The sequence below is a fragment of the Hypanus sabinus genome, chromosome 18 (genome assembly GCF_030144855.1).
Source record: "Hypanus sabinus isolate sHypSab1 chromosome 18, sHypSab1.hap1, whole genome shotgun sequence".
Classification (NCBI taxonomy): domain Eukaryota; kingdom Metazoa; phylum Chordata; class Chondrichthyes; order Myliobatiformes; family Dasyatidae; genus Hypanus; species Hypanus sabinus.
This window is the reverse complement of record NC_082723.1, coordinates 63,026,417-63,098,505: the sequence shown is the minus strand read 5'-3', so window position 1 is coordinate 63,098,505 and position 72,089 is coordinate 63,026,417. Positions and strand designations below refer to the sequence as shown.

General features: G+C 42.3%; 1 protein-coding gene across 1 annotated transcript; it reads left to right on the top strand.

The window, feature by feature from the left end:
* The first annotated feature begins 22,629 nt into the window (after positions 1-22,629).
* Positions 22,630-58,858, top strand: agpat2 (1-acylglycerol-3-phosphate O-acyltransferase 2 (lysophosphatidic acid acyltransferase, beta)). Its single transcript, XM_059994501.1, has 6 exons — positions 22,630-23,011; positions 32,567-32,700; positions 37,087-37,262; positions 53,779-53,874; positions 56,461-56,533; positions 57,295-58,858. Exons 1-6 carry the CDS (start codon positions 22,833-22,835, stop codon positions 57,444-57,446), a joined length of 810 nt encoding a protein of 269 aa, XP_059850484.1. The 5' UTR covers positions 22,630-22,832; the 3' UTR covers positions 57,447-58,858.
* Positions 58,859-72,089: the final 13,231 nt, after the last annotated feature.

Below are 72,089 nucleotides of genomic sequence, written 5' to 3'. Positions count from 1 at the left end.
TTGCATAGTAATCAGCACCAAAGGATACTGTCCTCTGGGGAGCGGGGGGGTTCTTTCATTCTGTTCAAAAGCTGTTTTGCAGTGTCCTTTTCCCATTGGTTGGCTTAAGGGCGCAATGAAGCCCATCTCCAGTTCTGGGCACTCTGGGGGTATAAAAATTACACATGCAGAGTGTTCACCCTCTGGCACCCATGGGGCCTGACTTCAGGCTGAATTGGTGACCTGTCCTGAAGGGCCACAGAGAAAGAGCATTACAGACACAGACAAACCCCTCCCCTGTGGTTTCTTTTGTTAACTATCTGTTTGTAGCATGATTACTTTTTTGGTTTTATAAATCGGGGATGTTCACTCTGTGTCAAATAAACATCTCACACACCCATTTTTAAACCTGTCTCTCTTGTTTCACTCATTGGATCTTTGAACTTGCTCTCCCACATTATAGATATATAAAATAAAGTTGCTTACAAGAATTTATCATATAGTATTTTTAAGAAAGTGGCAATGTATGCCTTTTGCTCTGAAAATTGGTTGCATAGCTTATGTGCAATTTGTTGCACAGTTGTATGTAATTTTTATGCCTCAGTCAGCACATTCAAATAACTCATTTGAAAATACCTGACAGCATGAGACACTAAAAAATAAAAACGTTTAAAACCAATCACTACTCAGCATCTTTGAGCAAAGTAAAAATGTATGTTTTTTGCTCTGGTAATGCTAAAATTCTGCGCAATTTCTGTTATACGTCTAACTTTTATAACATCTAACTGCATCAAACTTTTCAGCTTTAAGTACCAATGCCGTATAGAAATCAGGACGATAGAATGCATAAAATAAATTTGTTTACAATAACTTAACTGCATAAAATTGTTTAGGAAAGTGGCAAAGTATGCCTTCGCTCTGGTAATGCTAGAACAGGTTTTATGCAATTTTATAAACAACTTAATGTGACTTCTATAGATTAGGCTGCACATTCAAATAACTTATTCCAAAACACGTAAGACACTGCAGCACTACAGCATAAGACACTGAGAACAAAAATGTTTAAAATAAGTTACTATTTAGTATTTTGAGCAAAGTGAAAATGTGATCTTTTTGCTCTGGATCCATTACTTTACATTCTGTGCAATTTCTCTTATATGAGTGCATGTGACTTTTCAGCTTTAAATGCCACTGTCATATAAATGCTTGTATGGCAACTAGAACCATAGAATACATAAAATAAAGTTGTTTACAACAAGTTATTTACAACAACAAGTTGTTTACAACAAGTGGTAAAGGCAGGTTCGGTATTGTCATTTAAAGTAAAATTGGACAGGTATATGGACAGGAAAGGAATGGAGGGTTATGGGCTGAGTGCGGGTCAGTGGGATTAGGTGAGAGTAACGTTCAGCACGGATTAGAAGGGCCGAGATGGCCTGTTTCCATGCTGTAATTGTTATATGGTTATATGGCTACAATATAACATTTTAAAGAAAAGTGGCAAAGTATGCCTTTTGCTCTGGTGACACCCATGTAGCTTATCTGCAATTTGTTACAGAAATCAAAGTAATTTAAATGGATTAGACTTCACATTCTCATGACTGATTCCAAAATGCTGTATAGCATATCATATTGAAAATTTTAAAAATGTATAAAACTAGTTGCCACTAAGTATTATTGAGGAAATGAGAAACGTGCATTTTTGCGCCCTGCAGCTAATACTGACAGACAGTATAATTGCTACGACACCAGTGTTACAGAGGGATTGCAGGATGATGCATGACCACAGCAATACAAGTGGATAGGGTGGCAATGAAATGGCGAGTTGTGTGCCTGCCTTCATCTCTTGGAGCACTGAGTACAGAAGTTGGAAAGTCATGTTGCAGATATATAAAACCTTAGATCAACAGCATTTGGAGAATCGTGTAAAGATTTGTGGAGGCTTTGGAGTGGGTGCAGAAAAGATTAACCAGAATCTTGCTTGTATTTGAGAGTGTTAGCTATGAGATATTTGGCAAACTTGGATTGTTTTTCCAGGAGCGTCAAGGCTGAGGTGTGACCCCCATCGGGTGCCATTAATTACTTACCAATGCCCCCTTTCAGCACACTGATTTACTGGCCACCTTTCATTCTCACCGTGAGTTATGATGCAGGATCCTCACTTGAAACATAGACATGGCTATTTAAGCTACTTAATTTTGGTGGCAGGATGGAGATAGATCTCTATCAATAGGATTGTACTGACGAAGGGTCTCGGCCCGAAACATCGACAGTGCTTCTCCCTATAGATGCTGCCTGGCCACCAGGCAGTTCCACCAGCATTTTGTGTGTGTTGTTGTTTGAATTTCCAGCATCTGTAGATTTCCTCGTGTTTGCTCTATCAATAGGACACTCCTTCCCTTCGCTAGCCTACAGGTCACCCTGGGGCAAGGTGTAGCACCTGTTTAGCATCCTCGCCCCCACCAAGTCATGAGAGCAGGTGGTGAATGGTTGATTCAGCAGCTGGTGCTTATCACAAGTCCTGGTTATACAATCACTAACGCCAGGCAGACAATTTCTAAAGAGTATTGATAATGGCTGGGGACACCCATCTTGTAAAGACACTGCCCAGGAGAAGGCAATGGCAAATCACTTCTGTGAAAATTTGCGAGCAACAGTCATAGTCAAAGACCATGATTTCTTACGTTATATGACGTGGCACGTAATGATGATGACTGTCATTATTAATGGCATGGATCATAACTGTGGTAAACTGGAGCATCAGTTTTGTGGATAACAAGATTGGGGGCATAGTGTACAGTGAGGAATGCTATCAAAGCTCAGAGTGGGATCTGAATGAGCTGGAAAAATCGGCTGAAAAATGGCCATTGAGTGCTGCCATCAGCAAACAACAGCCTATCCCGACACATTTCAGACCATAGTCAGGGGCTTCATTCACGCTTGTTTGAATAAATCTTTGCCCAGTTATCATCAGCATATACTATGCAGCATCGGGGATCCCAACACAGTCGGCCCCTGCGATACTAGGATTAGGAATGCCTACCATTCCATGCCTGGACCATATTTCAGGAAGTCTGATCACTTTACTGTCCTCCTCCTACCTGTATGCAGGCAAGGGCTCAAGAGCAAGGCTCCAGAGACAAGGACAACAAAGAGGTGGTCGTGGGAGACCAATGAGTGACTATGGGGTGCTTCGAGTTGGTGGGCTGGGCCATGTTCAAGGACTCAGAGGATCTGAATGAATACACCACGGTTGTCATGATCGTATAAAAACAGTCATAGAAGAATGTGTCCCCACAAAATCATTCAGTCTTCCCCAACCAGAAGCTCTGAATTAACTATGAGATCCAAAATATGTGAGGCCCTCAGTTATGGCAAACAAGTGAGGCAGAAGGGCTCCAGCCACAATCTCCAGGTCGCCATCTCACATGTGATGTGGCAATTTTGGACCAAACTTGTATCACTGAAGGATGCTGGACAGCTGTGGCAGGGCTTGAAGGCCATCACCTCTTAAAACGTGAAACCAAGCAACCTACATTACAACAAGACTTCATTCCCAGATGAGCTCAATGACTTCTATGTTTTCTTTGACTGCCAAAACATGGTGTAAACCTTCATGTGCCCTCACAACCCCTGATGACTCTGTTATTTCACTCTCTGAGGTCGATGGGACAGCATTCTTCAGGATATTGAGCCCATGGAAATCATCTGGCCCAGACAGGGTACCTGGCCAAGTACTAAAGGCCTGTGCTAATCAACAGGGTTGAGCGTTCACTGAGATCTTTAACCTCTTACTTTGGCTGTCTGAGTTAAAAGCAGACTATAATTATACCACTGCCTAAGAAGAATGTGGTAAACCTGCCTCAATACTATCATCCAGTAGCACTTACATCTACTGTGATGAAGTGCTTTGAGAGGTTGGTGATAAAACATATCAACTCCGGCTTGAGAAACAACTTGGATCGTTCTACTTTGCCTACTGGAGCAATAGGTCCATAGCAAATGTCATTTCACTAGCTCTTCAATCAGTCTTACATTAATTCATCTAAAATCTTATAAAAAGTATTAAAAAACAGTGAAATCCATCAGTTCCTTCACCCCCCAGTTTTGATTCTGTAAGGGATCATGGCAGAATCACCTCTGAAAATTCAGAGGCAGGAAAACTTAAAGTATCTACATTACGGAGTAATTAAAAACTACTTCAATTGTATAATATTGAAGTGTATACATGTTCTTAAAAGCATTTATAGTATTACATCATGACTGGATACATTAGGAATACTTATGTGTCTACATCTTCATATAAGAAAAAAGAATAAAATGTTAGAGGAATTACAAAATAAGCTGAAGGAACAAAGTTTGTAAAAAAAACACAAATTGAATTTGGCACAGGATACGTTAGAGGAAATTTTAAAAATTAGGAATGAAATTAATAGTTTGGCTATGCAAGAAATCAGGAAAGATTTGATGTTTCTGAAACAGAGACATTATGAAAGTGGATCGAAATCTATGAAAATACTGGCGTGGAAACTGAAAAAAAAGATAGCAGAAAATGCAATTCATAGAATTAGGGATCCAAGAACAAAAATGATAAAAAATAAGCTAAGTGAAATTCAAGAAGCTTTTGAAGTGCTTTACAAAACTCAATATTCCAAAGTTCAAGGGGGAAGCATAACCCAATTTGACGCCTTCCTGAATTCTCTAGAGTTACCCACTTTAAGCGAAGAACAAAATAGAACTGCTAACATAACTGAAGTTGAATTAAAAGCTGCAATTAGTAGGCTTAAATGAAGCAAGTCACCAGGATCAGATGGGTATACAGCAGAGTGGTATAAAGAATTTAAAAATGAGTTAATTCCTGTTTTACATCCTACACTGAACTGGGCTCTAAAAAAAGCACAAATGCCACCCAGTTGGAAGGAAGCGATAATCTCAGCTGTACCGAAAGAAGGCAAGGATAAAATGGAATGCGGGTCATTTAGACCAATATCCGTTCTTAACGTAGATTATAGATTATTTACCTCCATCATGGCCAAACAATTAGAAGAGTTTCTGCCCACACTGATACATAACGATCAGACAGGTTTTATACAACAATGCCAGACACAAGACAATATATGAAGGACACTTCACATTACAGATCATATACAAAAAAATAAAATCGAAGCAATAGTGATAAGTGTGGAGACTGAAAAGGCATTTGATTCAGTTAATTGGAATTTTCTTTATAGAGTTTTACATAGATTTGTTTTCCATGACACAATTATTAAAACTGTACAGGCACTACATGACAACCCTACTGCCAGGATTAAAATCAATGGATATTTATCAAATAATCTTACCCTAGAAAGGGGCATGAGATAGGGTTGTGCATGGTCACCACTACTCTTCGCGCTATATCTGGAACCATTAGCTCAATACATCAGACAAAATGAAGATATCGGGGGAATTACTATTAAAGGGACAGAGTGTAAATTGGCTTGTTATGCGGATGACATTTTGATCTGTCTAGGGGCATACTCTTTACCTAAATTGATGCAATCCTTTGAATAATATGGTCAATTATCAGGATACAAGATCAACATAGATAAAACCCAATTACTTTCATAAAACTATAGCCCACCAAGAGAAATTGAAAGTAGATACCCCTGGGCATGGCAAACAGAGTCTTTCAAATCAACACGTACAAACATGCTGGAGGAACTCAGAAGGTCGGGCAGCATCCGTTGAAATGAGCAGTCAACTTTTCGGGCTGAGACCCTTCGTCAGGACTGAAGAAGGAAGGGGAGGGGCCCTATAAAGAAGTGGGGGGAGGGTGGAAGGTGCCAGATGAAAAACCAATCAGAGGAAAGATCAAGGGGTGGGGGAGGGGAAGCAGGGAGGGGATAGGCAGGAGAGATAAAGAAGGAATGTAAGAGGAAAGCACTATAGGTAGTAGAAGGCAGAACCATGAAAGAGGTGATAGGCAGCTGGAAGAGGAGGCAGAGTGAAAGTGGGATGGGGGAAGGGAGAGGGAGAGGGAGGGAACTACCAGAAGTTGGAGAATTCGATGTTCATACCAAGGGGCTGGAGATTACCCAGATGGTATATGAAGTGTCTTTCCTCTGATTGGCTTTTCACCTGGCACCTTCTTTATAGGACCCCTGCCCCTTCCTTCTTCAGTCCTGACGAAGGGTTTCGGCCCGAAACGTTGACTGCTCGTTTCAACGGATGCTGCCCGACCTGCTGAGTTCATCTAGCGTGTTTGTACGTGTTGATTTGACCACAGCATCTGGAGTGTACTTTGTGTTTACAGAGTCTTTCAAATATTTGGGCATCATTATGCCAAAAGATTTGGCAAATTTATCAGAATGCAATTATCAGCCTATATGTAAAAAAATTAAGGAAGATATAACAAAATGGAACCTAATTCCTTTTTTTAGTCTCAGTTCAAGGATTGAATCTATTAAAATGAATATACTGCCCAGACTCTTTCAGACCCCACCAATAGAGATTAATTAAAATCAATTCAATGAATGGAACAAAATGTTATCAAGATATATTTGGCAGGGTAAAAGGCCTAGAGTTTGTCTCAAAACTTTGCAATTAGCCAAGGAAAAGGGGGGATGGGGCCTCCCTTCTCTTAGAGATTATTATTTTGCAGCACAGTTGAGAGTTGTGACGTGTTGGTGCAACCCATCATATGACGCTCAATGGAAAAACATTGAGGAGGGGATACTTCCCATCCCCATACAAGCAATTTTGGCTGATAACAACCTGCAAAGGTACGTAAATACTATTGATAACCCATGGGTGAAATGGACTCTTAAAATATGGAAGACTATTATAAAAGAATATAAACTAGAGAGAGACATTGCAATTCTTAAATGATGTGCATGACTCGAATTTTACGCCAAATAAACTGGATGCGAGATTTAAGGATTGGACAGCTCAAGGAATAACAGTTCTTTGCAATATAATGAAAGAAGAAACACTTCAGTTTTGAAATGCTTAAAGAGAAACTCTTATTAGAAAAACAAGACTTTTATTAGTATTTACAGACGTGAGAATATGTTAATAGGCAGGTTAAAAATGTAACCAAAGTAAGAACATGTTTGATAGAGCTATTTAGAAAAGCATATAATTCAGATAATGGTAGTAGAATCATTTCAAGCATGTATAAGGGTTTGTCAAATCTTAAAACACATTTGACATCATACATTAAAACAAAATGGGAGAAGGAAGGTGGGATAGTTATATCTGAGGAAGAATGGACAACAATATGGAGGTATCAATGGAAGTGTACCAGTTCACAGAAATGGAGGGAGTTCGGATGGAAAAACTTGGTAAGATATTTTATTACACCCTCTCAGAAATCCCATTATGATAGTAACATCCCTCTTTGCTGGAGAAATTGTGGAAATCAAAATGCAAACCATTATCATATTTTCTGGGAATGCCCGGTTACCAAAGACTATTGGAGGGGGATACACAATGCTCTACAATACATCTTTAAATGTGAAATACCCTTAGAGAGTAAGACCATATATTTTGGGTATTTACCTGAAGAATGGTTGAAAAGAGATAAATATTTAATGAATATACTGCTGGTGGCTGGTAAAAAGACTCTTACTCAGAAATGGTTATCACAGGAGAGCCCAACTTTAAATACATGGATGGAAATTACAATAGACATTTACAAAATGGAGAAGATAACAGCATCTGTTAATCGTAAGTTGGAACAATTTGATTCATACTGGGAAAAAACATAACACCTCACAGGCCCGATCTTATCCAAACAAATCAATGAATATATTGTAAAAAAAAAGATCGCTCCCTACTTGTACATAGTTTTCTTTCACTTGTTCTTTCTTTCCTCTCTTTTCTATGTGTATACCTCAGATAAATATTATGTGGAGATTTGTGGCATATATGACTATGATATATATGTACAATGTCTGAAATACATCCTATGGAAATGTTTGTTTGATGGTGAATTTCGATAAAAACTAAATTACAAAAAAAGGAATACTTATATGTGTTTGAACTATTTTAGTAATAGTTACCTTTAAGCAAACAAAACATGCGGTTTATGATCATGTATATGAATATGACTACTTTTAATACAGTATAATCATGTCTTGGGAGTTGTCAAGCATGTAGATGCAACATTCCTTACCTATAACTGTACATGTTCCCCCCTTAACTAAGAGAAGATCTAATGGTAAATACATGATAAACATATAAAAACATCACAATAGTCCATAATGTCCAATAATTATTTTTGTGTATAAAGTCTTCCCACAGCACTTTCTTAATCTGAAGTCACTTTAGCTCACTTGCAGTTGCTGGCATGTATCCAGTTACCTTCCACCTTGACTACTGAGTTGGCCATTAACAGTACTTGGTCAGGACCTTCCTAGGGGTTCCTTATGCATTCTTGACCAGGGCCCACTTGCCCAGAATCAAAGTGTGTCCTCCTTTTGATGGAGCACTCCACTCAGCAGTAACCCATTGAAAACTGGACTAAACAACTGGGGTTAGTTTCACACAATAATCAATTAAACTGTCAGTCATAACATGTATATCTGCTTCTCTGAGATCGAGACCTCCTGGTAGTGACGTAAATCACCCTGTTACCACATCAAATGGACTCAGTCTTGTTTTCTTATTTGGGGTTGCTCTGATGCTACATAAAACCAAAGGATGATTCTTCACAAACATTTTCAGTGAAATGTGTTTCTTGGTTCAGGGTCAATATGTGTGGCAATCCCCATATAAGAATATAGTCCTTATCAGAGATTTGGCTGTGTGTATGTGTGGCAGTAGCCTTTCTTGTTGGAATGGCTTCCACTTATCTTGAAAATTTGTCCATTTGGTTAAGAATGTAACCAAGGCAAATACATGTCCGATAGAGTTATTTAGAAAAGCATATAATTCAGACAGTGGTAGTAGAATCATTTCAAGCGTGTATATGGGTTTGTTAAATCTTAAAACACATTCGACTTCATACATTAAAACAAAATGGGAGAAGGAAGGAGGGATAATTATATCTGAGAGAGAATGGACAACAATATGGAGGTATCAATGGAAGTGTACCAGTTCACAGAAATGGAGGGAGTTTGGATGGGAAAACTTGCTAAGATATTTTATTACACCCTCTCAGAATTCCCATTATGATAGTAACCTCCCTGTTTGCTGGAGAAGTTGTGGAAATCAAAATGCAAACCATTATCATATTTTCTGGGAATGCCCCGTTATCAAAGACTATTGGAGTGGGATACACAATGCCCTACCAGACATCTTTAAATGTGAAATACCCTTAGAGAGCAAGACCATATATAGTGGATATATACCTCAAGAATGGTTGAAAAGAGATTAATATTTAATGAACATACTGCTGGTGGCTGGTTAAAAAGGCCCTTACCAGGAAATGGTTATCACAGGAGAGCCCAACTTTAATCGTATGGATGAAAATTACAATGGACATTTACATAATGGAGAAGATAACAGCATCTGTTAACCATAAGTTAGAACAATTGAATTCATACTGGGAGAATGCTTTAACTACATAACACCTCATAGGCCTGATTTTATTCTCACAAGTCAATAAACATGTTGTAAAAACAATCACTCCCTACTTTGTACATAGTTTTCTTATTTTGATTGTTCTTTAACTCCTCTCCTTTCTATAAGTGTATACCTCAGATAATTATTATGTGGAGATTTGTGACAAATATGATTATATGATATATATATACAGTATCTGAAATACATCTTATGGAAGTGTTTGATGATGAACTTCAATAAAAAATAAATTACAAAAAAAAAGAAAATCATTCCATTATTCTGAAGATATCCGAGTATCCCTGGCACTTTGGTAAAATAATATAGTCCACTTGTAGGTGTAAAAATGTGGGGCACGAGAACTTAGTTGTGGCAGCTTTTTCATTGAAACAGTTTGTTTTCTGACATGTCATTAATTTTCCAAACGTAAGTTAAGCTTGCATTCTAAACTTTGGATTCCATCACAAAGTTGGAGAATCTGTCAACAACCTTCTGCACTCCAATGTGTCCTAAGGAGCGTATCTGCTCTGCCGGATAAGGAAGCAGCTCAGCTGTGGCTACTAGTCTATGACTAGTGACATACCTTCATAATCCATCATCGTTTAACAACCCACCATTTTCCATCCAGTACCGCTTCTCTTTACTTGAGCATTGATTTTGCATTTCTCGATTATCTTGTATGTTCGTTTGTGATACAGAGTTCGACATATCTTCCATTTCTTTGATTTTGCTTATTCCTTCTTTTACTGTCCTTTTTTGCAGTTTCATCTACAAATGAATTTCCATGCCTTTCCATTGTGATCATTTTAGTGTGACCTTTACATTTTAATACAACAATTTCTGATGGTAGTTGTCTGATTTCCTTATGTTCGCCATATGTTGGCCTTTCTTGATTGGAGTTCTCACAGCAGTAAGAAATCCCTTTGTCTCCATAAGTTTTCAAAGTCATGACCGACTCCAAAAGCATATTGAGAATCAGTGTACATCACCCTTGAAATAATTTTCCAGTCTTGGGGAACACCTGCATAAAAATGATTACATCTAGAGCTCATGGCACATTAGCGTGATCAGTAAGTTTAGATATAATGATCCAAAAATAATTGTCAATGCTCTTTTGAGTAGGGAATAAATGTTTAACCAACCTGTCTTGAAAAAAAAAACATAGTTAAGCTTCACTTACCTTTCTTTAAATTATTCTCTTCCTTTCTCTTTCATAAATTATAAAAAACTCATATGGCAAACATAATAAATTTCTCAATACTGGGTCGAACTTGAGAAAAGCACACATGGATTTCACTTTCAGCTGAAATGCGATGATTTCTATCCCTGCTCTTGATGCTTACTAAACAAGGAAAAGCTTGCTCACACACGTAAGAAGTAGAAAACTGCAAAAATGTCCTCATAATGTTTTCCTATGAATGGCAGGATACTCTTCTTTCACAGAAATCCAGAACTTGTCCAGGTGCAGGTCAGTAAATCTCATCTTGAGTGTATGATCACAGTGCAGCTCACCAAGTTTTCCTCTTCTCCCGAAGTCAAGTTCTCAGGCTGAGCAGAAGATTCAGAGAAAGGATCCCTCGCCTAATCATATATTTGTGTGTTGAAAGGGAAGAAAAATACTGTTCAATTTTGTTCTGTAGCTCTTCTGGATGGTTTCAATAATATTCCAGACTTCCTGATATTGTTCCTCACTCTCAAGCCCAAGCAGCAGTAGAAACATTTCAAGATTTCCTGTTGCAGCATGATCTTTCCAAAGTTTCCTTTTAAATCCAAGACTCTTGTCATTTGAAGTTAAAACATTTTCTCCAGGATGTTGCAGAGATTTGTTCAACTGGTTCATATGGTTAAAAAAAATGCCTGCTAAGTAGGCTAGTTTTTGCAGCCATTCTTCACCTTCACTTACAGCAAAATCTAGCCAACAATTTCCTTGAAAGTATTTCTGCAATTCACCTTCAGCTCAAACACCTTGCTGAGAATTCTTCCTCTGAGCCACTGGATTTTTGTATGTAGCAGGAGACTGGTGTGCTCTTTGTCCAGGTTTTCACACATTCATGTTTAAAAACATTCTCGAGTGAAATGGTCTTAAAGCTTCCTGGATCTCTTTACTGACACTGACTTTATTTTCAAAAGCTTTAATTTGTTTGTTTTGAGATTCCAATAATCATTTAAAATAATCAGCACTTTTAAGCGTTGTATGTGATTTGTAGTTCAGTGTCTTTTCAATTTTGCTGGAGCCATTGCTACATTTGTAAGTTGTTTGCCATAGACTAGGCTCAATGGAATAGGACAATTCGGATCACCATGGAAAATCCACTGGTAAGAGCTTTCATTGTAAAGATGGACTTGTTTGTGTCCGTTGTTGCAATAGTGCAGTGAAATGACTCAGAATATTGTAATTCTTCATCATTAACCTTATGAGAATTGTCTGTAGGCCTACGCCTAGAACCCTCCTCTTCAAAACTTGCCCACTGGACTGACTTTAGAATGAAAATTTCCCTCCAGTTTGTTACTACACTGCAAGCTTGTTTGTTCCCACAAGTCAATTGGTTGTGTCCAATGGGAAGTTTGGGGAGGCAATTCAGGAGGGAGAGGCTGAAGTCACAGCCCGAGTTGGGAGACTCCATTCAACATGTACTCAGAAAACACACTTCGTGCTCCTCAACAGTCTACTGCCCTCCCTCCATGCAATTTAGCGCTCACCAATTATCAACGTCCTCCCTTAACTTGCATCAAAAACTGAGAACGTACCTAACCAAATAAACGGTCTAACTGCACACTGCCATACTGGGCTGAGAATGCTACCGAGGCTACATGGTGACTGCCCACCGCTGCGAGTGCTGGCATCAGGCACTGTGTGAAATCAAGAAAACAATGTTATTTTTGAATCCTGATCTCTCATGGAACCCCCAGCGACCTCTCATGGAACACTAGGGTTCCGCGGAACCCTGGTTGAGAAACCCTGGTGTAGATATTAGCTGATCTTCCTTCTGTTAGCTTATGGACTTGAATCAATGCTTTTAGTTCTGCCTCTGTGGAGAGGGAACCAGGAGCCATGTTTCCTCAGACCATCACTTCATTTTCTGTGACCACAGCCCAACCAGCCATTCAAATTCCTCTCTCAATGGTTGAGGAGCCATCAGAGTACAGAATCAAATCTGGATAAAACAAATGGACTTCTTTATGGTAATTTGAATCTTCTTGGCAGGTTATTGTTCTTGCACAGTCCATGTCCATGTCTTCCATGTCCAGTGGCAACAGTGTAGCTCGATTCGCTGGACATGCTTGTTGGATGATGATATTGGGTGCCCCAAGAACAGTGGATCACCGAGCAGCTGTCATTTGAGAGGCCCTGTTCATAGTCAATGAAGTGTGCACTGAGCGTGGACGTTGAACACCTAGTTTGATCCAGCATGATGTCAGAAACAGTCACACCCGCTTGGTAAGTGGCTTGCAGCTTCTAAGGCTACATTGTCCAAATTGGCAGAGTAATAACCAACAATGTGCCGTTGGTCTCCCTGTTAAACTGCTGTCATATAGCCATGCTTCTTGTTGATGTACAGGGTAAGTGGTCTTTCCATATCAGGGATTCATAATACAGGTTCAGTACTTAATATTGCCTGTAAAGTTTGAAAGCTTCCATCTGGATATTCATTAAGAGGCACAGGGTCATTGGGGTTCTTACTGAGTTTCAACAGTCTAGCAAGGGGTTGAGCAATTTCAACATATGTACTGCCCCATGATCTGTTTTAATTACACACAGAAATGATTGAAGTTGCTGCATTGTTGTAGGTGGTTTTGCTGACTGAACAGCCCTTGCACAATCTTCAGTCATCTTCCAGTTGCCTTGGGAAATTTTCTGTCTCAAGTAAATCACTTCCTGTTACAATTCTGTTTTGTCCAAACTTGCTTTGTGTCCCTTGATGACTATATAATCGAGCAGATGGAGTTCATATTGATCTGCAGTCTCAGAGGCAATTCGGATGCCATCCACCTATTGTATGATAGTTGAGTCAGTGCTTGTAAAGTCCCTTAGCTGTTGCCATGAGATAGACAGTAGAACTATTGTGAAATTCCTGTGGTAACCTCGTCTGCTGATATTGTTGACCATCAACTGTAAAAGCCAACCATATTCGACATTCAGATATTAGTGGTACCTACCAGAAACCATTGGCCATATTGATAACTGTAAACCACTTATGTGATGGATTCAGGGCATTGAGGACAGTTGATGGATCTGCCACCAGAGGGGTTAACTTATCACTATATTGACTGGTGATCCTGTAAGCTGTCATTCAACTTCTGGACAGGCCAGATTGGATTGGCTGATGGACTATGTGTCTTGTCAAGAATTCCTCACTCCTCCGACAGTTTGAAGATAGGTATGATGACTTTTATAGATGTTCTTTTGAGAGGGTATTGCTTGGTACTAGGTGGCATCTTTCCAGTAAACTTAACAGGATCCATTTCTAGAAGGTCACAGCCACTTTGGTCTTGTAGCCATGCAGGATGATTTTTTAATGTAAATTTTTCCAACCGCACGAGATTCCAGATAATTTTACCCTCTATGAATTCAAGAGTGGAGTTTCAAGTCTCTAGGACATCCATTCAAAGGAGAGGTTGTGAGATATCTCCCACCCAGCAGTGCATTCCTTGTAGGTGAGCACCAAATTCTACTTCAACTGATCTGCTTTTGATTAGCACAATTCTCTGTCCTCTAGCACCATTTGAAAATCTTCAGATGCTAGTCGATGGCACATTGCACTTTTGGGCAATAGCTTCAGTTCTGCATGCTAGTTGAACTCCTGTATTCAATACTTCAACACGTTGAAGTTCAGTCCAAGTCTTCAAGCTTCCTTTTTTAGGATGTGGAACTTCCCTGGACCATTTTTCATTTTTTTCTGGATCTGGTGGTTGCTGATAAACTTCTTGTATCCTTTCATACCCTCCGTCTTCATTCCTGCCTGGTCTTCGCTTGGTTTTTACGGAAGCCTGGCCATGGCTGCAATTGCCTCATTACTGTCATCATCACTTGAACCACTAGGGGGGGGGGGGGGGTCGTTGTTTTTGAGAACGAGGCAGCGTTAGCTGCCCGTCACGATGATTGACATTGTACTTGACACCGCCCACTGAGTTCTCAGCACCGCCCAGCAAAATCTCATCGCAACTTTGGATAGAGCTCTCAACTCCGGTTCTGTTCGCCTGTTGCTCCCCTAACGCACAGATCTACTCTGCAGACTTTTTAATTGTCTTTTTCGTTTTCTCACAATTAATTAGTTAAATCGTACTGGCATAGTTCAGCATTTTGATTTTCTACATCAGCGCATTCGCATTTTAAAGCATTTATCTGGTCGTGTTTCCATAGCTCCGTTAAGGTCGCTAGTGTCCAAGCTGTCTTCTTAGTTCCCGACCACACCTTTCTGATCTTACTATACAGGTATATCATTTCAATCACTTATCAGCCAATCCTCACTAGACTTCTTCCGTATTGATTTCCCAACGATATCAGGTTTATATATGTCATCAACTGTTCCCTCCCAGCTGGGAATTCGAGAGAATCACCGGCTTGGCCATTGCATTAGATTCAATCCTAAAGAGTACTCCCAGTTATCAAAAATTTTACATTATAACCACGAAGCAAACTTATTTCTCCGTTAACTTAGAACTTATGACCGACAATTTATATCGGCCTCTGGATTCGTTCGATAACTTACATTGGCTCCTAGGTTGCACAATCACAAAAATTGTAATAGGCTCCGCCACATATAAAATAAAATACACCCTCCGCTCACTTTCAAGCTTGCTTTAAACGATGTACTTAGTTATGTATTCTGCGACAATTAAGGAACGGAGGAAGTTCTTTCTGTGTCCGTTTTTCTTCAAATAATTGTCCGAATTGTTGGATCTCTGTTGTTTTTCTGACCCTTAGTGTTCTTCCGGGGGTCAAGAATGGCGAGGACTTTTAATTCTCAACGATCATTTATTTTAAAGTTTAAACAAAAATACGGACATTTGAAGCTAAGTGAAGAGCTGAGAAGCAAAAGAGATTCAATGCTTTCAACGAAAATAAGGCGCCTTTGAAAAATCCATCACCTTTATAATCCAGGTAACAGAAATTCCTTAGATAAGAATAAATCATTCAACGGTTACACAATTATATTGCGAGGATAATGTGCTGATATTACCTAATGAAAAATGAGAAAGGCGATAACTGTTATGCAACTGCTATTCCACTTTCTGCCAGTAGGTGGGGATGAACCACCCCATACTGTAAAAAGTACATGATTTTGTTAAAAAAAGTATAAATTATGATTAAGCTATGACTTTAGTCTTAAATTAATTCATCTAATACCTTTTAAAAATTATTGTAAAAAGTGGATTCCTGACACGAAGTGTCAGAAATAAGGCGGATGAGCTTGAAGCCCAGGTGCGAATGGGTAACTATGATGTTGTTGGGATAACGGAGACATGGCTGCAGGGAGATCAGACCTGGGAAATTAATGTACAAGGGTATACGTGCTATCGCAGGGACAAAAATGTGGGCAGAGGGGGTGGGGTGGCCCTGTTGGTGAGGAATGAGATTCAGTCCTTTGCAAGGGGGGACATAGGGTCAGGAGAAGTAGAGTCTGTGTGGTTAGAACTGAGGAACAGTAAGGGCAAAAGGTCCCAAATGGGTGTTGTCTACAGGCCACCAAACAGTAGCATGGATATTGGGTGTAAGTTGAATAGGGAGTTAACATTGGCATGTGGCAAAGGTAATGTCGCAGTAGTTATGGGGGATTTCAACATGCAGGTGAACTGGGAGAATCAGGTTGGTGCTGGACCACAGGATAGGGAGCTTGTAGAGTGCATACCGTATGCATTCTTGGAACAGCTTGTACGAGAGCTGACCAGGGACAAGACTATTCTGGATTTAGTGTTATGTAATGAACAGGATTTGATAAGCAATCTTGCAGTAAAGGAGCCATTAGGAGGTAGTGATCATTATATGATAAGTTTTTATCTGCAATTTGAGAAGGGTAAGGGCAGCTCGGAGGTGTCAGTGTTGCAGTTGAACAGGGGAAACTATGGAGCCATGAGGGAGGAGCTGGCTAAAGTTGACTGGACGGATAGCCTAGCAGAAAAGACAGTGGAACAGCAATGGCAGGTATTCTTGGGAATAATGCACAAGGTGCAAAATCAGTTCATCCCCCAGAGAAGGAAGGATTCAAAGGGGGGAAAAGGGCCACAGTGGTTGACAAAGGAAGTCAGAGATTGCATAGCATTAAAAAAAAAAGTAAGTATGACAGAGCTAAGGTGAGTGGGAGGACGGATGATTGGGAAGTTTTTAAGGAACAACAGAACTTAACTAAAAAGACAATACGGGGAGAAAAAATGAGGTACAAACGCAAGCTAGCCAGGAATATAAAAGAAGATAGCAAAAGCTTTTTTAGGTATGTGAAGAGAAAGAAGATAGTTAAGAATAATGTTGGGCCCTTGAAGAATAAATTGGGTGAAATTGTTATGGGAAACAGAGAAATGGCAGAAGAATTTAATGAGTACTTTAGATCTGTTTTCACTAAGGAAGACACAAGCAATCTCCCAGATGTATGGATGGGCCAAGGACATAGGGTAACAGAGGAAATGAAACAGATTGACATTAGGAAGGAAACGGTGATGAGAAGACTGATGGGACTGAAGGCTGACAAATCCCCAGGTCCGGATGGTCTGCACCCTCGGGTACTAAAGGAGGTGGCCCTGGAAATTGCGGATGCATTGGTAATCATTTTCCAATATTCTTTAGATTCAGGATCAGTTCCTGAGGATTGGAGAATGGCTAATGCGATCCCACTTTTTAAGAAAGGAGGGAGGGAGAAAACCGAGAACTATCGACCTGTCAGCCTGACATCAGTGGTGGGAAAGATGCTAGAGTCCATTATTAAGGATGAAATAGTGGCATATCTAGATAGCAGTGATAGGATTGGGCCGAGCCAACATGGATTTACCAAGGGTAAATCATGCTTGACTAATCTGTTGGAATTTTTCGAGGGTGTAACCAGGAAGTTAGACGGGGAAGATTCAGTGGATGTAGTGTACCTCGATTTTCAGAAGACATTTGATAAGGTCCCACATAGGAGATTGGTGGGTAAAATCAAAGCTCAGGGCATCGGGGGGAAGACATTGACATGGATAGAAAACTGGTTGGCAGATAGAAAGCAAAGGGTAGCGGTGAATGGGTGTTTCTCGGAACGGCAGGTGGTGACTAGTGGGGTGCCACAGGGCTCGGTATTGGGACCACAGCTGTTTACAATTTACGTCAATGATTTGAATGAAGGCATTGAGAATAACATCAGCAAATTTGCTGATGATACTAAGCTGGGTGGCAATGTGACATGTGATGAGGATGTTAGGAGAATTCAGGGTGACTTGGATAGGCTGGGTGAGTGAGCAGATACTTGGCATATGACGTTTAATGTGAATAAGTGTGAGGTTATCCATTTTGGGAGTAAGAACAGGAAGGCAGATTATTATCTGAACAGTGTAGATTTAGGTAAGGGAGAAATACAAGGAGATCTAGGAGTCCTTGTTCATCAGTCACTGAAGGTGAATGAGCAAGTTCAGCAGGCAGTGAAGAAGGCTAATGGAATGTTGGCCTTTATTACAAAGGGAATTGAGTACAAAAGCAAGGAAATCCTCTTGCATTTGTACAGAGCCCTGGTGAGACCACACCTGGAGTATTGTGTACAGTTTTGGTCTTCAGGGTTAAGGAAGGACATCCTGGCTGTAGAGGAAGTGCAGCGTAGATTCACGAGGTTAATTCCTGGGATATCTGGACTGTCTTACGTGGAGAGGTTGGAGAGACTGGGCTTGTACACGCTGGAATTAAGGAGATTGAGAGGGGGTCTGATTGAAACATATAAGATTATTAAGAGATTGGACAAGATAGAGGCAGGAAATATGTTCCAGATGTTGGGAGAGTCCAGTACCAAAGGGCATGGTTTGAGAATAAGGGGTAGGTCATTTAGGACAGATTTAAGGAAAAACTTCTTTTCCCAGAGAGTTGTGGGGGTCTGGAACGCACTGCCTCGGAAGGTAGTGGAGGCCATTTCTCTGGATGCTTTCAAGAAGGAGCTAGATAGGTATCTTATGGATAGGGGAATCAAGGGATATGGGGACAAGGCAGGAACCGGGTATTGATTGTAGTTGATCAGCCATGATCTCAAAATGGCGGTGCAGGCTCAAAGGGCCGAATGGTCTACTTCTGCACCTATTGTCTATAAACCAAGCCACATTTTGCAAGTAACTGGCTGATTAGCATATCAGAAGCTTTTTTAGGTACCAAACAAGAGAAGATCTGCAGATGCTGGAAATCCAAGCAACACACACACACAAAATGCCTGAGGAACACTGCAGGCCAGGCAGCATCTACGGAAAAAAGTGCAGTTGATGTGTTGGGCCGGAGCAACTTCAGCAATTCCGCAGTCCGGCGTATGGGTCTCGGCACGAAACTTGGCCGTACTCTTTTCCATAACAGCTGCCTGGCCTGCTGAGCTCCTCCAGCATTTTGTGTGTGTTGCTTTCTCAGTTAAGTTGCCTACAAACCCTGTTGTAGTTGGACCACTGCATTCGCCACTTCCGTGATCCCTCCGTGTAGCATTATGCTTTCAATGGTTAATGGTGTTCAGCATAGATACAGTTGTGGCATTATCCAGTACTTTTCTTAGTTGGCTTTCATATGACTCAAATGCAGGGGATGTGGCATACAAGTTGTGTATGGATCTCCAGTCAAGTTGTAGTTGTCTCAGCCAATCATGTCCCCACAATGCTGGTCCTCCTGTTTTCACTACACACAAGCTGTGTCACTCACACAGGAGTTACCTTTTCTCCGGTATAAGTTCTTAGTTGGATATCTGCAGGCTTCAGTTTAGTATCTTTGAAATGCCATTCAAACTCATTTTGTGGAGCGAACTGGTGTCTAATTGCATTTAAATGAATTTTCTCTTCACTTCTGGAGTAAACCATATTGCTTGTTTGTTGTCGACATTTCGGGCCGAGATACTTCGTCAGGACCACCACATACTGTAAAAAGTACATGATTTTGGCCAGTAATGCCACAACTGTCTCTATGCTGAACACCATGAACCATTGCCCAACAGAGGGCAAACTGGCATTGGTGCCAGCACCTGGTCTGGTTGGAAAGCAGGAAGGACCGTGCTGCTCGGAGGGATCACGGAAGTGGAGAATGCAGTGGTCCAACTACAACAGGGTTTGTAGGCAACATATCTGAGAAAGCAACACACACAAAATGCTGGAGGAGCTCAGCAGGCCAGGCAGCTGTTATGGAAAAGAGTACGGCCAAGTTTCGTGCCGAGACCCTTACGCCAGACTGCAGAATTGCTGAAGTTGCTCCGGCCCAACTCATCAACTGCACTTTTTTCCGTAGATGCTGCCTGGCCTGCAGTGTTCCTCAGGCATTTTGTGTGTGTGTGTTGCTTGGATTTCCAGCATCTGCAGATCTTCTCTTGTTTGGTACCTAAAAAAGCTTCTGATACGCTAATCAGCCAGTTACTTGCAAAATGTGGCTTGGTTTAGTAGGAATCCACTTTTTAAAATAATTTTTATAAGGTATTAGATGAATTAATGTAAGACTAAAGTCATAGTTTAAATGTGATTTATACTTTTTTAACAAAATCATGTACTTTTTACAGTATGTGGTGGTCTCGGCCCGAAACGTCGACAGTGCTTCTCCCTATAGATGCGGCCTGGCCTGCTGCGTTCCACCAGCATTTTGTGTGTGTTGTTTGAATTTCCAGCATCTGCAGGTTTCCTTGTTTATTGCTAATTTTCACACTGTAAATCTCAAGGCTACATAACCTGGTGTCACTCTCATCATTGTCAGATTTTTCATCGACAGCATGAAAATTCGTTCTCTTTTTGAAACTTCAATGTGACTTTTTAGCTTTTTGTCTTCTCTGTGCAGAACATTTATTTTGTCTGCCCGACATGCTCTTTGTATGAGTCCTACTTTGTTGCACAAACTGTAGGTTTTACCTTAACATCTCCATTTTTTTGAGCCTGTTCCACAACGGTAACACAGTTTGTTTGGCCCAGCTGGTTTCTGTTCTGTTTACATTCACTTTATTCCTGTCTGTGACTTACTGGAGTTTCTGTCTAAAGTTTCCATTGACACAGCGATTTCCACTACTCATTTGTAAGCTGTGCTTCATTTGCGAGTCATTTCTGTATGCTTTCTTTTAAGATTCCATAAATGAAACAATCTCTCAGTGCATCATTAAGACAATTACTGAACTGATAATGCTCAGACAACCCCTTCAATTCAGCCACATACGCTGAAATGGAATCCCCTTCTTTTTGATCCTACTTCTGAAATCTAAAGTATTCCGCAATCAACAATGGTTTCAGTTTTAAGTGTTCCTGCATCACCTCGATATAGTAGCAAAGCTCATTCTGCAGGTTTTGTTGGAAGAGTCAAACTGCGAAGCAAATTGTATGCTTTTAAACCTAATGAGCTCAGCAAAATTGGTACTCACTTCTCATTAGCTGTTTCATTTGCCTAAAAATATACACTAGCCAATTACCTGCCGTGTAATCAAACTTGTCAATCTTTCTGCTGTCGCCAGCCACTTCTGCTCTTTTTTATAATTATTATCACCCGGTACTCGCTCTTTATGAACCCTGAATTCTTCCGTTTATGGTCTTTTTTTAAAACTCAATCATGTCTACCCTTCTGAAGAACATGTACTGGCTGTATTTTTTTTTAATCGACATTCCTCATAGTGGTTTTTTTAGCTCGAACTTCTCGTTCCATTTCAACAGCCTGGTAGCTGTATTGGGTTTGTTTTGAAAAACCTTGTTGCCAACAATATATATTACAGCTTTAAAACATTAAACTAATTCAAAGGGAGATGCAGGGAGCCCACAATACGGGTGTAACTTTGTCTTTAAGCGAGGCACGCATGGTAACGTATGCAATTAACATATTTTTACATATAACCCGTGATGAATTAGCTAAATGAACAGTAATACTTAACCAACCAATAGGATTACTCAAATATTATTGAAATACACAACAGAAAACAGATCCATAGTTCCTTGAAAGTGGTGTCACATGTAGATAGTCATAAAGACAGCTTTTGGTACTCTGACGTTTATAAAAAAGGATTGTAAAAAAGTGGTTGGGATGTTATGTTGAAGTTGTGTAAGACTTTGGTGGTGTAAAATTTGGAGTATTGTGTGAGTTCTCGTCACCTTTCTGCAAGGAAGATATCAAAAGTATTCAAAAAGTACAGAGAACATTTATAAGGATGTTGCCTGGACTTAAGAACCTGTGTTATAGTGAAAAGGTTGAGTAAGCGAGGAATTCATTTCCTTGGAGCATAGGAGAATTAGGGGAGATTTGATATATAGGCATCTGTTAGTCTCGAGAGACCATGGATTTGCACCTTGGAAAGTTTCCAGGCCTAGTCTCCTCTCTCCATGCCACCGATGTTGTCCAAGGGAAGGGCAAGGGCCGATACAGTTGGCACTGGTGTTGTCGCAGAGCAATGTGTGGTCAAGGAAACAACACACTGCCTTAGCTGAGGCTCAAACTGGCGACCTTCAGATCACTAGACGAACGCCTTAACCACTGAGCCACATGCCAAGACTTCCTTGGAATTTGATATAGGAACACAACATTTCTAGGGGTATGGATAACAGAAATGGAAGTAGATTTTTCTTTGCCGATGGGTGAGGTCAAAGAACTAGTGGTCATAGGTGAAAGGTGAGATATTAAGGATACCCTGAGGGAGATCTTCTTCACTCAGAGGGTGGTGCGATTGTGTAAAGGTGTGGTGGGCGTGGGTCTGGTTAACATTATGTAAGAGAAGTTTGGATAGGTAGGTGGATGGGAGGGGTAGGAAGGACTATGGGCAAGGTGCAGGTCGATGGGACTATTTGGCGTGGACTTCGGCCGAAAAGCCCCGTGACTAACAGGTGTAATGAGGGGTTTGTATGAAGGCAAACAAACAGGCGTTTTCACTCGTTACCTTTGACTGCGTGGGAGCTGGGGCCAGAGGGCGGGGCTAAGGGCGGTGACGTCATCACGCCCCCCCCCCCCCGTCCCCCGCTTTGATTGACAGGGGGACCGACAGTTGCGAGTCAGTGGCTCCCGGAAGCAGCGACGGGCGGCTGGCGGTGACCCGAACAACGGGACCGGGGCGTTGCTGGCCGAGGAGGCGGCGGCGGCTCGGACACGGAGGGGAGGGAGCAAGCAAGCGGCGCCAGGAGACGCGGAAGGAGGCTAGGTAGAGCAGGCCGAGGCCCGGAGAATGGCCCTGCCGTGGCTGCTGTTGGCCCTGCCGGCGCTGCTGCTGCTCTCGCTTTGGCTGCTGAGCGGCACCGTCCGCTATTACTGCAAAATGGGCTTCTACTACTCGTGGATCATGGCCTTGGCCGTGCCCGTCATCCCGCTGTGCCTGTGGAGGGGCCGCGACGTGCAGAATATGAGGTACCGCAGGGTGGGGAGGGGATTTGGGCGGGATGTGGTGTGGGGTGGGGGTGGGGGAGGGGAAAGGTGAGCTTTGGGGCAGGAACGGTGTGGGGTCCTGGTTGTGGGTAGGGATTGAATGCGACGGAAGGCTGGGACGATGGGACCTGATCTCGGGGAGGGGTGGGGTAGGATGAGGCCTGAGAGGAAGGAAAGGGAATGTAACATAGCCCCAAGGAAGGTATAGGGTGGGGAAGAGGTAAGGGATTGATTGGATGGCGTGGGGAGGAGGAACATCGCAAGAGTGAGTGGGGTGGGATGAGGGGCCCCGTCCGGGGAGGAGGTGGCTTGGGTTTCCATATTTGCAAGGAGGTGCAGAAGTAAAATGATTTGATCGAATCATTTTTGGAATATTTATTCAAGAGCTGCTAGATTATAAATAAGCACCAGTTTCACTGACAGTATTGACTTCCCAAGACTGCATGGGATTCCAGTACTCACTTGACCATTAGCGTCTGTAGTATGTAGGCAAAGGTTATCACCGCTGTGTGTAATACAGGAGGAAAAATGTCAGCTTTAGTGATTGAAATGCTAACATTGTGTTTGTAATATCACAGAGGTAAACAGCATCGAAACAGGCCTTAGCCCATAGTCTCTGGCTGCAACTCCATCTATGCCTCTTATCATCTTGTACACCTCTATCAAGACTCCTTTGTTCCAAAGAGAAAAGCCCTAGCTTGCTCAACCTGCCCTCTCATGCTCTCTAATCCAGATGGCATCCTGGTGAATCTCCTGTGCGCCTCAAACACTTCTACACCCAGTCCTTTCATCAGAACTGAGCACTGTATTCCAAGTGTGGTCTAACCAGACCCTTGACTCAATGCCCTAACTAATGAAGGCCAGTACACCTTGTGCCTTCTTGTCCACTTTATCAGCTTTGAGGGTTTTAATGGACATGGACCCCAAGACCCTTTTTTCCTCCATACTGCTAATCAGGCTATTCTCCCTGTATTTTCCCTGAAAAATTGGCCTTCCTAAGTGAATCACTTCACGTCACTCTGGGTTGAACAACATCTGTCGCTTCTTAGCCCAGCTCTGCATTCAGTGTCCTGTTGTAACCCTGTGATAATATTTACACTATCCACAACTCCACACTCTTTCTTGTCTTCCAAACCCACACCTCCGTATGTCCATTAGACATAGGAGCAGAATTAGGCCGTTTGGCCCATTGTGCTGGTCAACCCCCATCCTTCTGCTGTCTCCCTGTAATGTTTGATACCCTCACTAATTAAGAACGTACTGAACTCTGCTTTAAATACACTCAATGACTTGGCTCACACGGCCATCTGTATCAATGATTTCCACAAATTCAGCACCCTCTGGCTAAAGAAATGCTTCCTCACCTCTGTTCTAAAGGGCCTTCTTTGTATCCTGAGCCTGAGTTTCACCTCTACAGGAAACATCCTCTCCACATTTGCTCTATCTAATCTTTTTGATAGTTGATAGGTTTCAATAAAATTCCCCCACCCCACTCTACTAAACTCCCACAAGTACAGGCCCAAGCTATAAAACGTTCCTCATATGTTACCACTTTCATTCCTAGGATCATTCTCGTGAACCTGCTTTGGACTCTCTCCAATTTCAGCACATGATTTTGTAAATAAGGGGCCTAAATGCATCTTTTCTGTATTACCACGGGCTCGTTATCATGTTTAGCAGCCAAGTGTGGTATCTTGTTCAAAAAAAAAGGTGATTTATTATCACAGCATGTATCCACACACAACTCAGATTTCTCTTCTCCAGGTAGCCACGAAACAAAGAAAGAACATAGTCATTCAGAGAGACCATCAAACTCCTCCCCCCCCCCCCTGCATCCTGATCATCAACCCTGTAAACTCCCTCCCCCTGCACAAAATGCCAACCCTGCCCTGTACAAAACACAAGAACATTGACCACCCCCGCACAATACAGAATAAAATTTGATCCCCTCCCCCCTCACAAAATGCAACAAGAACCACGAGCCCCAAACAACCCCTCCCTCCACTAAAAAAAGCTAACAAAATGCAGCAAGGACATCAACCCTCAACTCCTTTCCCCTCGCACAACAAAACAGAAAAGGGATGAAAAACTCGGAACATAAAAACCATGAGGCTGAAAATGTCTACAATCCATAAAAGCAGTAGTCCAGTTCATAAACGCAGACCCACAGTAACATCCTTTGACATCCCTGAAAAAGAGGGGCACCACACGAATGCCAGGGCCTACCTGCTTGCCACACCGAGCCCCACAGCGATAGGCCATTCACAGGCTCTTTCTCTGGCAGCGATCAAGAGGCCGATAGTTGGCGCTGAACTCTTGCCTGCCTTCTGTAAGTCTTCAAAGACCTTCTGAAAATCCAAGTAAAGAACATCCACTGCCTCTCTTTTCTCTCCTGTGTGTTATTCCTCTAAGAATTCCAGCAGGTATGTCAGGCAAAATTCCCCTTTAAGAAAGACATGCTGATTTTGGCCCATTTTATCATGTGCCTCCAAGTACCCCAAAACCTCTTCCTTACTAAAGGACTCCAAGATCTTTCCAACCCCAGAAGTCAGGCTACTAGGCCTATAATTTCCTTTGTTTTCTCCATCCCTCCTTAAGAGTGGAGTGACATTTGCAATTTCTCAGGCCTCTAGAACCATTCCAGAATCTAGTGATTCTTGGAAGATCACTACTAATTCCTGCACAATCTCTTCAGCTACTTCGTTCAGAACCCTGTTGTGTAGTCCATCTGGTCCAGTGACTTATTTACCTTCAGAACTTTGTTTCCCAATCACATCCTACTAAGTAATAGCTCCTATACCCACCTCTGCCCCCTGACACTCTCAAATTTCTGACATACTGTTGTTGACTTCCACAGTGAAGGCTGATGTAAAGTACTTATTAAATTTGTCTGTTATTTTGTTGACCTCACTATTATCTCTCGAATGTCATTTTCCAGTGGTCCGATATCCACTCTCACATCTTGTACTCTTTATATACCTGAGAAAATTTTGTATTGTATCTTACATTAATAGCTTACCTTCATATCTAATCTTGGCTCTTGTTAATTGATTTTTCTGTTGCCTTCTGTAGGTTTGCAAAGGCTTCCCAATCCTCATCTTCCCACTAATTTTTGCTATATTATATGCCCTCTCTTTTGCTTTTATGTTGTCTTAGACTTTTTAAGCTACTGTTGCTTCATCCTCCCTTTAGAATACTACTTTGGGACAAATCTATCCTGCATCTTCCAAATTGGTCCCAGAAACTCCGGGCTTTGCTGTTCTGCTGTCATCTCTGCTAGTGTCCCCTTCCAGTCAACTTTGACCATCTCCTCTCTCGTGCTTGTGTAGTTCCCTTTACTCCACTGTAATCCCGATACATCTGATTTTAGCTTCTCCCTCTCAAACTGCAGGGTGAGTGCTGTCATATTATGATCACTGTCTCGTAAGGATACCTTTACCTTAAACTCCCTAATGAAATCTTCCAATCCAGGCTTGGCTTTACGCTGGTGGGTTCAACCACAGGCTGCTCTTAAAAAGCCATCTCCTAGGCGCTCTACAAATTTCTTCCTGGGATCCAACACCTACCTGATTTTCCCAATCTACCTGCATATTGAAATCCTTCACGACTATTGTAACATTTCTATTTTTAATCAAGTAAAGTTTATTGTCATTTAACTATATAAAGTATATAACCATATAAAATATATATTTATAGAAACATTTCTTCGAACCAGGGTGTACATGCCTTTTATATCACCCATTGTAATTTGTACCCCACATTCTGGCTATTGTTCAGAGGCCTGTATATAACTCCCAGTAGGGTCTTTTTACCCTTGCAGTTTCTTAACTCTACCCACAAGGATTCTGTTTCTTCCAATATTATACCAGCTCTTTCTAAGGATTTGATTTAATTTCTTTTATGTACAAAGTCAGTCACCCACCCTCTCTGCCTACCTGTCTGACCTTTTGATACAGTGTATATCCTTGGATGTTAAGCTCCCAATTATGATCTTCTTTCAGCCACGACTCAGTGATGCACACATAATATATTTCTAACTGTGCTACAAGATTGTCTGCCTTATTCCATATACTGTGTGCATTCAAAATATAATTCCTTAACTGCTGTATTCAACACCTTTTCCAATTTAGTCCCCATGTTATTGGAAGTTAAATTCTTACCCCTTTCTAAACTTCTATTTTTTTTATTTATTCTTGAGACCTCCTCCTGCCCTCTCCTTCCATTTTACTTTATCTTCACTTTTCCAAACTGTTGAACCTCTATTTAGTTTTGGGACATACTTCAATCCATGCCACTGACTGCTGTTTTGCCGTATCCATTGTCTATCCTTCCTCGCAGTCTCACTGCACGCTGTATCTACTAGTATACCACCCGTACCCATCCTCTGCCCTTATCACTCTGGTTCCCATCCCCATGCCAAATTAGTTTAAATCTTCTCTAGCAACTTCTACTTTCTTATCCAGGTCATTTATAAAAATCACAAAGAGCAGGGGTCCCAGAGTAGATTCCTGCAGTACATTACTTGTCAACAACCTCCACCTTTCAACCGTTCTCTGCCTACCAAGGGCAAACCAATTCTGAATCCACACAGCCAATTTTTCCTGGAGGAGCCTAACATGGGAAAACTTATCAAATGCCTTACTAAAATCTATATACATCACACCCACTGTTCTTTCTTCATCAAAGTGCTTTGTCACATATTCAAATAATTCAGTCAGACCTGTAAGGTATGACTTGCCCCTCACTGAGTCATGCTGACTATCTGATACTGTATTAGATTATGCTTCTCCAAATGCTCGGAAATCTTTTCTCTAATAATCAATAATTTGCCCAGTACCGAAGTAAGGCTCACTGATCTATAATTCCCATGATTATCCCTACTCCCGTTCTTGATCAGATGAATAATACTTGCCATCCTCCAATCATATGATTGTAATGGGGCCTGTGAAGTTGCAAAGTTCATTGCCAGAGGTGTGGCAGTTTATTCCCTCCCTTCCGGAAGTAACCTGTGACATATCACGCCTGTCCCTGGGTTCTTATCTATCTTAATATTTTTCCACCTCATCCTCTTAATATCGATATCAGCCTGTTGTCAGAAATGTCTCTCTCACTAGTGGATATTGAATGGCCACAACGCTGTAGTTCCAAGTACTGACACTCCTCCCTTATTCCTTGTTGCTTTAAAATGGACACCCCTCAATCCATCCTACTGACTGCAATTTTCTCCCAATCACTGCCGACCCTTCCTCACAGTCTCTGTAGTTGCATCTACCTGAAGGCCAGTTGCCCTGTCATTATGGTTTCTATCCCTTCCACCAAATTAGTTTAAACCTCCCCAACAGCGCCAACAAACTTGGCCACAGGGATATTGGTTTGCCGTAAGTTCAAGTGTATACTGTTCTTTTTGTACGGGTCCTTCCCCAGACAGGATCCCAATGATCCACAATTCTGAAATCCTGCCCTCACCAATTCTCCAGCCACCTATTCATCGGCTGAAACATCCTATTCTGACACTCTTTCTACCCTTGAAAGCCTGCTTTTCAGCTTTCTACCTCATTCTCTCTTCAGGACTATATGCCTTTCCTATGTTGTTCGTGCCAGTATGTACCAGGACTTCTCACTGCTTATCTTTGAATGAATTTTTTTAACAACCTGAGAGCAGTGAGATGTTTTCACAGTCAACATCTCATGGTAACTTGGTGCCATCTAGACGGTTGGTTGTGAGAGCACATGATGTTGGATGATACTTTTTGAAATCCTTATGGACCTAGTGAACACATCAGTTTTGGGGTAGTAACCGGTTGCAATAACAATGCTGTTTAGAAATGTTATTTGTCATAAGATTATTATTAATAATTTTGAACAGTTTTATTTCAATCTGATTCTGTTATGCCTTTATTGACAGTAAAACAATAAAAATAAGAAATGGGGCTCATCCTTTTTTTAAAAAAAAGTCAATTCTTATGTTAATCATAAATCAGTGTCAATCTGTGCTCAAAATTACCATGGCATGTAAGAGAAATTTTAGTAGGTAAACACCAATTTGGGCAAAGGTTAGCCACTCCTGCCTTTTCACTCCATGGAATGTACAAGAAGAAACTGATTTAGCTGAAATTAAAAACAATTCGGATGAAAGGTTTTGAGTTATGGCACTTTGGAGTGTGTGGGGGGGGAGGGTTAATGAAAGAAGGAAAATGCTGTTAATGGTTGACTCTTTAATAGGATTTTAGATACAGAGGGATCTTGGGATGCAAGAGGCTGAAAGGGACCGTGTGTGGATAACCATATAACCATATAACAATCACAGCACGGAAACAGGCCATCTCGGCCCTCCTAGTCCGTGCCGAACTCTTAATCTCACCTAGTCCTACCTACCTGCACTCAGCCCATAACCTTCCACTCCTTTCCTGTCCATATACCTATCCAATTTTACCTAAATGACACAACTGAACTGGCCTCTACTACTTCTACAGGAAGCTCATTCTATCACTGAGTAAAGAAATACCCCCTCGTGTTTCCCTTAAACTTTTGCCCCCAACCTCTCAAATCATGTCCTCTCGTTTGAATCTCCCCTACTCTCAATGGAAACAACCTATTCACGTCAACTCTATCTATCCCTCTCAAAATTTTAAATACCTCGATCAAATCCCCCCTCAACCTTCTATGCTCCAATGAATAGAGACCTAACTTGTTCAACCTTTCTCTGTAACTTAAGTGCTGAAACCCAGGTAACATCCTAGTAAATCGTCTCTGCACTCTCTCTAATTTATTGATATCTTTCCTATAATTCGGTGACCAGAACTGTACACAATATTCCAAATTTGGCCTTACCAATGCCTTGTTCAATTTTAACATTACATCCCAACTTCTGTACTCAATGCTCTGATTTATAAAGGCTAGCGTTCCAAAAGCCTTCTGCACCACCCTATCTACATGAGACTCCACCTTCAGGGAACTATGCACTGTTATTCCTAGATCTCTCTGTTCCACTGCATTCCTCAATACCCTACAAATACCCTGTATGTTCTATTTGGATTATTCCTGCCAAAATGTAGAACCTCACACTTCTCAGCATTAAACTCCATCTGCCAACGTTCAGCCCATTCTTCTAACCGGCATAAATCTCCCTGCAAGCTTTGAAAACCCACCTCATTATCCACAACACCTCCTACCTTAGTATCATCAGCATACTTACTAATCCAATTTACCACCCCATCATCCAGATCATTTATGTATATTACAAACAACATTGGGCCCAAAACAGATCCCTGAGGCACCCTGCTAGTCACCGGCCTCCATCCCGATAAACAATTATCCACCACTACTCTCTGGCATCTCCCGTCTAGCCACTGTTGAATCCATTTTATTACTCCAGCATTAATACCTAACGACTGAACCTTCTTAACTAACCTTCCATGTGGAACTTTGTCAAAGGCCTTGCTTTTGGTGAAGAAAGTGAAGAAAGGTGGTGAAGAAGGTCTTTGGTAGGGCTGTTGATTACAAGAGTAAACAAGACATGCAGCAGCTACAGTATACAGCTACAGGCTACGTCTATAAGTTCGTAGGTTCGTAGATGACGTTTGTGCCTCAAATGCAGTCATCTCACAACCTAGCCCTGGCTGAAGCAGAGGTGTGATCCCTACTAAAACCCTGCCTTCAAGTCTGGATGCAGAACCAGTAGCAACCTCATTCTAGGCATCAAGGGGGCAAAGGCTGCTTGTGTACATAAAGTTCAGGAATACTTTGTCCAATTATAATCCCTGGCGTTACTAACTATGTACGGAAAAAACAGCATCGACTGTTGCAATGATGCCTTCCTTCCTTATTCTCCCTTCCTCTGCCTATTGAGTCAGTACTCAGTGAAGCCCTCTGAATCAGGCATGTGCTAGAGATCCTCCTCACCACTGTTTCAGGTGTGATGACCAGTACCGCACTCTATAGTTGAGCTTTTTAATATTAACTTGTAACATGACCTCCCTGCTCTTGCCCTAAGCAATGTTCTGGAAAGGAATCGTATATTTGTTTGTTGCCAAAAACCAGTGCAATGTGTTTATGTTCTGCTTCCTTCATAAAGGAGTGTCAAGCTCATATAGCGTCAGTCATTGAGTGCAGCACCACAAACGTGTCTCTTACGGTGGTAGTTATAATGGAACTTGGGATGGCCAGCCTGATTACTGGTTTGTACAGTGATACTGGGCAATCCATGCATATGAGACCAGTACATCCATATTAGAATGTTTTCCACACATATTCATATGTTCTGCTTAATTTTTATTGGAACATTAAAGACATTTATGTGGTGTTAGTGAAGTCAAATCACTTTGTAAATGATTGGATTTGATTTTAAATTTATTGCCAGCGACGATGAATTGTTTGGTTGTAGGAAAATGACACTTCCTTGATGCACAAGCAGGTTAAATTGCTGTTCATGCTTGATAACTTGAGCAGTTCTGTAAATTGACCCCACAGGAACAGCTGGATATGAAGTTGTCTTCGGTGAGTGTCTGTTTCTGAGTTGGAGGTGAACTTGGTTGGAATCTGATTATGTTATTTGCTGGCCGACATTTAAGGACATATAAGAAATACTTAAGCATATAAGAAAAAATGAATGTCTGTGTAGGAGGGAAAGGTATGTTAGAGGTCGACATAATGTCTTGGACTGAAGGCCCAGTATTATGCTGTAGTGTATGATCTAAGCTGCTGTAAATTCGCTCACTGCAGGCTTTGAAATTGAGGTCTCTTCCTGCAATTTTTATGTTGTTTTCCCTCTTTTAGAAATTAAGAGGGCTAATTGTTATGAAGATTGCATCCTGGCAGTGATCATAACTGCCTACTGTGGGGAGTGTGTGCCTGAGCATCTTAAGTTGATGCTTAATGCTAACTCGAGTCTTGTAGTGAAATGGTGATAGAAGTATAAATATTCAAATTTGAATTGCTTCTGATGGCAGTATTTGAAGCAACGGCATTTAAGGATGTGTTTCATCACTCATTGCAAGGCTCTGTTGTATGTTGCTCTCTAATTAAAGTGTTAATTGCACAAGAGATTGGGACTTAGTCCTTTAAGTACCTTTGGTGCTTTTGGGAAGAGAAATTTCTTGTCTGCAATCGGGATGCTAAACAGTATGGATGCAATAGATGATCTACAGTACCCTTCGGCATCTTTTGTGCATTGAGTATCAATGAGAATGTTGCTTATGGGAATCCAAAACAAGAAATTCTTTTAAATTCTCTCCTAATTTTGCTAATCATCTGACATCCCAGATTGTATCTAGTCAAGAAAAATGTACAGTAAATTGCATAGTTTGTTTACAAAATAGTATTTATATTTTTCATTGATAAAACCTTGCTGGTTATGAAAGGGTATAGAATTTTCTATTGAGTAGGATTATTATTTGTTTGATGATAAGGAGTTTGCTTGGTTATGCCCTACCACCCCACCCAAACCTTTCAGTCTGATTATCTGCATTATGAATTTCATTGCCCCGTACTGAGTTATAGTTCTTGATTGTATTTGTGGTTTTGTCCTTTCTGCTCTAGGATAGTCCGAAGTGCATTGCAGCATGTCAAGAATTTGTATGGAATTAAACTTGAAGTGAAGGGATTGGAGAATCTGAATGTCAAGGGTCCGTATGTCATCATCTCCAATCACCAGAGTTCTTTGGATCTGATGGGTAAGGATGGCTAGTCTCGTGTAGCCAGTCTCCATCACAGAGTCTTGCTATTTACTGTCAGTGGTTTTGACTATGGATTTTGTGATTTCGACAAAGAAGACTTATTTATGGTTTAAAAAAAACACTATATCTGCCTTTCCTTAAAAAAAATGGAGTGAAGGGGTGGGGAAGTGAGTTGGTTAATGCAGAACTTGCTTTCACCACTGCCTTTGGTGTCTTAGCCAACTGGTCTTTCCACATGCACATGAAAACAGGCATACTCTTTGGAGACTGCACCTCTGAACCCCCTAGCATTGAGACATCCTTGGCTGAATTCCAAGCCCAGTTGATTGCAGCAAATTGTACTCCCCTGCTGCCGTTTCTGTAAGCTTGGAAACAGCAAAAAGATTAATCCTCTGGCGAATCCATCGCTCAAACTCAGTTAATATATGCTAAGAGGCATTCAGGATGTTTCAGAAATTATCTTTAATTGAAATTTTAATATCCTTTAAGGGGTCTGAGCTCATTACTTTGCTCCTCAAAAAAAATAGATGAATTGGACCAAATGTCCTTGTACAGATGACTAGTTTGAGTTATTAGCCTAGTGCAACCTGATGGAGACTATTAAAGCATAGATGGGAAACCAGCAGTCCTAATTAGTTGGTGACCTACCCAGGCGTCACTGCTTGTACTCTGAAATTGCCATCCTCCTGAAATTTCAGTCAAAGCCAATATGATTTTTGTAAATGAATATTTTGAAAGGCAGTCCTTCCAGGTATAAGACAACACTTTACCTACAAGTCTGGCAGGGTCAGCTACTGTTCGGTATTCCCAGTGCAGCCTTCTGTACATCAGTGACACACGATTTATACTGTGGGACCACTTTGTTAAGCATCTTTGCTCTGTCCGCAGCAGGGAGGATTTTCTGGTGGCCAACTGCTTTAGTACCACTCCCCATTCCCATTCCAAAATGTCAGTCCGTGGCCTCCTCGACTGCTATGATGAGGTCACTCAGGTTGGAGGAGCAACTCCCAGTATTCCATTTGGGTGGCTTTCAACCAAACGGCATGAAGATAGGTTTCTTCAGCTTCCTGTAGTTTTCTGTAATCAGCCCATTCATTATCGTCAATGTGCCAATTTCAGCAACATCCTTGTGAAGACACGAGACTGCAGATGCCAGAATCTGAGGAACTTAGTACATCTATGGACGGAAATGAGCTGTTGGTGATTTGGGTTCAAGACCCTTACCCTTGTGAATCGAGCTTAATCACATCTTTCCTGTCGTGTGTTGTGATCAAACAGTACACATTATTTCAAGTGTGGGCCCACCCACATCTGGTCCAGTTGTATCTTGATGTCTCAACTCCTGTACTCTGGCCTGACTGATAAAGGCAGGCATGTTATTTGGTGCCGTCACCATCCTTACTTTACTCCTTGATGTCTATTCTGCAACACTCCCCAGGGTCCTACCGTTCACTGTGCACGTCCTGTTCTGGTTTAACTTGCCAAAAAATAATTTTGCACACTGAGTTCCATTCCATCTGCCCTTCCTTTCTCCACATTTCCAGTTAATCTTGATCTTGTTGTAATCTTAGACAACATTCTTGAATGTCCCATAATTTCTGTACCATCAGTAAACCCACTAATCATACCACCTGGATTCTCATATATATCGTTAATACTAATGACAAATAATAGAGGGCCCAGCACCTATTTCTGGGGCAACCACTGGTGACAGGCTGCCAGTCTATAACAAAACACCCCTCCACTGTCACCTTCCTTCCACCAGCCAATATGTGGCACAGTTGGAGATCTCACCCAGGATCCCATTTGATCTCACCTTCCGACTCTGATCCTAAAGGGCACCTACTCTCTCCTTTGTTATCACTTATCTTGGATATACTTTTTTTAAATGATTTTTGTTGGCCTTGTCTGCTTGCAGTAGATTTCAAAGGTACACTTAATGTCAAAGAAATGTATAAAATATACATCCTGAAATGCTTTTTCTTTGCAGCCGTCCACATAAACAGGAGTGGCCCCAAAAAATGAATGACAGTTGATTGTTAGAACCCCAAAGTCTCCCCCAACTCCCCCCACGCATAAGCAGTAGCAAAGCAACGGTCCCCATCCCCCCCACCAGCAAAAAAAAAGCGCATCAGCCCCCACCGTTGAACATCAAGCATGCAGCAAAGCAACAGCAAAGACACAGACTTGCAGTACCCGAAGGACTACTCCTTCACCCGGTATTTGACATACCACAGGCTCTCTCCCTCCCTAATAAGGGAAAAAGACATAACAAGCAACCTGCTGATTTATGATATTAAAAGTCCATGGTGTCGCTTTTTCTGAGCTCTATCCCCAAAGATCTCGGGTCTCTGGGCACACAGCCAGAGATCTTCCAACTCCCAAGACAAACCGATTTCCTGGCAGGACACTGACCTTCAGTCTGCCCGTCTCCAGAGCCACGAGATCTTGGACCTCCAAAGGCGAGCTAATCTCTTAGGCCGCTCCTTGGCATATCATATACGGCCAGTTGTGAAACCTCAAGTGCGGGTCCCATTCCCACAAAGACACGCTGACTCTGGTTCACTCCAAGTCAGGATCTTCAGAAGGACCCTGAAAGTGGAAAATAGAGATATTAAAGATGGAAATTGAGCTGTTTCTGAAGATGCAAGGAAGGGAGTTGCTGTCTAGCACCATTATAACTAAGCTCCATCCTCTCCGAATGCTTTTCTGATAGATTGCAACCTGAATTGCAGAGTAGTACAGTAGGAATAGAGGCTTTTTGGCTCAAGCAGTCCTTCCTGTTAATGTAAATCTCCATGGTCACTTGGAGAGCTGTTATTTGGTGAACAGTGGTTTGCTGGTGAAACAGGGTCTGAAAGCCCTGACTCTCTTCAGCATTGTAGAAGTAAATGAGATATTACCTTCAGTACAACATGTTAAGAGACTGCAGTTTAATACTTATAGTTATAAGTATGTTGTAATTTATACTCTGTTGCCATAACATTATAACATTAGAAAGTTTTTGACAACAGACCATTTGGCCAAACAGCTTGCCAAATTCTTATTCACATAGTGTGTTGAAATAATTATCAAGTTTAGATTTGAAAGTCTCTAAGGTACTCTCTCAACTACACAACTAGGTAGTTTGTACCATGTGTCCACAACTCGCTGTGTAAAGAAATGCTTCCTGATGTTAGTCTGAAATCTCCCTTTAACCAGTCCTTGTTAATAGATTAATTTTGAAGCAGCAGCTGGCATCTACCTTACTTATGCCCTTAATGATTTTGAACACTTCTATTATGTCCCCTCTCATTCTACGTCTACTTAGGCTAAGAAGACTTAATTCTTTTAAAAAGCAAACGTGAGAAAATCTGCAGATGCTGGAAATTCAAACAACAACACACAAAATGCTGGTGGAACACAGCAGGCCAGGCAGCATCTGTAGGGAGAAGCACTGTCGACTTTTTGGGCCGAGACCCTTCGTCAGGACTGTAGACCTAGAATGAGTTTAGTCACCCTTCTCTGAACTCTCTCTGGTGCCTTCACATCCCTCGCACAATATGGAGACCAAAATTGTACACAGTACTCAGAGTGTGGCCTCACAAGACATTATACAACTTAAGGAGAATGTCTGTAGACTTTAACTCCACTGAGCGTATTATACAACCCAATATTTTGTTAGCCTTCCTGATCACTTCATTTCATTGTCTAGATGTTGATAGAGGTGAGTCTAAAATAACTTATGAGCTCTGTAAAATATTCTTGATCTATTTGCATGTTTTCTTGCGGATCTTCCCACCCCACCCTCTTCCATCCCAGAACCTGGTGCCTTTTGCTTTCTAAAATCATGGTCGGTAGATGTACTGTGACTGCAAGTTGCTTGTAGTGTGCAGCTGAGCGGTTGCAAATGTGGGGAGAATAGGTTACAGGATGAATTGGTGGGGGATGGGATTGTTTGTGAGCTGTCGTACACTTGATGGCCTGAGTAGCTTACTAGGTCGTATCATAAAATGGAAGCATTTTACTTGGAGAGCATGAAATGACAGATTGCTGCAACTGGTAAATTGGGGAACATGATATCAAAACTGAAGGTCCTTTGAATTAAGAAATAATTGCCACCACAGACAAACTGCATGAGGTGCTTGACTACAGATGGCTGAGATGGTCCTTTTGCATATGCAACACCCTTCAATTACCATGGTGTAATTGAAGGATGTTATATATGCAAAAATTGTGGTTTGGAATAGCATTGTCAGCCCAAATATAATATGTAGGGTAACAGTGATCTCGTGTGCTGCAGTTTCTGTTTTTCGGACATGTTTATTTCTTGCTTTGCTGTAAAACATCACCTGCTATTTGGTTTCCTAATGGAAGGATTGAGATAACTGTTTTGCTTACAAGGGATGATGGAAATCCTTCCGGATCGCTGTGTTGCCATTGCAAAGAAGGAACTGATGTACGCTGGCACTGTGGGTTTGGTGTGCTGGCTCGCCGGCATCATCTTCATCAACCGGCAGAAAAAAACTGATGCAAAAAGTGTGATGACAGAGGCTGCTCAGACCATGCTGAAAGAGAATGTGAGTATGTGCTAACGTCCTCGTCTCCATTTGTTTGATGTGGCATTAAGAATCTGTGACAGTGCATTAAAATTGCTCATGTTTTAAATGTAGACAGATGTAAAACAATTTGTAGATACAAAACAAAACCTTGGTGTTGATGACTTGCTTCAGTGATTGAGTGGGCAAATGAAGATCTTAATTATCACAGAAAATACAAGTATTGAAGAGGATAGATCATTGCATAAAGATTTGAATTATTCAGAGTGATGCTGTATAATGACAATACATTCCTCACAGGATGTACCCAATCCTCACAGCTGTACCCTTCCCTCCCTTTCCTGCCCTTCAATGATAACCGTCTAGAAAGAAACATTTCTAGTAGTGTGGGTATAATGTAAAAAAGTACTGCAAGGTATTTTAGCAGCTTCCTTTCTAGTCTCCTCAAACCTTTTAATATATTCATTGTTTCTACCCTTGTATCACAAAATGCCGGAGGAACTCAGCAGGCCAGGCAGCATTTTGTGTGTGTTGCTTGAATTTCCAGATTTTCTCTTGTTTGTGATTTCTTCCCTTGTGTGTTGTTTTTGTTTTTCCTCAAGTAGGATGCCACAGTAGCATAGTGGTTAGTGCAACACTGTTACAGCTTGGAGCTTTGATTTGCTCCCACAACCTAAAGACCTCATCAGTTAGCAGATCATTATAAATTGTCCCTGTGATTAGGCTGGGCTGGGGTTAGATTGGAGGATGCTAGACCATACGGCTCAAAGTGCTAGGAGGGCCTATTCTGTGCTGTATCTTTAAATCTTTACTGTTAATTCCACATGGTAGTGTTTACATAGAACAGCACCGGAACACCCATGATTTTTGTGCTGAACATGATGTTAAAGAAATACCTCATCTGTCTGCACATGATTATTCCTACATGTCTTTCTAAATGCCTTTAAATGCTACTATTGTACCTGTTGTCACCACCACTCCAGCAGCACATTCCAGGCACCCACCACTTTGCATTTCAAAAAAACTTACTCTGAATGTTTCCCTTAAATTGATTCTTATATATCTTAAAGCTGTGCTTTCTGGTATTTACCGTTCTTTTTCTGGGAAAGAGACTCAGACTGCCTACCTTATCTATACCTCTCATAATCTTATAGAAAGTGAGATGAAAAGTGTTCTTGTGATGTCAGAGTGAAGGGCAAGGGGGCAGGATTAGGAAACCTTGGCTTTGGAATTAGCATCAGATTTTTTTAATATCACTGACCTGTGACATGAAATTTGTTGTTTTGTGGCAGTGATACTGTACCAGGGCATAAAAATTACTGCAAGTTCCAGAAAATAAGTTGTGCAAAAGACAATATTGAGAAAGTGTTCGTGGACCATCCAGAAATCTGATGGTGGAGAGGAAGAAGCTGTTCTTAAAACATTGAGTGTGGGTCTTCAGGCTCTTGTATTCCTCCCTGATGTTAGTAATGGAAAGAGGGCACCTCCCTGATGATGAGGGTGTTGTCACTGATTAACTGGATTCTTAACTCACAATCATTCCTCAATCGTACTTTCTTGTGCACAAGGAGAATAGCTCGGCCCTTCTCATCACACTGTTCTGAAGTCTAAATAGAGAAATCCCATTTTTATACAGAATTGACTTGTAGTTATGGATGTTGACCATTTGGTAAACCGTATCTATATTCTTACCCGAAGTTACCCTCTGTCTCCTACAAGAGTCTTTAATGATGGAAACCTCCACCATGAGGCACCACCTCTTGAAGACATCTTCAATGGAGAGGTGGGTTGTGCTGCGGATGGAGTTGGCTGAGTCTACAACTCTTGTGATCCTGTCCGGTGGACGCTTCATACCAGGCTGAGAAGCGGTCAGTCAGAATGCTTGGAGGGACATTGAGTTTCAGGACAGGAAGAAGGAAGCATAGTCAGGTGTAGGCTGCTGACCCTTTAAAAAGTATTAGAGATGTAGGAGTGTGCTTTAGAAGGAAATCAGGAGGGTAAAATGGGAACTTTCCCTTGGCAGATAATAGATTCTATATATATCAGAGCAAAAGCAGTCTGTAGGTCCCCTTAAAGATCAGTGTGGTAATTTGTGTGTGAAGTCACAGGAGACCAGCTTGAATATTTCTTGTCTCTATTTACCATGGAGAAGGCCAGGGAGGGTGGGGAATTCAGAGAAGAGAACAGAGATTGGATCCCTCCCCCAACCCACCTACAGACACTGAGACATTATGACCTGCAGATAAGGGAAAAGTGCAGAAGCAACAGGATCCAGCCCCTTGGCATGCAGCACCTCATATACCGTCTGGGTAGCCTCCAGCCCCTTGGCGTGAACATCGAATTCTCCAGCTTCTGGTAGTTCCCTCCCTCTCCCTTCCCCCATCCCACTTTCACTCTGCCTCCTCTTCCAGCTGCCTATCACCTCTCTCATGATTCTGCCTTCTTCTACTACCCATAGTGCTTTCCCCTTAGATTCCTTCTTCACCTCTCCAGCCTATCCCCTCCCCCACCCCTTGATCTTTCCTCTGATTGATTTTTTTAACCTGGCACCTTCCATCCTCCCCCCACCTTCTTTATAGGGTCCCTGCCCCCTCCTCCTTCAGATCTGACGAACGGTCTCGGCCCAAAACGTTGACTGTTCGTTTCCACGGATGCTGTCCGACCTGCTGAGTTCATCCAGCGTGTTTGTACAGGTTGTTGTTGTGGGTGACTCCAACATCCCCAATATAGATCGCAATCTTTTTAGTGAAGGAGATTTAGATGGGGCAGAATTTGAGGAAGAATTTTCTTTGGCAGTTTAACGAGGGCACGACTGCGCAAGCGCGTGTAAGTTGGATCGTGAGGCAGCGGGAGTATTTAAAGAGAACAGACGGAGCGGGCGATGTTGTAGCGGGAGACAGAGTAGGCAGGCTTTGTCTTGAGAGGCTTCGGTGAGCAGAGGCTGAGGACGAGCTTCACTCCAAGTGGGGTAAGGTCGGGTGAGTTCCTTTTAAAAGGAGAAAGTTTCAAAAGTTGAGGCAAGTATTGGGTAGGTCATGGCAGCTGAGATCGGCCCCATGGTTTGTTCATCCTGCAGCATGTGGGAAATCAGGGATGCTTCCAGTGTCCCTGACGACTATGTGCGCAGGAAGTGTGTCCAACTGCAGCTTCGGGCAGACCGTATTGAGCATCTGGAGCTGTGATTGGATTCGTACTGGAGCATCTGCGATGCTGAGAAAGTCGTGAATAGCACGTTCAGTGAGTTGGCCACACCGCAGGTAAAGGCTACACAGGCAGAAAGGGAAGGGGTGGCCACTAGACAGCGTAACAGTAGGCAAGTAGTGCAGGAGTCCCCTGAGGTCATCTCCCTCCTAAACAGATATACTGTTTTGGATACTGTTGGGGGAGTTGTCTCATCAGGGGAAAGCAGCAGCAGCCGAGTTCATTTCACCATGGGTGGCTCTGCGGCACAGGAGGGAAGGAAAAGGAATGGGGGAACTATAGTGATAGGGGATTTGATTGTAAGGGGAATAGATAGGCGTTTCTGCGGCCAGGATGGTATATTGCCTCCCTGGTACAAGGGTCAAGGATGTCTCTGATCAGCTGCAGGACATTCTGGAATGGGAGGGTAAACAGCCAGTGGTCGTGGTGCACATAGGTACCAACAATATAGGTAAAAAACGGGATGAGATCCTACAAGGTGAATTTAGGGAATTAGGAGATAAACTAAAAAGTAGGACCACAAAGGTAGTAATCTCTGGATTACTACCAGTGCCACGTGCTAGTCAGAGTAGAAATAGGAGGATATTTCAGATGAATAAGTGGCTTGAAAAATGGTGCAAGGGGAGGGATTCAAATTTCTGGGGCATTGGAACCAGTTCTTGGGGAGGTGGGACCGGTACAAACAGGACGGTCTGCACCTGGGCTGGACTGGAACAATGTCCTGGGGGAGTGTTTGCTACTGCTGTTCAGGAGGCTTTAAACAAATGTGGCTGAGGGATGGGAACAAGTGCAGAGAAACAGAGGGGTGTAAAGTGAGGGTAGAAGCAGAAAGTAGTAAGGTGAAAAGTAAAAGTGACAGGCAGGCAAATCCAGGGCAAAAAGCAAAAAGGGCCACTTTACAACGTAATTGTATAAGGGCTAAGAGTGTTGTAAAAACAAGCCTGAAGGCTTTGTGTGTCATTGCGAGGAGCATTCGTAACAAGGTGGATGAATTGAATGTGCAGATAGTAGTTAATGAATATGATATAGTTGGGATCACAGAGACATGGCTCCAGGGTGACCAAGGTTGGGAGCTCAACATCCAGGGATATTCAATATTCAGGAGGGATAGACAGGAAAGAAGAGGAGGTGGGGTAGTGTTGCTGGTTAGAGAGGAGATTAATGCAATAGAAAGGAAGGACATTAGCCTGGAGGATGTGGAATCGATATGGGTAGAGCTGCATAACACTAAGGGGCAGAAAACGCTGGTGGGAGCTGTGTACCAGCCACCTAACAGTAGTAGTGAGGTCGGGGATGGCATTAAACAGGAAATTAGAAATATGTGCAATAAAGGAACAGTAGTTATAATGGGTGACTTCAATCTACATATAGATTGGGTGAACCAAATTGGTAAGGGTGCTGAGGAAGAGGATTTCTTGGAATGTATGCGGGATGGTTTTCTGAACCAACATTTCGAGGAACCAACTAGAGAGCAGGCCATTCTAGATTGGGTATTGAGCAATGAGGAAGGGTTAGTTAGCAATCTTGTCATGTGAGGCCCCTTGGGTAAGAGTGACCATAATATGGTGGAATTCTTCATTAAGATGGAGAGAGACAAAGTTAATTCAGAAACAAAGGTTCTGAACTTAAAGAAGGGTAACTTTGAAGGTATGAGATGTGAATTAGCTAAGATAGACTGGCAAATGATACTTAAAGGGTTGACAGTGCATAAGCAATGACAAGCATTTAAAGATCACATGGATGAACTACAACAATTGTTCATTCCAGTTTGGCAAAAGAATAAACCAGGGAAGGTAGTGCACCCGTGGCTGACGAGTCCAAAGTGGCCGACTTGATCAAGTCCAAAGAAGAAACATAAATTACCAAAAAAAAAGCAGCACACCTGAGGACTGGGAGAAATTCAGAGTCCAGCAGAGGAGGACAAAGGGCTTAATTAGGAAAGGGAAAAAAGATTGAGAGAAAGCTGGCAGGGAACATAAAAACTGACTGTAAAAGCTTTTATAGATACGTGAAAAGAAAAAGATTGATCAAGACAAATGTAGGTGCCTTACAGTCAGAAACAGGTGAATTGATCATAGGGAACAAAGACATGGCTGACCAATTGAATAACTACTTTGGTTCTGTCTTCACTGATAAATAATCTTCCGGAAATAGTAGGGGACCGAGGGTCTAGTGAGATGAAGGAACTGAGGGAAGTACATGTTAGTAGGGAAGTGGTGTTAGGTAAATTGAGGGGATTAAAGGTAGATAAATCCCCAGGGCCAGATGGTCTGCATCCCAGAGTGCTTAAGGAAGTAGCCCAAGAAATAGTGGATGCATTAGTGATAATTTTTCAAAACTCCTTAGATTCTGGATTCATTCCTGAGGACTGGAGGGTGGCTAATGTAACCCCACTTTTTAAAAAAGGAGGGAGCGAAAAACCGGGGAATTATAAACCGGTTAGTCTGACATCGGTGGTGCGGAAAATGCTAGAGTCGGTTATCAAAGATGTGATAACAGCACATTTGGAAAGAGGTGAAATCATCGGACAAAGTCAGCATGGATTTGTGAAAGGAAAATCATGTCTGACGAATCTTATAGAATTTTTTGAAGATGTAACTAGTAGAGTGGATAGGGGAGAACCAGTGGATGTGGTATATTTAGATTTTCAAAAGGCTTTTGACAAGGTCCCACACAGGAGATTAGTGTGCAAGCTTAAAGCACACGGTATTGGGGGTATGGTGTCGATGTGGATAGAGAATTGGTTGGCAGACAGGAAGCAAAGAGTGGGAGTAAACGGGACCTTTTCAGAATGGCAGGCAGTGACTAGTGGGGTACTGCAAGGCTCAGTGCTGAGACCCCAGTTGTTTACAATATATATTAATGATTTAGACAAGGGAATTAAATGCAGCATCTCCAAGTTTGTGGATGACACGAAGCTGGGTGGCGGTGTTAGCTGTGAGGAGGATGCAGGGTGACTTGGATAGGTTAGGTGAGTGGGCAAATTCATGGCAGATGCAATTTAATGTGGATAAATGTGAGGTTATCCACTTCGGTTGCAAGAACAGGAAAACATATTATTATCTGAATGGTGGCCGATTAGGAAAAGGGGAGGTGCGACGAGACCTGGGTGTCATTGTACACCAGTCATTGAAGGTGGGCATGCAGGTACAGCAGGCGGTGAAAAAGGCAAATGGTATGTTGGCATTCATAGCAAAAGGATTTGAGTACAGGAGCAGGGAGGTTCTACTGCAGTTGTACAAGGCCTTGGTGAGACTGCTCCTAGAGTATTGTGCGTTTTTGGTCCCTTAATCTGAGGAAAGACATTCTTGCCATAGAGGGAGTACAGAGAAGGTTCACCAAATTGATTCCTGGGATGGCAGGACTTTCATATGAAGAAAGACTGGATCGACTAGGCTTATACTCACTGGAATTTGAGGGGGGGATCTTATTGAAACGTATAAAATTCTAAAGGGATTGGACAGGCTAGATGCAGGAAGATTGTTTCCGATGTTGGGGAAGTGCAGAACGAGGGGTCACAGTTCAAGGATAAAGGGGAAGCCTTTTAGGACTGAGATGAGGAAAAACTTCTTCACACAGAGAGTGGTGAATCTGTGGAATTCTCTGCCACAGGAAACAGTTGAGGCCAGTTCATTGGCTATATTTAAGAGGAGGTTAGATATGGCCCTTGTGGCTAAAGGGATCAGGGGGTATGGAGAGAAAGCAGGTACAGGGTTCTGAGTTGGATGATCAGCCATGATCATGCTGAATGGTGGTGCAGGCTCGAAGGGCCAAATGGACTACTCCTGCATCTATTTTCTATGTTTCTAATGTTTAGTGTACCCAGAGGTTTTTAACTCAGTATGTTGGTAGAGGTGCTTAAAATTATGAGGAGCACAGAGAGTGGTCTTTATCTCCAGTGTAAGGGAACGTAAAGCTAAAGGGCATAGGTTTAAGGTGGTGGAGTGAAATGATTTAAAGAAATGTGGAGGACATCTTTTTCCACCATGTATCATGGGTATGTGACATCAGCTGCCAGATGAAATGGTAGAGGAATGTAAATTATAGCATTTAAAAAATATTTGGATGCGTTTGTGGTTAGGAGGTCTTTAGAAGGATATGGGCCAAATTCAGGCAAGTGAGACTATCTCAGAAAGGCACCCTCACCATTTGGCTTGGATGACAAAGCCCTTTTTTCCGTGCTGTATAACTCTGACACTAATCTCCATTGTTGCCATGGTGACATCTGAACTTGGCTCTCTGGGTCAGTGGTTTACAATTCTGGTTAACCAGTCTAGTACACAAACCATTAAAACCAACCATCAGTCTAAAAATTGTTACATTATCCTTTAAAAGTTTTCTATATTCAAAATAACATTTTGTTTCACTGTATGGTATTCTTGGTAATTTTAATTTTCTGGTCCCTTAACTCAAACAAAGGTTTTCTTTCAATAATTGCGATCTTTTCCTACTCTGTTAAAATGACAATGGTTCCAGCATATTAAATGTTCAGTGTCCTCTCCTTCATGAAAAATTATTCATGGAAAACAAAAATAAATCCATCCCTAAACCTTTTTACATTCCAACTGATTCCACTTTGAGCATCCTGACCAACTTATTCCATGTGCTGCTGACCTTCTTCCATCCTTTATCTGTAATTATTTTGTGTTTTGAGATATCCTGGACAATTCTTTCTAAAATTGCATTGGACCAAAATTGTTCTTTTTCACCATTCCAACAATGCACGCTTTTTGGGGTTGAATTATTCAGTAGTGCTTTGTACTCTTGAGACTATTTTGGGATTTCTACTAAGTTAATTTGGATTGGTTTTGTTTTTAACTTTTGTTTCAGTTTTGTATTGAGTGTAAGATTTCTGCATCTTGTAATGTTTGAAGCATTGCTTATGCATAGTGAAACATCTGCTATGGGTTGGGTTGATAATCATCTGTAAAACACCATTATTACTAATGCTATTGTTTTCTTTTTTTTTAATTGTTCAAGGACTTCTTTTTAAATGTGTTGTCATCGAACAGTATAGCACACTGACAGGTCTTTGTTCCAAAATTTCTGAGCTGACTATAATACCAAATTAAACTACACCTGTTAGTCTGCACTTTGTGGGATGTGGGAAGGCAGGGAGATCTCCAGTGTCCCTGACCACTGCACCTCCAAGAATTGCATCCAGCCGCAGCTTGCAGATCACGTTTGGGAACTGGGACTAAGTTAACTCTGGATCATTCAGGAGACTGAGAAGTTGAATGACAGGAGTTACATGAGATAGTTACACCTAAAGTGCAGGACTCGGGTAACTACGTGATCATTAGGGGATTGAAAAGGGGATATGTTGCCCTCTGGCTGTCCCCTCAATAACAAGTAAGTGGCTTTGGATACTGTTTGTGTGTGTGGGGGGGGGGTGAAACGATCTAGCAGTCAGGTCTCTACACTGAGTCTGTCTCTGTAAGGGAAGTGGGAGGCGGAAGAAGGAGGAGAACTGTAGTGGTAGGAGATTCATTGGTTAGGGGAATAGACAGGAGGTTCTGTGGACAGGAATGAGATTCTTGCATGGTATGTTCTCTCCCAGCGTACTAGAGTTAGGTTTATCTCAGATTGAATCCATAGTGTTCTTACGGGAGGAATAAGAGCAGCCAGAGGTTGTGGTCCTAGGTCAGAACCGCGTTCGTGACATGGGTGGGAAAGGTGACGAGGTCCTGTAAAATGAGTTCAGGGAGTTCAGTGCGAAGTTAAAGGACAGGACCTCTAGGGTTGTGATCCCGGGATTGCCACCTGTTACAATATACTAGTGAGCCTGGAAGATAATACAGTTTAACATGTGGCTAAGGAGATGGTGCAGGAAGAAGGGCTTCAAATTTTTGGATCATTTGGCTCTCTTCCAGGAAAAGTGGGACGTGTACAAACAGGACAATTTGCAACTGAACTGGAGGGGGACCAGTATCCTCGCAGGAAGGTTAGCGAGTGCTGCTATGGGAGGTCTAAGCCTGGAGTTGCAGGGAGGTAGGAACCAGGGTACCAGGGCAGAGAGTGGTGGTGTTGTTGTGAAAGCTGTTAGACCTACATACAAAGACGGAACTGATGGGAATAGTGTTCTGAGTTGCATTTATTTCAGTGCAGTGAATATTGTAGGTAAGATGGATGAGCTTAGAGCATGCATTGGCACGTAGAATTACGATCTTGTAGCCATTAGTGAAATTTGGTTGCAGGATGAGCTGGACTGGCAGCTCAATGTTATGGAGTTTTGTTTTAGACATGATAGAGAGGGACGTATTAAAGGCTGGCTTCACTTTTCAAGGAAAGCTTCATGCACAGACAGAATCGACTGGAGTTGGTGAAGGCAAGGCAGAGGATGTAGTCTGTATCAACTTTAGTAAGGCATTTGACGAGGTCCTGATGGGAGGTTGGTCAGGAAACTTGATATTCAAGATGAGATAGTAAACTGGATTAGGTATTGGCTTTGTGGGAGAAGGCAGAGTGGTAGTACAGTAGACATTTGCCCCTCTGACTGGAGGCCTGGGATTGGTGCTGGGTCATTGTCCTCTATATCAATGATCTGGATGATAATTGGGTGATCTGGATGATAATTGGGTTAACTGGATCAGCAAATTTGCAGATGACGCCAAGATTGGGAGTTTAGTGAACAGCTTGCATTGGGGTTGGGACCAGCTGGAAAGATGGCAGGAGAAATTTAATGCAGGCAAGTGCGAGGTGTACCTCAGTAGGACTAACCAGGTTGGGTCTTACACAGTGAACAGTAAGGCACTGAGGAGTGGCAGAACAAGGGGATCTGGAAACACAGGTCCATAATTCATTGACAGTGGCATCACAGATAGATAGGATTGTTTAAAAAAAAGCTTTTACAATATGAGCCATCAAAAATCAAAGTTCTGAGTACAGGACATGAGATGTTACTCTGAAGTTGTACAAGGCGTTGGTGAGGCCTACTTTGATGTATTGTGTGCAGGTTTGGTCACCTCCCTACAGGAAGGATGTAAATGAAAGAGTACAAATAAATTTTTACAAAGATGTTGTCAGGGCAGGAGAACCTGAGTTATTCAGAAAGATTGAATTAGTCAGAACTTTATTCCTTCGAACATGCAATATTGAGGTGAGATTTGATAAAAGTATATAAGATTATGAAGGGTGTACATAGGGTAAATGCAAGCAGGGCTTTTTCCTCTTGTGTTTGGTGGGACACAAGGTAAAAAGTTTAAAGGGGACCAGAGGAGAAAACTTCTTCACTCAGAGGGTCATGAGAGTGTGGAACGAGCTGCCAGTACAAGTGGTGCATGCAAGCTCAATTTCAGTATTTAAGAGAAGTTTGGAGAGGTACATGGGTGGTTATGGTTCGGGGGTATATTGATGCGACCAGGCAATTTAAATGGTTTGGCATGAACTAGATGGGTCAAAGTGCCAATTCCTGTGGTGTACTTTTCTATGACAGTGGCTTGTCTACTGAAATTTTATGGGTGGTACTGACGAATAAGAAAGGGATGACCACGTTCGTGGGATTATATTATAGACCATTCAAATCAAGATTTAGAGGAATGAATTTAGAGAGAGATAGCAGACAGTTGCAAGGAAAATAGGATTGTGATAGGTGATTTAGCTTTTGGCATATTGACTGGAACTCCTATATGGTAAATGGACTGGATGGGATAATTTGCCAAACGTGTTCGGAAAGGTTTCCTTAATCTATATATAGACGTCCCAACTAGAGAGAGAGTGATATTGGATCTCCTGTCAGAGAATGAGAAAGGGCAGGTGACAGAAGTGTGTGTAGGGAAACACTTTGGGTCTAGTGATCATAATTCCATTAGTTACAAGGTAAGTATGGAGACAGATGGGACGGGTCCTTGGGGTGTGAATTGGGATAGTTTGTTTTCTGGCAAAGGCATCCATGGAAGGCCTTCAAGTGAAATGTTAAAAGTACAGAGTTTGGTCGTGTCAATAAAATATGGGACTAATGGGTATAGGGAACCTTGGTTTACAAGGTACGTTGAGGCCCTGTTTAAGAAGGAGGTATAGGCAGCAAGGAGCAAATAAGGTACTTGATGAGTTTAAGAAGTGCAAGAGAAGAAAATTAGGAGGACTAAAACAAAACATGAAGTTGCTCTGGAAGACGAGGTAAATGAGCAACCAAAGGGCTTCAACAGTCATGTTAGACCAAAAGAATACTAAAGTGTCCCACTTAAAGATCAATGTGGTTATCTGTGTATGCATGAGTCTTAAAGAGATAGGTGAGTTCTTAAATGGATATTATTTTCATATCTGTTTACTCAGGAGATGGATAATGTCTATAGAAATGAGGCAGAACAGTAGTGAGATCATGGAATTGATGGCTGTGTGGCCAAGTTTGTGGACAACATGGAGAGTTAAAGGGGCAGATAGTTTGAGGAAGCAAGGAGGCTGCAGATGGACTTGGACATAGTAGGAGTATGGGCAAAGAAGTGGCAGGAGGAATACAGTATTAATAAGTGTAATATCATGCTCTTCAGTAGAAGGAACGAAAGTGTAGATTATTTTCTAAGTGGAGAGAAAATTAAAAAATCTGAGGTACAAAGGGACTTGGGAGTCTTTGTGCAAGATTCCCTAAGGGTTAATTTGCAGGTTGAGTCAGTGGTGAGGAAGGCAAATCCACTGTTAGCATTCATTTCAAGAGGACTAGACTTACGAGCCTGATTGAATTTTTTTGAGGATGTGACTAAACACATTGATGAAGGAAGAGCCGTAGATGTAGTGTATATGGATTTCAGCAAGGCATTTGATAAGGTGCCCCATGCAAGGCTTACCTAGAAAGTAAGGAGGCATGGGATTTAGGGGGACACTGCTTTGTGGATTCAGAACTGGCTTGCCCACAGAAGGCAAACAGTGGTTGTAGATGGGTCATATTCTGCATGGAGGTCGGTCAGCAGTGTAGTTCATCAGGGATCTGTTCCGGAACCCTTACTCTTTGTGACTTTTATAAATGACCTGGAGGAGGAAGTGGAGGGATGTAAGTTGCTGATGACACAGATGTTGGAGGTGTTGTGAATAGTGCGGAGGGCTGTCAGAGGTTACAGCGGGACATTGATAGGATGCAAAACTGGGCTGAGAAGTGGCAGATGGAGTTCAACCCAGATAAGTGTGAAGTGGTTCATTTTGGTAGGTCAAATATGATGGCAGAATATAATGATAAAACTCTTGCAGTGTGGAGGATCAGAGGGATCTTGGGGGTCCCAGTCCATAGGATGCTCAAAGCAGCTGCGCTGGTTGACTCTGTGGTTAAGTAGGCATACGGTGTATTGGGTCTTCATCAATCATGGAATTGAATTTAGGAGTTGAGAGGTAATGTTGCAGCTATATCGGGCCCTGGTCAGACCCCGCTTGGAGTACTGTGCTCAGTTCTGGTCACCTCACTACAGGAAGGATGTGGAAGCCATAGAAAGGGTGCCGAGGAGATTTACAAGGATGTTGCCTGGATTGGGGAGCATTCCTTATGAGAATAGGTTGACTGAACTCAGCCTTTTCTCCTTGGATCGAAGGAGAATGAGAGGTGATCTGTAGAGGTGTACAAGATGATGAGAGGCATTGATTGTGTGGATAGTCAGAGGCTTTTTCCCAGGGCTGAAATCATTGCCACAAGAGGGCACAGGTTTAAGGTGCTGGGGAGTAGGTACAGAGGAGATGTCAGGGTTAAGTGATTTACTCAGAGTGGTGAGTGTGTGGAATGGGCTGCTGGCAATGGTGGTGGAGACAGATACGATAGGGTCTTTCTAGAGGCTTTTAGATAGGTACATGGAGCTTTAAATAGAGGGCTGTAGGTAAGACCAGTAATTTCTGAGGTAGGGACATGTTCGGCACAACTTTGTGGGCTGAAGGGCCTGTATTGTGTTGTAGGTTTTCTATGTTTCTGTTTTTATAAAAGCAAGCAAGTAATATTGAGGCTTTATATAGCACTGGGTGAAGGCCTCACTTGGGAGTATTGTGAGCAGTTTTGGGCCCATTAGAAAGGATGTGCTGACACTGGGGAAGGTTTAGAAAGGATGTGCTGACACTGGGGAAGGTTTAGAAAGGATGTGCTGACACTGGGGATGGTTTAGAGGAGGTTCACAAGTATGATTCCAGGAGTGAAAGAGTTAACATGTGAGAACCGAGTGGCTCAGAGCCTGTATTCACTGGAATTCAGAAGAATGAGATTGGATTTCATTGCAACTTATTGAATGTTGAAAGTCTTCAATTGATTGGATGTGATGGGGGAGTCTATGACTCTATGACCATAGGGCATGATCAGAATAGAGGGACATGCATTTTGAATGGAGATGAGGGGTAATTTTTTTTAGCCAGAGAGTGGTGAATGTGGAACTCATTGCCATAGGCGGCTGTGGAGGCTATGTCATTGGGTACATTTAAGGCAGAGGTTGATAGGTTCTTTATTGGTCAGGGCTTGAAATTATGGGGAGAAGATGGGAGATTGGGGTTGAGAGGGAAATTGATCAGCCATGATGAAATGGCAGAGCAGACTTGATGGGCCAAATGTTACTCCTGTATTTTATTTTCTTATGGATTGTGTACAGATTATGGAAGAGGAGGTGATTGCTCTCTTGAGGCAAATTAGGATGGATAGGTCCCAGGGTCTGACAAACTGTCCCTTTGGACCTTGTGGGAGACTAGTGTAGAAATTTCAGGGGCTCTGGGATTTATTTAAAATGTCCTCAGTCATGGGTGAAGAACTGGAGGTTAGCTAATGTTCCGTTGTTCAAGAAATACTCTAAGAATAAGCTGGAAATTATAGATTGGTGATCCTGACATCAGTAGTGGGTAAATTATTGGAAGGTATTCTAAGGAACAGGATATACTGTATACATATAGACAGGGCCTGATTAGGAGTAGTCATTGTAGCTTTGTGTGTAGTTGGTCATGTCTAACCAATTTATACAGTTTTTTGAGGAGGTTACCAGGAAAGTTGGATGAATGAAATGCAGTGAATGTTGTCTATATTGACTTTAGCAAGGCCTTTGATTCAGTGGTATCACATGCAGGATGATGTAGTAAATTGGATTCAACATTGGCTTAGTAGGTGAAGGTTACAGGGAAATAGGACTGATTTGTATGCGGAGAGCTGGCAGAGACTCGAGTACAAGGTAAGGATATATGAAAAATAAAAAAAGATAAAAGCTGCATACAACACCAAACTATTGTTTTTCCCAGTATTCCATTGCTGGGAGTTTGTTGCATACCATCATTGTGTCCCATTTGGTCAGTGTTGCTCAGGATCAGGCCTGACCCTCTGCTTGATGACCTTCCTCTTCCACATCCTCTGTGATGTTAAGATGCTGCCTGGAATATTGGCCGTTTGCTCTGAGGAGAGGTTGGGCAAACTTGAGTTGTTTCCTGTGGAGGAGAGGAGATCTGGGAGAGGTTTATAAGATTGAGAGGTATAAATAGAGTAGAGAGTTGATACTTTTCTTCCCCAGAGTCAAAATGTATAATTCTGGAGGGTGGCACAGCGGCTTTGTAGTTAGCACAGTCGCTTTACATTGTTAGCGATCACCGAATGGGCTTCACTTCTTGCCGCTGTCGATAAGGAGGTTGCATTTTCGCCCTGTGACTGGTTGGGTTTCCTTCCATGTTCCAAAGACATATAGGGTAGCATTAGTATGTTTGGTAAGGTACCAATGTGTGTTGATACTGAAAACATGGTGACACTTGCTGACTGCCCCACCACAATCCCCACTAATTTGATTTGATGTAAATGATGCATTTCACCGTATGTCAATGTACATGTAACAAATAAAGCTAATCTATAAGGTGAGGAGGGAACATCAAAGGAGATGTGCGGTCAAGTGTTTATTTTTACACTGGGTGGGTGCCTGGATGCACTGTTGGATGGTGGATGCATATACAATAGAGGGTGTTCGAGAAGTTCTTGGATAAACACGTGAGTGTGCAGAGATTAGAGGGATATAAGCATTCTGTAAGCAGAAGGGATTGGTTTAGTTCAGCTAAATTTGAATTTAATTCACTGTCCTGTTCCTGTGCAGTTTTCTATATCTAAATCCCCAAGAGGGAAAGGAATCAGCTGAACAGTTGCCTTCTGAGTTACCCTGCTCAGCTGAAGTGTCAGTCACTCTGCTCCCTAATATAAACTGGAACTTGCTGAAGTGTCAGTCACTCTGCTCCCTAATATAAACTGGAACTTGCTGAAGTGTCAGTCACTCTGCTCCCTAATATAAACTGGAACTTGCTGCTTTGGGGAAAGAAAGCATGCCTCCTTAAATCTCTTCTGACTTAATTTTGCCTGTTTGCCCCTTTCTTATCTGTTCTGAGGCTAATTCTCCCTCATTCATTGTGTAGGGACCTTTTTCCTGTTTCTGAAGAGAAAGTTGATAACACCTGCTACAAGCACTTGTGAAGTATTTTGTTTTGATCAGTTAAGTCATTCTATCCGGATGCATCACGTCTTGGTGTGACAAATTCTTCAATATGACTGCAGGACTGCAGAGAATTCAAGACTGTTCAATGTCATTTCCAGTACACAAATGTAAAGGAAAATGAAATAATTGTTACTCTGGATCTGATGCAGTATAAAACTAAACAGCAGGATAAAGGTTGCAGTACAGGTAGTCCCCGAGTTACGAACATCTGACTTATGGACAACTCGTACTTACGAACCGAGGAAGGAGAACGCCGTCTGCCATTTTAAGTTGGATCGCGATGCCGTCTGCCATTTTAAGTCATTGCCGTTGACACTGTGTTGAGTGTTTAACTTTGTATTTGGCTTAAAATTTTCTTAGTAAGATTCACCCTGACCCCGCCCCCTCTCTCCCGCCTCCGTTCCGGTTGGCTGGTGGCGCAGTGAGATCAGCGCTGGGCTCGAGAACGGATATCGATCCAGTGACTCCACCTACCCTGGAGATTTTCACTCCTTTTCAATCGGGCAGAGGATGCAAGGCCTGAAAGCACAAACCACCAGGCTCAAGGACAGCTTCTACCCTGGTGATAAGACTATTAAAATACAATGAGATGGACTCGACCTCACAATCTACCCTGTTATTATCTTGCATCTTGTTTACCTGCACTGCATGTTCACTCAGCTGTTTTCTATTTTCTCAATTTTACATTGTTACATAGTTCATTGAAGTAGAACAAGGAAAAATAGTAATAATCTGATTGGATTGAACAGTATGTAAGACCATTTTTTCTCATGTATCTCTGTACATGTGACAGTAATAAGTCAATTCCTAGCTTAATGCAATGATGCTTGACTTTAACATCTTCAGTCATTACAGGAGGGTTTTTTGCGGTGCCATTAATAGAAATTCCGAGTTGCATTATTAACACTGAGTGTTTCGTATCCCTCCAGATCAGGTTGTGGGTGTTTCCGGAAGGGACCAGGAACCATGATGGGAATATGCTGCCGTTTAAGAGAGGAGCTTTCCACTTGGCCGTGCAGGCACAGGTAAAATTGGAACTGGTGTTCTAGGTGTTATTGATTGAAGGTAGAATGAAGTCTGCAGCTGATGTGAATTGTAGAACTGATGAAATATCCACTCTTGCTGCATTTTTTGAAACATTTAGAAGTAATTTAAGAGTTCAGAATTTCTGCTTTTGTATGTATGCAGAGCTTAAATAAAAATTCTTGGAGAAATCAGTACAATCTATCCAGGAATACTTACAATTTCACAATTTCCGCCATTCATCCAAGTACAATGTTGTATACTGCAGCCAATGACCAGATTGTGTTTTATTGGAGTTGATAGAGGTTTAGATACTGCTGTGAGGTTCACTGCTTTTGTTGGGTAAATCAGGAATGGTTTTGATGCCATCCCGAAGCCGCCAAGTCTCACATTTCTGCACTTCCTGGTAGGATTACGTGGTGTTTTGTTCTTGGCATGTAACTGTGTAGCCCTGTAACTTGAGTGAGAATACTATTCCCTGATTCACAGCTAACCACTGTATGAAAGCAAAGGAATGCAGTTTGTAGGTGCAGTGGGCTGATGTGAATCAGGAGCTGCAGATGCGCTATTGTAATTTTAAGGATTACCTGTAATATCTGTATTATGTCATGTAATACTATTAATAGGACAAAAAAGGTTATTTGTTTTGGCTGCCTTTTATATTTTCCTTGGTTCATTGCATGGTGGAGATTATTTTCATTGTGTCCTTGGATGGATGGGACCCACTCGGTGACCCTATGAGTAACTTGTTGGCCAGTCATGGGGATCTTTGGGATGACTGTCCCTGAGCAGGGAATTACAGCATTTAGTACGGTTACTATGATTGAGCTTGGTCTTTCTTGGTGGTGATCATTATTACGGCACCAGAGATTGGCTGATGATGTCTCCTTTATCCAGGCAAAGTCAAACATTTTATCAGCAGTGCTATTTCATCATGCCTTGGTACAAGGAATTTTTTCTGCTATAGAAGCCTTTCTCTTCAATTGTCATAGGGTATTTTCAAGCTCTGTTTGGCCAATATCTGTTGGGATGGAGTCAAGGATTCTTGCTTTAAAGAAGTACGTTGTCTTCTCATGGCTTCTTCATGTGGGTACTGATTGACTTGATCCTTGTTAAGATCCATGTGGTTCTTGGTGATTTTGACAACACTGAAGCTTGTAGTTATTGGCACTTCCTTGTCATGTGCTGTTTCTAACTTATTTATTTGTAAGGTGGAATACTTTGGTGGGCCTTGATTTTCAGGTCCTGTTGCTTTATTTTTCTTTTCCCTTCGAAGCATTGTCTCAGGCAGCTCTGAATTTATGATTAATTAGTTTCTGGATCAAGTCGGTCTTGGTGTTATATGGATGAAAGGATATGGGGCCTAGTGATTTGCTGACTGTGGGATGCTGGATAAATGAATTACCATTTCACAAGTTGTGATGCTAGTCAACAAAACCCCACACTTATTCCCAGTGGTGATGGTGCTTCAGTCATCATGCCACTCTCTTCTCGATCTTGTTGTAATACTACACGTTGCTCTCAATTGCTAAATTATTAGAGTAGGTATGTGATCAAGTATGGACGTATTCAGAGGCAGAGCTCCACATTGTCACTGAAACCTTCAGGAGGATGCATCTTCTCTTCAAGATTTACTTTCAAGATTCTTCATTGCCACCTATCTTAATGAACTGAGGCACCGGAAAACTTAAGCCAATTTTTTTCTGAAGGTGGCATCAGTGAATTCTTCATTGCTTTTAGTGCAGCACAGATACCAGTTGACCCTGAATGCTCAGAGACTGGCCATAAAGCTGCCATCAGGGGTCTTCATCACCACTGATTCTTCCTCACACTGTGGAGGGCACCAGAGCCATGACGATCCTACACACTGAGGTTCTCCCAGCACTCTGCAAAGCTTTCTGAGCCGGATGGCATTGGTATTCTTGCCCTGGCCGGCATAACTATTGGCAGTTTTGATCATCTCATCAGGAGGGCTACATTGTCTGCAAGCCAAACATCAAACTCCCCTCTGAGTGCCTTTGTAGCTATAAATTTTCAGAAGGTTAGAGAAGATGCCTTCAGGATGTTCTTGCTGTTTTGAGGAGGAAAAGTAATTTAAACTTACCCATGGCTCATTCCATTCCACGGTAGCAGCAGATTGTATTATCTACAGGATGCACTGCAGTGACTCACCAAGACAGCTCCAACCAAACCTGCACCATTTAGAAGGATGAGCAGCAGTCTATCCTGACTTTGAAATGTATCACCATTCCTTTACCATCTCTAAGAGAAAATCCTGGAACTCCTTCCCTAACACTATTGTGGGGCTACTGAGTACCTCAATAGTTCAAGAAGGCAGCTCACCACAAATCTTCTTTAGGGCAGCTAGGCTCAGGCAATTAAATGCTGGCTATCGCTTTGGAGCCCCACGCCCGTGAGTGATTAAATAAATAAATGTACTTGTTTTATCAATTTTTTGAGTATTGTGTCAGGAGAAGTTGTGCCTGATTTCCCCAGCAGGAATTAATACTTCTGGGAAAATAGAACCAAAAATCAAATCCCCAGTGATTGTTGATCTTTGTATTTGACTTTGTATCTTTGTGTTTCAGGTTCCAATTATTCCAGTGGTCTTTTCCTCTTACAATGATTTCTACAACAGAGCAGAGAAAAGATTTACCTCTGGTATGTTTTGTGCACACAACTGTGTTAGCTTGCATGAAAAAAAGTTTGTTTCAATTATACCCTTGCATTTATTTACCCGATCTATTGACCATAACCTTGCAAGCCATGCTGTCTAAGGGCACTGAGTGTTTAGACCTTCCCCCTTGCCTGAAAATCGTCCTCAAGCTCTTCATTCAGCAGAATGTTCATTGCTCCATTGCGTTATGGCTTTAATGAGCCCATTCAAGAGGCTCAAGCATGAATGTTCAAAGAGTGGAGGGATATAACATTGCTTAGGCAGGAGGGATCAGCTAGATGTTTAATTACCTGTTTAATTAGTTCAGCACAAATGGTGGGCCGAAGAGCCTTCAACTGTACAATGAACCTTGCCCCACCCTCCTCCCAAATAATGGATTAATTTCCTCGTGCCCATTTTCCGATTGTCTTGGCGTTGTGCTGCTCTGCCCACCCTGTTAGCTCTTGTACATCATTGACACTCAATATGAAAGTCTGCAATTAATTTGACTTAATATTTGATCATTAATGCACTTCCTGAAATTAGAAAACTTTGCAACAAGGAAATTGCACAAATTCTTTGAAAGGAAAGGGTATTTCAGAGCATTAAGCACAACACAGGATCTGAGCAGCCTTGACTGAGTTTGGAAAAGGTTCCATAATGGCTTTGTTGGAGCGAAATGGTTTTGACTTGTGAATGGGGAGGGGAGCTCTCCTCGTGGATATCCTGAAGTCATCAAAGTGACAACAGTTTGTTTCATTTCCAGGCAAATGTATAGTTCAGATTCTTCCTTCCATGGAGACCCGTGGGCTGACAACAGATGATGTGCCAGATCTAACAGAAAGAGCACGGGATCTGCTAATAGCCACATGGAATGATATCTCTGCTCCTATCCTCAAAATGAGTGGGACACACTGAAATTTGCCTTCTACTGATCACTTCATGGAGCATTTGCGTCAGTGATGTTTATGCTGAGGCCTGGTCCGCTGGTGGTTCAGATTGTACAAGGGAATTTTACACTAAACAAGTTTTCATGGGACATTAGAAATTCTTCATTGATCAGCAAGATGTAGTCACTTTGGCCATGAGGTAGTCTCTTGCTGGACTGTATAGGCAGGAGATCCCAACCAATGGATCTGGTAGCTGAGATCTCTTGCTTGTAATATATAGGAAGGGGGCAGATGCTCTGTGAGCTGTTCAAACTGCTGTCATTTCTACTACCCAGGTACGTGCTCCCTCCCTCCCTGTCTCACTCAGGCCGTTGAACTTCTCGTAAGCACCATTGTCTTCCTGTTGTGTACCCAAGTCTCAACAGTAAATGTTAGACACAAGCCACTGCGCAAAGGACGGTGCTGAGCCGAAATCTGTGGTTGCCATTGACAACTTAACCAAAATCAAACACTATTACATACATTAGATTATCATCAGATCACTGAGCAGCAAGCTGTCAATAGGATTTCAGAAGATAAGAATTCTGTGTTTTAATGTAGAAAATTAGATGATCTTTGTGTGGTCACAGGGTCCATTACACATTCCACACCCTTTCTTAATCAGGCCTAGCTTCCCAGGGTGACTCTTGGTGCCAATTCTACTGTGAGTGAGTCAGAGATGCTGTTCCAGTATGCACAGTTGACCTGTCCAAATGCTTTCGTCCAAAAGTATTTCAATCGTTGAGTTAGCTACTATGTATTTATTGAGGCAAAGGTATCTTAAGCTTCAAGGGAGGCAATTCCCACTAATGAGTTAGTGGCTTTCTGCATTGCAGATGAACTAGACTTGCAGTGAGTATCAGTGCTGGAGTGAGGGAGCTGGGGTAAATTACAGGTCTCAGTATTCACAGCATACTACGTTGTACAGAAATTAACCTGCAGTATGTATGTGCAAATGTGACTGTACAATATTTATGACACCAAAATGTGTCCATCCCCAGAACTTAGACTAGCATTGTTGATACGGCCAGATAATTGGGAAGTCCCCAAGCTTCCTATGGCCACTCCCAAGGGTCAGTGTTTACTGTCATATAGATAAAGGTTCTGCAGATATTATTTTGCTCTTGCTTTTGGATGTCCATTTCTGTACCATTTGCAGTTGTCTTAGTGAAATATTAAATAATGTTGCATGCAAACATAATTTGATTGTTTTAGGCTTATATGAAGATATTCAATCCTTTTTAAAGTTGTTATTTTCAATCAACTTTTGAATAAATATTTCACTGCAAGTCTGTCTTTAACCTTTCCCTCCTGCCCATTCCTTTCACTGTTGATAATTGTTTCTGTCGTAATTATTTGTGACAAAATTTCATGAACAATAAAATCATTTGGGCTATGATGTTTCAGGAGTTGGGAGTAATTACGAAATAGTTAAAGGATATTAGCAGAGGTTGCTTGAAATGTTGTCATACTTGTTGCAAAATAAAATACCAGCAGTGTTTCAAAATGACAAATTGGCTTCTCTTCGCGCTTCTGTGCCAGCAACACTCGTGTGACTAATATTATGGCTACAGGAACAGTTCAGGAACATGGCACCACAGTATAGAAACAGGCCTTTTGGCCCATCTAATCCATGCCAGGTTATTTATTTACCTAGTCCCTTCGACCTGTGCTAGGACCATAGCCCTCCATACCCCTCCCATCCATGTACCTATCCAAACTTATCTTAAACGTTGAAATTGAACTGTTATCCACCATTTCACCGGCAGCTTGTTCCACACTCTCACCACCTTCTAGGTGAAGAAGTTTAATGGGGACATGAGGGAGTACATTTCACCTTTTATCCTTAACCCATGATCTCTAGTTCTAGTAACTCCCAACCTCAGTGGAAAAAGCCTGCTTGCAATTATCCTATCTATACCACTCATAATTTTATATACCTCTATCAAATCTCCCCTCATCTTGGGGAATAAATAACTCCCTAAGCTCTAGGAAATAAAGTCCTAACCTATTCAACCTTTCCCTATAACTGAGGTCCTCAAGACCTGGCAACATCCTTGTAAAGTTTCTCTGCATCCTTTCAATCTTATTGACATTTTTCCTGTAGGCAGGTGACCAAAACTGCGCTCAGTACTTCAAATTAGGCCTCACCAACATCTTACACAATTTCAATATTAACATCCCAACTCATGTACTCAAAGTATGAGTTATGAATGTGCCAAAAGCTTTCTTTGCAACCCTATCTACCTGTGATGTCACTTTTGAAGAATTATGGAACTATATTCCTAGATCCTTCTGTTCTATTGCCCCCTTCAGTGCCCTACCACTCACCTTGTTAGTCCTACCCTTGTTTGTCCTTCCAAAGTGTAATGCCTCACATTTGTCTGCATTAAATTCCATCTGCCATTTATCCAGCAAGCCCAGATCCCGCTGCAAGCTTTGATAGTCTCCTCACTGTCCATTACACCCCCAATCTTGATATTTTTGGCAAATTTGTTGATTTAGTTCACCACATTATCGTCTAGATTGTTGACATGGATAAGCAACCACAGACCCAGCACCAATCCCGGCGACACAGCACTAGTCATAGCCCTCCAGTAAGAGAGGCAACTGTTTACTATCTCTCTGGCTTCTCCCACAAAACCAAAGTCCATCTTGAACACCAAGCAACTGAACCTTCTTGACCAACCTCCCATGTGGGACCTTGTCAAATACCTTGCTAAAATCCATGTAGATAACATCCTGTACCTTGGCTTCATAAACTTTATTGGTAACTTTCTCAAAAAACTCTTTAGACATGACTTGTTGTGCATAAAGCCATGTTGACGATCCTAATTAGTCCCTGTCTATCCAAATACTTAAATATCCAGTCCCTTCGAATACCTTCCAATAACTTGCCTACTACTGATGTCAGGTACAACTACCCATAATTTTGTGGCTTATTCTTAGAGCCTTTCTTAAACAATGGAGTAACACTAGCTATCCTTTATCCTCTGGCGCTTCACCTATGGCCAAGGACACTTTAAAATCTCTGCTAGGGCCCCTACAATTTCTCTGGAGGGAAACTCGCTCTGAATTTCCAAAGCCGTACAAATATATTGACACAGACGCAGGCCCTTCAGGTCAACCTGTCCGTGTTGACCAAAGTACCTTCCTAAGCTAGTCCAATTTGGCTCGCGTACCTCTCAGCCTTTCCTATCCTGCCTTTTAAAAGTTGTAGCTGTGCCACTGCCACTGGCAGCCCCTTGTATATACTCTTCAGTTTGAGCCCCTCAAGTCATCTCTAAGTCTTCCTCGCATTTTATGCCCCTCATGATTAATATGCCTCTTGTGTTCCAGGCTAAACGGTCCCAGTCTCTCCTAACTTGAGCCATTCAGTCCTGGCATTGCCTTTTGGAAGAGCTTTTTACCCTTTTCAGTTTAATGACAATCTATATGGCGACGCAGTTGTGTGGCAGTTAGCATAATGCTATTAGGACGCCACAAAACCATGCTCGATTCCACCGCTATCTATAAGGAGTTTGTATGTTCTCCATGTCACCACATGAGTTTCCTTACACATTCCAAACAGGTATGGGTTATTAGATTAATTGGTCATGTGTAATTAGGTAGCGTGGGCTCATTAGGGTAGTAGGGCCTGTTACTGTGCAGAATCTCTAAATCAGTAAGAAAGAAATGCTACCATCGGCTGACCGTCATCAGACATGAGATACTGCACACTGCCGTCACCAAACAAGACTCCAACACACTTCAAATCATAGTCAGGGACTTCAACCAGGCTTGTTTGAAGAAAACTCTGCCCAATTACCATCAGCATTAAACCTATAGGTAGCAGAGGTCCCAACACACAAGACCACTGCTACAATTTCTGGTTAAGGTGGTGCTACCAAATGCGTGCAACAGCTCACTGGTGGTCATAAAGTTAAGTTCAACTAAAAACAGCTTTTTTGAGGTGATTGTCAAAATATTGTAAACAGTGAGGAGGTGACTGATGGTGGGGCGAGATTGGGGGATGAGAAGAGATGGTGTGTTGCAGAATCGATACAGATGGAGTGAGCCATTTGGAGAGGAGAAATCAGGGAAGAGGAGTTCTAATGCCCATACAACTGGCCCGGGTGCGAGGCTGCATTGCTCTGGGTGCCAAGTGGAGACGAAGGGGTGGGGTAGAGGAGTTCTGATGCCTGTATAACTGGACTGTGTGCGAGGTTGCATTGCTCTGGGCGCTGAGCTGATTTGAAGAGCTTAAGAGCTGGGCAGTGAAATCCAGGCCCAGAGTGAGTCGCTGGCACCGATGTCTAGGCCCTGAGCCCTTCGCAGTAGCCGTGTCCTTATGTGAGGTACAATCCACTGTTCAGGCAATTTAATCACCGCCAAGATAAGAGGCGAGAGCTGATTTCACTCACTCTCCATGATGTTCACTCCTCTCTGCATGGTGCCAGAAGACTGCCCCAGCTGCTGTGCTCCATGCCAGCTAATATGATGAATTGATAAGTGAGGCTTTGGGCCTACTCCAGGTCTGCTCCAGGGTTCGGATCTGTTGACTCATTTTTGGTTCAGAATACTGTTGTTGCTTATTGTTTGCATGAATTGTATTTGTGCATTGAGTGTTGGTCTTTTATTTACTTTTTTAAAAATTGGATTCTTTTGAGTTTCTTGCTTTGTGGCTATCTATAAGCAAACACATCTCAAGGTTGTATAACATATACATTCATTGATAATAAATATACCTTGATCTTGAATATCTACCATTCCATGCCCAGACTGCATTTGAGGAAATCTGATCACTTGGTGCATTCCCACAAAATAATTCAGTCTTTCTCAACTAGAAGCCCTGGATGAACCAAGGTATCTAAAATCTGCCAAGGGCCAGATCAGAGACATGCAAGTAAAGTGCAAGGGTTCCAGATACGATCTCTGGAAAGCCATCTCATGGGCGGTGGCAATTCCGGACTAAGGATGCTCAACAGACGTGGCTGGGTTTGAATGGTATTACCTCTTACCAAGTGAAATCAAGCGACATAGGTGCTAACAAGGCTTTGCTCCCAGATGAGCACAATGCCTCCTACCTCACTTTGACTGTCAAAACATGGAGGAACCTTTATGAACTCCCTCAGCCTCCAGTGACCCTGTGATTTCGGTCTCTGAGGTCGACACGAGACCATCCTTCAGGAGGGTGAACCCGCAGAAAGCATCCAGCTCAAGTGGGGTACCTGGCTGAGTACTAAAGACCAGTGCTGATCATCGATATCTTTAACCTCTTGCTTAGGCAGTCTGAAGTACCCACAAGCCCCACGCAGGCCTCAATCATACTAGTGCCTAAGAAGAAAGTAGTAACCTACCTCAAGAACTATCATCCAGTTGCACTCACATTCACAGTGATGAAGTGTTTTGAAAGGTTGGTGATGAAACATATCAACTCCTGCCTGAGAAGCAACTTGGATCCACTCCAATTTCCCTACCAGAGCAGCAGGTGCCATTTCATTGGCTTTTCACTCAGCCCTGGAATGTCTAGAAGCAAAGGTGGAAATATCAGGATGCTCTTTATCAACTACAGCTCAGCATTCAATACTATCATCCCCTCAAAACTAATCAATAAGCTTCAAGACCTTGGCCTCAAAACCTCCTTGTGCAATTGGATTCTCATTTACCTCACTTGCAGACCCCAGTCAGTTCAGATTGGCAACAACATCTCCTCGACAATCTCCATCAACACAAGTGCACCACTAGGCTGTGTGCTTAGCCCCCTGCTCTGCTGACTTCACACTTAAGACTGTGTAGCTATGCACAGCTCCAACGGAAATCTAAGCTTGCTGATGACATCACTGTTGTTGGGTGAATCAATGCTGGTGGTGAATCAGCATATAGGAGGGAGATTGAAAGTCTGGCTGGTGCCACAACAACAGACTCTCACTCAATGTCAGCAAGACCAAGGAACTGATTATTGACTTCAGGAGGAGAAACCGGAGGTTTAAGAGTCAGTCCTCATCGGGGGATCAAATTTGGAGACAACTACTTTATATTCTTAGGTGTTATCTTTTCAGATGACCTGTCCTGGGCCCAGCATGTAAGTGCAATGATGAAGAAAGCATGATAGCACCTCTACTTCCTTAGAAGTTTGTGAAGTGTTATGATGACATCTAATACTTTGACAAACTTCTATAGATGTGTGGTGGAGAGTATATTGACTGGTTGGACCACTGCCTAGTATGGAAACATCAATGCCCTTGAATGGAAAATCCTACAAAAAGCAATGGATATGGCCCAGTCCATTTTGGATAAAGCCCTCCCCTCCATTGAGCACATCGACATGGAGTGCTGTCGCTGCAAATCAGCATCTATCTTCACACCCCATCATACAGATCATGCTATCTTCTTGCTGCTGCCATCAAGAAGGTGGTACAGGAGCCTCCGGACTCTCACTACAGGAACAGTTGTTGCCCCTCAACCATCAGGCTCTGAAACCAGCGGGGATAACTTCAGTCAGCTTCATTTACCCCATCACTGAACTGTTCCCCCAACCTATGGACTCACTTTCAAAGACTCTTCATCTCATGTTCTCGATACTTATTGCTTACTTACCTATTTATTACTTTTTTTCTCTTTTGTATTTGCACAATTTATTGTCTTTTGCCCATTGGTGGTTTGTACACTCTGTTGGATGCATTCTTTCACTGATTCCATTATGGGTCTTGGTCTTATTGAGTATGCCAACAAGAAAATGAATCTCAGGATTGTAGATGGTGACATATATGTATTTTGATAATAAATTTTGAACTTTGAACACATGTGTGTAATTAGGCAGCATGGGCTCATTAGGGAAATAAATAAATAGGGAGAGCAGTCCACAAAATATTCCAAGCTTCTCTACTCAGAACTTAAATATCCCTCATTAACCAAGATTCCCTCAACCACCATTGTCCTTCCTTCTAAAGGAGATGTTGGTCCTGAACTCTCCTAATCTCACTTTAAAAGACTCTCATTACCTGGAAACAGTGATTAACATTTGCAAGTTGCCCTGCAATCCCCGACAGTCAGTCCTATCCTTTTCCATAATTATGTTAAACCTGATAGAATTATGGTCGCTTGTGTCAAGTGCTCCCCACAGTCACTTGACCTATGTCTTGCCCAGTAGGAGATCCAGTGTTTTTCCCTTTCTAACCTACTACATATTGTTTGATGAAACTTTCCCTGATGCACTAAACAAATTTTGTCGCACCTAATCTTTTAGTGCTGTGGCCATCTGAGTCAAAATGAGAAAATTTAGATCATTTATTATTATAACTCTTTTTCCTACAGTCATCTGCCAACTCCTTAGATATTTGCTCCTCTAATTCCCAAGCACTTTGTGGAGGGCCTACAGTGCATCTCATCAAGGTAATTGCATTTCTGTGTTCTACCCAAATAGCCTTACTAGGTGCTCTCAGAGGAATATTTTCTCAGAACACTACTGTGATATTATCCCAATCAAAAACTCAATTCCCTCTCCTTTTTTACCCCAACTCTGTCACACCTTTGGTATTTTTACTTTGGAATAATTACTATCCATCCCTCAAAGTTGTTACTATAATGGCTATAACCAGCCAATGTCCCCAAGATCCTCTGCCTTACCATTCAGGGTTCTTGCATTAAAATAAATGCAGTTTAGTCTCTCAGACCTTCCTACCTCCCTGTCTTGCCTAATGTACATATATATTTGCCTCAACTGTCTCACCTGCCGCACTACTGCTTCAGTTCCCCTACTCCATCCAGACTCTCCCAAGTAGCACTGGCTCCAGATCGGGTATAACTTATCCCTCTTGTACAATTACCCTCCAGAAGAGACTTAACAGTCCAAGAACCGGAATCCCCTCCCTCCCCTCAACTCCTCAGCCACAAATTCATCTGCCTTATCCTCCAATTGCTGTCATTAATAGCACATGGCACAGGGAGTCATCCAGAAATAACTACCCTGAGTGTAATTCCCCTTTAAGAAAACAGAAGCGGGGATGGTGTGCTGGTCTGAAAGGACAATTGGAATGTAGAGGCTTGAGACGTCCACTCCCGACTATCCTGCTGGCAAATGTACAGTCTCTGGAAAATAAAACTGAAGACCTCAGAGCCAGATTACTGTACCAGAGGGACATCAGGGATGGTTGTGTACTTTGCTTCATGGAAACATGGCTATCCTCTGACATTTTGGATGCATCACTGCAGCTCGATGGTTTCACCATTCTCTGTAAAAACAGGACGGATGAAAGGTAGAAATGATGAAGTATGTGTTATGATTAACTCATTGTGGTTCACAAATGTGGCGGTTCTGTTTCAGTCCTGCTCACCTGACCTGAAACATTTAGTGGTCAAATGTTATCCATTTTACCCTCTCGTTGAGTGAGACCAGAGGAGCCGACACATTTGATGACTATTACACCACTATTAAGAATGCTCACTGGGCCATTCCATGCCCACACTTTGCACCTGCCGCACTACTGCTTCAGTTCCCCTACTCCATCCAGACTCTCCCAAGTAGATCCCAGTCTGATCACCTGGCTGTACTTCTACTTCCAGTAAGATGGCAGTGCGTTTGAACGCTGAGACTTCTCGAGGGCACTTTTAAAAATGTGTTTTTTATGATCGCAAGACTGTTCTGGACTCCAAGAATTACAGATAGAGCAGGTGTATCGCATCAATGATCTGCTTGATGTTTGGGGCAGCTGGCCAGCTGTTGAAGGAGCCGGTGGACAAATTGGAGAAGGAGAAGCTGGTGCTCAGCTGGAGAAGGTTTCAGAAGAGCTGACCTGGGGGTGCAGACCACGCTGCTGCCTGCTACTCACAGACATCAGAGTTGGTGCGTGAAAGCGTGTGAAGTATAACCGTAACTGACTGACTGACTTGGACGATTCTCTTGCGATTGCAGGACCTTGTTTGATGGCGAGTCAGGCAACAAGGCGGCAGCGTGGCCTCAGCTGTAGCAAGGACTAGGCCTCACGGCGTGTGCTTGCCTGCTACTGTAGTCCAGGTGAGGCGATCCAGGGGAAGTGTAGCATGGCAACAAGCTCGGTTGGAGACTAGCCTCTTCTCTCGGTGCTGCCCTCCACTGGTGGAAAGTCAGTCTGGTTTGTCCATCAATTTGCATGTCACCCAGGGACTTGGACTTTGCATGTGTTTCCTTGTGTGTTTTTTTTCTCTCTCTCAGTATCATGAATGTACGTTATGCGACTTGGTCCCAGAGGAACACTGTCTCATTCAATTGTATCCATGTATGGTTTGAATGATAATTAAACTTGATTTGATTTGATTTGATTTTGATTTCAGCATATAGGCAGAGACTAAAGACCGCAGCATTAATGGTGAGGACAAAGAAGGTATGGTCAAGAGAGGGGTAGGAGTCCTTACAAAACTACTTTTGAGTCAGTCAGTATACTGGATGATATTCAAGGATTCATCTTTGAGCCTGAATGAATATGACACAATTACTATTTGACAAAGAAGAGACTGTCTAAAATGTTTCCTAATGTTGATAGTCAGTGTGATAGATGTAAAACCGGGACAGCTACATTGACACATTTGTTTTGGTCGTATTCTGTATTAAAACATATTTGGAAATCTATTTTCTCTACAATTTCTAAAGTTTTAAAAATTAATTTACAACCTAATAAATTGACTGTTTTGTTTGGTATAATCCCTCAATACATTCATGGTATTTCTCTATCAGACCAACATGAAATTGCATTTGTTACATTATTGGCCAGAAGGGCTATTTTGTTGAAATGGAAAGATGCTTCCGCTCCTGCTTTGATACAAGTGATGCTATGTCTTAATTTGGAGAAAATCAGAAGTCGAACTTTTGATCCTCGATTTGATTTTGAGAAAAGGTGGGGTTCATTCGCCCGCTACTATCATCTGATTTAAGTTAATTAATATGGTTTCCTTCCGATTTTTCTTTAAATGGATTTGAGTTGGCGGATTGATGTTTTTCTTCTATGGAAGCTTGTATGATGTATAGCTCCAGGGTTGTGCTCCCAGTGGGTTTTTTTTTGGTTTTTTTTTAGTTAGTAGGTTTTTTTCTCTTAGTTAGCAGGGGTTCTTCTTTTTTCTTTCTAAAAAATTCTTAACACTTCATTTTTTTTCTTCTTATTATTGATATATTGCTTAGCTTTGTTAATAAGTTATTTGCTAATTTAATTCTTCATTGTACATAACGACATATTGACTTGATTACCTTAATGTATTTTTGTTGATCTTTAATAATAATCAATAAAAAGATTTTAAAAATGAAAAAAAAAAGGAATGTGACACAGTTGTCTCTGACTTAATCGGGACCTGTGTGGATGAGTGTATGCCTTCGAGGACATACTGGACATACCCAGACCAAAAGCTGTGGATAAACCAGGAGATTGGCAGTCAGCTGAGGGCTACATCTGTGGCATTCAAGACCAATGATACCAAATTGGTGGTGATGAATAGGAGCTAAAGACAGTGCCAGAGATAACCTCCCCCAGCTCCAGCAAAACGTCGGTGCAGGCAGCGGAGCGGGAGTAAGGAGTGCTCGTGATCGACATACGACTGGAGATCGGAGGATCAGCCGTTGTAGGTAGGCCGAGACCCTCGGACCTACCTGGAAAATACCTGAGGAGGAAGGTAAAGCTGCGCAAGTGCGGGTGACGTCAGCGGCGAGCGCCGGCTTTAAAAAGCGGCCCACTTTTAGGAGTGGGCAGTGGAGTGCTGGGCTTCGGCGCAAGAAGCCTGTTTTTCATTTATTCTGACTAATCTGGGATCAGGTGATGGGGGAGACGGTTAGAGCAGTGGTGTGCTCCGTATGCAGTATGTGGGAGGTCAGGGTCAACACAGTTGTTCCTGCTGACCACACCTGCAATAGGTGCATCCAGCTGCAGCTCCTATCAGACCGAGTTAGGGAATTGGAGCAGGAGCTGGATGAACTACGGATCATTCGGGAGGCAGAGATAGATAAGAGTTATTGGGAGGCAGTCACACCGAAAAGACAGGAGGTAGGCAAATGGGTGACAGTCAAGAGAGGCAAGGGGAGCAGACAGAGAGAGCAGAGCACCCCTGTGGCCGTTCCCATCAAAAATAAGTATACCGTTTTGGATACTGTTGGTGGGGATGATCTACCAGGAACAAGTTGCAGTGGTCCTGTCTCTGGCACTGAGGTTGGACCCTCGACTAGGAAGGGGAGGAGGGAAGAGAAGAGAGCGGTATTGATAGGGGATTCTATAGTCAGGGGGGCGGATAGGAGATTTTGTGGGGAAAATCGGGAGTCTCGGATGGTATGTTGCTTCGCTGGTGCTGGGGTCCAAGACATCTCAGATCGGGTGCAGGTTATTCTCAAGAGGGAGGGCAAGAATCCAGATGTTGTGGTCCATGTAGGGACCAATGACGTGGGTAGGATGAGTGAGGGGGTCCTGCGTAGGAAGTTCAGGGAATTAGGTGCGAAGCTGAAGAGTAGGACCTCCAGGGTAACAATCTCAGGATTACTACCTGTGCCACGTGCGAGTGAGGCAAGGAACAGAAGGATTATAAAGATTAATACATGGCTGAGAGGATGGTGCAGGAGGGAGGGCTTCTGGTTTGTAGATAATTGGGTTTTGTTCCAGGGAAGGTGGGATCTGTTCCGAAGGGACAGTTTACACCTGAACTGGAGCGGTACTAACATTCTTGGAGGGAAGTTTGCTAGTGCTTCTTGGGGGGGGGGGGGGTTTAAACTAAATTTGCAGGGGGCAGGGATCCAGAATGTGAGGGAGGATAGCGAGAGGAAGAATAAAGGACAGTTGGGGACTACACGGTTCCGGAATATTAAGTGTTTAGTTGAGGAAGGTGGGGCGGAACAAGTGATAAGGCGGACTCATGTACAGAGGGATGGTCTGACGGAACATGGAGTTAAATGTGTTGAAAGAATAAGTAAATTTAGGAAGGACAACAAAATTCTAGGGGCGTATAGCCCGATGGGCGTTCAGGGAGCTGGGTTAAGCACAATAGGTAGCGATTCAAACAGAGAGAGGAGAAATGTGTTAAAAATTCTACATCTGAATGCACGAAGTGTCAGAAATAAGGCAGATGAGCTTGAAGCCCAGGTGCGAATGGGTAACTATGATGTTGTTAGGATAACGGAGACATGGCTGCAGGGAGATCAGACCTGGGAAATGAATGTACAAGGGTATACGTGCTATCGTAGGGACAGAAATGTGGGCAGAGAGGGTGGGGTGGCCCTGTTGGTGAGGAATAAGATTCAGTCCTTTGCAAGGGGGGACATAGGGTCAGGAGAAGTAGAGTCTGTGTGGATAGAGCTGAGGAACAGTAAGGGCAAAAGGACCCAAATGGGTGTTGTCTACAGGCCACCAAACAGTAGTATGGATATTGGGTGCAAGTTGAATAGGGAGTTAACATTGGCATGTGGCAAAGGTAATGTCGCAGTAGTTATGGGGGATTTCAACATGCAGGTGAACTGGGAGAATCAGGTTGGTGCTGGACCACAGGATAGGGAGTTTGTAGAGTGCCTACGGGATGCATTCTTGGAACAGCTTGTACGAGAGCTGACCAGGGACAAGACTATTCTGGATTTAGTGTTATGTAATGAACAGGATTTGATAAGCGATCTTGCAGTAAAGGAGCCATTAGGAGGTAGTGATCATAATATGATAAGCTTTTATCTGCAATTTGAGAAGGGCAAGGGCAGATCGGCGGTATTAGTGTTGCAGTTGAACAGGGGAAACTATGGAGCCATGAGGGAGGAGCTAGCCAAAGTTGACTGGACGGATAGCCTAGCAGAAAAGACAGTGGAACAGCAATGGCAGGTATTCTTGGGAATAATGCACAAGGTGCAAAATCAGTTCATGCCCCAGAGAAGGAAGGATTCAAAGGGGGGAAAGGGGCCACAGTGGTTGACAAAGGAAGTCAGAGATTGCATAGCATTAAAAAAAAGGAAATATGACAGAACTAAGGTGAGTGGGAGGACAGATGATTGGGAAGTTTTTAAGGAACAACAGAACTTAACTAAAAAGCCAATACGGGGAGAAAAAATGAGGTACGAACGCAAGCTAGCCAGGAATATAAAGGAAGATAGCAAAAGCTTTTTTAGTTATGTGAAGAGAAAGAAGATAGTTAAGAATAATGTTGGGCCCTTGAAGAATGAATTGGGTGAAATTGTTATGGGAAACAGAGAAATGGCAGAAGAATTTAATGAGTACTTTAGATCTGTTTTCACTAAGGAAGACACAAGCAATCTCCCAGATGTATGGATGGGCCAAGGACATAGGGTAACAGAGGAAATGAAACAGATTGACATTCGGAAGCAAACGGTGATGAGAAGACTGATGAGACTGAAGGCTGACAAATCCCCAGGTCCAGATGGTCTGCACCCTCGGGTACTAAAGGAGGTGGCCCTGGAAATTGCAGATGCATTGGTAATCATTTTCCAATGTTCCTTAGATTCAGGATCAGTTCCTGAGGATTGGAGAATGGCTAATGTTATCCCACTTTTTAAGAAAGGAGGGAGGGAGAAAACCGAGAACTATTGACCTGTCAGCCTGACATCAGAGGTGGGAAAGATGCTAGAGTCCATTATTAAGGATGAAATAGTGGTATATCTAGATAACAGTGATAGGATTGGGCCGAGCCAGCATGGCTTTACCAAGGGTAAATCATGCTTGACTAATCCGTTGGAGTTTTTCGAGGATGTACCCAGGAAGTTAGACAAGGGAGATCCAGTGGATGTAGTGTACCTCGATTTTCAGAAGGCATTTGATAAGGTCCCACATAGAAGATTGGTGGGTAAAATCAAAGCTCGGGGCATCGGGGGGAAGGCATTGACTTGGATAGAAAATTGGTTGGCAGATAGAAAGCAAAGGGTAGCAGTGAATGGGTGTTTCTCGGAATGGCAGGTGGTGACTAGTGGGGTGCCACAGGGTTCGGTATTGGGACCACAGCTGTTTACCATTTACGATAACGATTTGAATGAAGGCATAGAAAATAACATCAGCAAATTTGCTGATGATACTAAGCTGGGTGGCAGTGTGGCAGGTGATGAGGATGTTAGGAGAATTCAGGGTGACTTGGATAGGCTGGGTGAGTGGGCAGATTCTTGGCAGATGGCGTTTAATGTGAATAAGTGTGAGGTTATCCACTTTGGGAGTAAGAACAGGAAGGCAGATTATTATCTGAATGTTGTAGGGTTGGGTAAGGGAGAAATACAAAGAGATCTCGGAGTCCTTGTTCATCAGTCACTGAAGGTGAATGAGCAAGTGCAGCAGGCAGTGAAGAAGGCTAATGGAATGTTGGCCTTTATTACAAAGGGAATTGAGTACAAGAGCAAGGAAATCCTCTTGCATTTGTACAGAGCCCTGGTGAAACCACACCTGGAGTATTGTGTACAGTTTTGGTCTCCAGGGTTAAGGAAGGACATCCTGGCTGTAGAGGAAGTGCAGCGTAGATTCACAAGGTTAATTCCTGGGATGTCTGGACTGTCTTACGCAGAGAGGTTAGAGAGACTGGGCTTGTACACGCTGGAATTAAGGAGATTGAGAGGGGATCTGATTGAAAAATATAAGATTATTAAGGAATTGGACAAGATAGAGGCAGGAAATATGTTCCAGATGCTGGGAGAGTCCAGTACCAGAGGGCATGGTTTGAGAATAAGGGG

Excerpts from the sequence above, each read along its gene's own strand:
- agpat2 (XM_059994501.1), top strand. The coding sequence starts at position 22,833 with ATGGCCCTGCCGTGGCTGCTGTTGGCCCTGCCGGCGCTGCTGCTGCTC. Across the intron at positions 23,012-32,566 it reads CGCGACGTGCAGAATATGAG|GATAGTCCGAAGTGCATTGC; the intron begins GTACCGCAGGGT and ends TTTCTGCTCTAG. Across the intron at positions 32,701-37,086 it reads GAGTTCTTTGGATCTGATGG|GGATGATGGAAATCCTTCCG; the intron begins GTAAGGATGGCT and ends TTTGCTTACAAG.